General features: G+C 40.7%; 4 protein-coding genes across 8 annotated transcripts; 1 reads left to right on the top strand and 3 right to left on the bottom strand.

Moving 5' to 3' along the window:
• Positions 1–3471: 3471 nt before the first annotated feature.
• On the bottom strand, positions 3472–16826 carry nptxrb (neuronal pentraxin receptor b). 2 transcript variants are annotated; one of them, XM_028018807.1, is made up of 6 exons: positions 16347–16826; positions 15421–16157; positions 11163–11562; positions 8433–8674; positions 7317–7496; positions 3472–5184 (listed from the first exon to the last, which is right to left on the bottom strand). In XM_028018807.1, exons 2-6 carry the CDS (start codon positions 16150–16152, stop codon positions 4939–4941), a joined length of 1800 nt encoding a protein of 599 aa, XP_027874608.1. In that variant the 5' UTR covers positions 16153–16157; positions 16347–16826; the 3' UTR covers positions 3472–4938. The 2 variants fall into 2 exon arrangements, with proteins under 2 accessions (XP_027874608.1, XP_027874609.1); XM_028018808.1 differs by lacking the exon at positions 16347–16826 and having other exon boundaries at positions 15421–16335.
• An 8345-nt stretch (positions 16827–25171) lies between these two features.
• cbx6a (chromobox homolog 6a) lies at positions 25172–32078 on the bottom strand. Of its 2 annotated transcripts, none has more exons than XM_028019319.1 (5): positions 31588–32078; positions 30344–30387; positions 30152–30217; positions 27919–27985; positions 25172–26433 (listed from the first exon to the last, which is right to left on the bottom strand). In XM_028019319.1, the coding sequence occupies exons 1-5, from the start codon at positions 31654–31656 to the stop codon at positions 25237–25239; spliced, it is 1443 nt and encodes a 480-aa protein (XP_027875120.1). In that variant the 5' UTR covers positions 31657–32078; the 3' UTR covers positions 25172–25236. The 2 variants fall into 2 exon arrangements, with proteins under 2 accessions (XP_027875120.1, XP_027875119.1); XM_028019318.1 differs by lacking the exon at positions 31588–32078 and adding an exon at positions 30999–31562.
• Positions 32079–33819: 1741 nt separating this feature from the next.
• pla2g6 (phospholipase A2, group VI (cytosolic, calcium-independent)) lies at positions 33820–51896 on the top strand. 2 transcript variants are annotated; one of them, XM_028018665.1, is made up of 19 exons: positions 33820–33922; positions 34553–34773; positions 36121–36330; positions 38144–38324; positions 40129–40316; positions 40655–40751; positions 41629–41811; positions 42064–42172; positions 43287–43418; positions 44511–44595; positions 45560–45723; positions 45812–45962; positions 47491–47627; positions 47819–47896; positions 48606–48760; positions 48858–48909; positions 49202–49317; positions 49448–49521; positions 50741–51896. In XM_028018665.1, exons 2-19 carry the CDS (start codon positions 34559–34561, stop codon positions 50877–50879), a joined length of 2466 nt encoding a protein of 821 aa, XP_027874466.1. In that variant the 5' UTR covers positions 33820–33922; positions 34553–34558; the 3' UTR covers positions 50880–51896. The 2 variants fall into 2 exon arrangements, with proteins under 2 accessions (XP_027874466.1, XP_027874467.1); XM_028018666.1 differs by lacking the exon at positions 47819–47896.
• A 9485-nt stretch (positions 51897–61381) lies between these two features.
• Positions 61382–65000, bottom strand: LOC114143991 (uncharacterized). Of its 2 annotated transcripts, none has more exons than XM_028016405.1 (9): positions 64684–65000; positions 64171–64485; positions 63857–64090; positions 63687–63785; positions 63287–63505; positions 62814–63146; positions 62149–62497; positions 61999–62059; positions 61382–61834 (listed from the first exon to the last, which is right to left on the bottom strand). In XM_028016405.1, the coding sequence occupies exons 1-9, from the start codon at positions 64739–64741 to the stop codon at positions 61646–61648; spliced, it is 1857 nt and encodes a 618-aa protein (XP_027872206.1). In that variant the 5' UTR covers positions 64742–65000; the 3' UTR covers positions 61382–61645. The 2 variants fall into 2 exon arrangements, with proteins under 2 accessions (XP_027872206.1, XP_027872207.1); XM_028016406.1 differs by having other exon boundaries at positions 61999–62056; positions 64684–64992.
• Positions 65001–70536: the final 5536 nt, after the last annotated feature.

Here is a 70536-nt window from a genome sequence, read left to right as displayed (position 1 = left end):
AAGTTTGTAACACTTTAAACCAGGACTCCTGCAGCGACAATTAAGTAAAATTAAATTATTGATCAATATAAAAGAGAAATTTGTTTTGTTCTCTGTTGTATTTTTACAGAACTGACAGAAACCAAACTATAGATTTATATGCAGAGAGAATATATATTTTACATGTCCAAACATCAGCATCTCAGCTTTAAGCCACATTTTATAGAATCCAGTAACATCGATGGTCACTTTACTCACCAACTGCTCCAACCAGACCCAAAAAAAGGTTTTACATCTTTATTATTTGCTATATTAAAGACACATCATATCCCATCTGCTATGTGTAAGTCAGCAAAGATTTTGCCAACCATTGAGGGACAGCTGTGGAGTCAGAATCACATAGTTGAAAAATACAAAGTTTGCACTGACAAGGATTCATTTGGTTTACACAGAAGTTACTTATTCTGTTTTTGAAAAGTTTAATAACATTTTGATAGTTACAGAATCTCATGTTGTTTGTTATTAGCACTTGATAAAATCAGACAATAAAAGGCAACTATGTGATAAACAAAAAAATATTACTGAATTGTGAAACTGTTTTCAACTGTAGGTAATGGTAAGCATTGAGCAAATACAGGCTGATTCCATAAATTAGAATATGACTGAAAAGTTCCTTTGTCAGCAGTTCCATCACCAAGTGAAAGACATTATATAGATAATAAGATTATTTCCATTTTAACATATTTATATTTCCTAGTAGGTTTAACACCTCCTAAAAGGTTATTTTTAAAAGTTACTATTAATCTGACAAGCCTGATCAGGACGTATATCCTAATTTATTGAATAAGACTGTCTGGCATTCACATGTCAGTTTTAGCTTTATTTTTAGAACTAAAAAAACAAAAGGCCTTCCAGTAACTGTGGGTGCATCAGCCCCCTAGCCCCCGCTCCGCCTCGTCCCCGCCAGCTTGTAAAACAAAGTTGTAACTTTGTGTTGCAAAGTTACAACTATATAAGCCCTTGGTATGACTTATATTTTGAGAGTACGGCTTCATACGTGTTAACTATAAACAGCTCGCGCGCTGTCAACACGAACTTTCAAAAGCGGGACTAAAACAGCCTTAAGTCTTTTTTTTTTGTTGCCAAAAGTGATTCCTTCCCTCCCCTGTCCCCCCGCACCCCGAAAATCGTCTTTTGCCAATAAATAAATAAATAAAAACAAAAAATTACTTGGTGTTTTTTTTTGTGCAATAATCCCTTTTGGCAAAAAAGGTTGACAATATGATTATTGCTCTATGACAAAAATTTACTTGCATTCAGGCCCCTTTACTCTGATACCCCTCACTAAAAATATTCAAAAACATACCAGGAAGTCCCAACAAAGATGGCCTGAGGACTGCAGTCTTGGGCGAGTCAAAGAGCAGATTAAAGAGATTCTGGCCACAGTCAGAGACTGGTAGATGGCTGTAAGAAGTGTCTCACTGAAGTCGTTTCCATAGTTATAACAGTAGCTTTACAGCAGGTTTTACAGCAGCGAGGTGAGGCGTTCAGCGGCACTAAAATCCATCTGTTACCTTCGTAATCTGAAGGAAGCTTCAACTCCTCATGCCCCTTTCAGATGCCGCAGGCGATATGAAAGAAAACCCAGTGATGAATATTTGAGCTCCTTCAGCTGGGTGAGGCGACAAGCAGCTTTTATTTTTTTTGTCATGAATCGCCTCCCTCGGAGAGGTAATGAAGGTGGGCTGCATCCATAATTCAGCAGCAGAGGAAGCAGATTGCTGGGGGCCGGGGGGGAGAGAGGAGGACCCCATGTGACTCTGCTAGCGAGTTGTGACAAAGGCGATATAAACAGAAAGATGGAGCCAAGAATATCAACCAGGCTGTGAAGAAAATCAAATCTGCACTGACTGATTATCTAACCGAGTGACTGGCTGATGACTGACTCGTTTTTTTGTCTCCTGAATTAGACGCTTCTACTTCACACTTAAAGCTGACGCACGTAGCTTTTATGCTAAATATGTTTTTCACACACTTGTTAAAACTGACACTATGTTGTGACAGATAATCTGTGATGAAAAAAATTGATCACCTTCCCCCTCTTCTTGAGCTACTGTTACCATCTGAGGAAACGCACAGCTCCCGACCAAAAAACAACCAATCAGAGCCAGGAGGCGGGTCTCAGCGCTGTCAATCATCCTCTTGTACTCTGCTCAATGGGCTAATGGTGGGGGGAAAAAATTACTGTTACAGGAAAACCGTTCATAGCCATCATGGCTATGCTAACTAGCTTAGCATTCACGATGGGCTAGCCGTTGGGAAGGCACTGTAGCATAGCAGAGAGCAAGAACTGGGGGTAAGGCAGAGGAGCTAGAATTTTTCACAGATTTTCTGACTCATACTATATTATCACGACATAGTGGCACTTTCAGCAAATATGCAAATATTTTTTTCTAAAAGTTATACTGCAGCCTTGGCCCTCTGCTTAGGCTGTAATGAGCTATAAGAATGTCAAGAAATGAGCTCAAAAGGTCAAACACTAGAAGAAGGCTCATATCGGAAAAACACGGCTTAAGTATTAATGTATTCGTTTGAAAGATTTCAATTAGTTGCGAAGGACAAAAGGATAATCTCGAGAGAGACTAATTATTTTCTGGTGCGTTATCAGTGGGAGGCTGCTTTGTTAGCGGACAAGAAACATGTGGGCCGATCAGCAGTCACGAATCAACGCGGTCCCAGTTAAAGTCATGAGTAACGCCGTCTGTCTGCTCCCGGGACCAGACAGACTTTCTGGGGTTGTCTCTAATGAGCGCTGCTACCATCTCACACAGACGCAACACGTGTTCTCACGCTGTAAACATGTTGTTTATGTTGTAATCTGACCACAGCTAAGTGCAATTGCTCGCGCGTCTAAGCCTGTGGGGAGATCTGGATCACACTTTCTCATTGCGGTTTTTGTGTCTGCAAGTCCGCAAACGGTCTTGTGATGGTTTTTACATTTTCATTTCTATTTAGTTTGAAACAGGGGCCCCACACAAAAATGGTTCCCGATGATGCAAATGAGGTGATGAGAAAGAAGAGAAAAAGAAGCGAAGGCGATGATTTAGAACAAAACGTAACAGAGGATTTTTCTTTTTTTGGCTGGAAAAGCAGAGCTGTCATATTTCTGCATAGTGTCGACTGGATAATTGGTCCTGTTGGTTTGAATAGATTTTCTTTTTCCCCTCTGAATAAATGAAAACACTATTTGAAAAATGATTGTTCTAATTTTGTCAGGTTATGTGTGATTTCGACTTCCAAGGGAAAAGCTAGATATGCATAAACATGCAACTTTACTATTACAGTGTGAAGTCAGTGGAAATGGGAAATTGAGAAAATCAGACACAACAGGGGACGAAAGGGTGCAGCGTTTCAAAAGCATCTTTTCTGTTTATTTGCTTGTTGTCTCTTTTTTCTTCTTCAGTGAGATAAAGGCGTTTTTTTTTTCTTTTCTTCTTCTTCCACATAACAGCCAATTATATAACAGATTTCTTCATAACTCAAGAATCAGTCCAATCAATCCATTAAGCATTTTCTCTGAGAGGTTATAATTTCCTACTGAAATATTTCTTAATGGGAAAATCTGACTCATTTGCAAATTTGTCTTTTTCAATTCTCTTTTTACAAACAGGAAACACTCATGCAGACATACTTATTTCATCTGGTTTTACATTCAGGGAGCATCACAGTTTCACCAAACATGCCGCGACCGCCTTGTGTCCGACGCGCAGTCAGGGAGGCAAAGTGTTTATTTTTAGAAGTCAGAAGAGATACATGTGTTGTGCAGCAGCAGATTTTAATTCGTCCACCTGAACGGTGGGACGGTGAAGTATGAGGCATTCTGACGGCGAAGCAGGAGAGCGGACTGGAACAGAGCGACATTACCAAGAGGACGTCACACTTGCACACGTTTTACTAAGTTGTGGTGTGCGCTATAGAAAATCTAAAATCACAATTACTCAACAGAATCATGTACATTAAAAAATAAAAAACAAAATGCAACAAAAAAACAACTCTTTATTTTATAATCTTAGTGAAAAAGTCAAAAAGAAATGAGCACAAACGCCGTCTCAGGTTTCATTTGAAGCGTTTTAAACGAGCGTGACGAGCGGAGACAGAACCTGGTGTCACTGTGCCGCCTGAGAAACCTTAGAAGTGGAATAACTGCAGCTTCCCACGTAACATAACCACACAAAGCCTGTACAATCCCCTAAGGTTACATGACAAGACGCGTCTCCGGCTGCGTTTCCACTGCAAATGTGCGCAAAAATGTCTCGATTTTCTGCCAATTGTTGGGAAAAGAAACACAATTTCGCAATTGCTGTGTTGCCATCAAATAAGCAACGGCATTGAAATCACGCGAATACGTTTGTTCGCACAATAAGTCAATAAAAGACATGAAGTATTCGTCCTCCTACCACCTACAGTGTTCCTGCTGTAGTATTGCGAAATGTTGCCACTCATCCTATCGCAAAACGTTTTTTACTGGAAAACGTAAGTTTCAGCGAAATTGCCTCTAGTTTCCATTAGGCGAATTCCATTTTGCGCACTCTTATGGTCAATGGAAACGCAGCTTTGCTATAAGAAACGTCCTCATTGCAACTGTAAAAGCCAGAAGCTGATCCACTGTGCTGCCTTTGCAAGCGATTCTGTGACTGAAGGCGCTGTGTCTCGCTGCAGAAGTAAACACATGTGCGTGTACACCAACACAAAGAACAAAACGAACACATCACTCTTTACAGCTCTGTAGCACAAACCGTTCAGTTGACCAGGAAGTTTCCCCGCCCGCCTCGAAGCAAAATATACTCTAAACTCCGGTTTGGTACACCTTTAAACATCAGATTGGACTCCTACATAGACCGCCAAACAGAGCCGTGTTTGGCTGGTCCCCCCCCCCCCCCCCCCCTCACTGTGAAGCGTTCACTGCTTGGGGCCAGACGGGCTGGATCTCTGGGCGGCGTGGCACGGGTCCAGAGACTCCTTGGTGGCGCCATTGTAGACGTCTATGTCCTGATCGGTCCAGGGGGCGATGTTGCCCAGCGCCGAGGAACTGCAGTCGGCGAGAGCGGCCACTTCGGCGGGCTTCAGCACCCGGTCCCACAGGTTGAACTGGGACAGCTCCCCAACCAGAGCCTGGGAGGCGTCGAAACGCCCGCCTAGCGTGTCCTGGGGTAGAAAAAACAAACGATTGTGACCAACAAATGGCTGAATGCCAGTTGAATGTTTGCTTATTTCATCTTAAGCAGTTCTTTGCCAAATATATTCATCCACTGAACTTTTAGCAGCACAAACTTATAAGCAGTTATGCTAGAAAAGCATAAAAAATGTAGGAAATGACGGAAATGTATCTCATTTGTCTGCGACTCTTATATACAGTAGAAGTGGGTGAATTGATCCAAAATATCCAAAATATTGATATCAGTATCGGATCAATATCAGCTTGATGCTTTAGTTTCAGATTCCCTGTTGAAATATGTATTTCATTTTAATATCGCAGTTTCTCAACCTTAACTCGAAAACAAAATTGTTTTGATTTGCTCTCATATTATAATTTTTTTTGCATTTATTTGGGAATAAATGCACATAAACTTGTTCCACTTTTCTGTTTGTCATGCTGATATGTTAATAACGTATTTTATAGGCACCTATAAACTTTTTCCAAATTCCGTCTAAGGCTTTAACAAAATAATTAAAAGGAAAGCCTACAAAAACACCTAAATGTCAAAAGCTTGATGATACATCAGACCTAAATAATAAAGAGCACTGATACTGATACTGGTATCGGTATTGGTATCAGACCCTTTATTTACTTCGGATCTTAAGAAAAATAATTATGAGCTGCTTTTTTATACTCCTTTATGCAGGATTTACATTTTGTCTGAATAACAAAAAACTGTGACCGTCAAGGAAGAGAGGTTAAAAGACGATCATCGGAGTTATACCAAACTGTGTTTTAATCCTTTTTTATCATCGTCATCAACTCACGCTTACACTGACCTACTGTAAGTCTGTCAGGAAACCGGTCTACTACTGTGTCCTCTGACCCGGTTAAACCGTAATGAAAAGGGATCAAAATCCCAAGCCTCGCTCAGAAGCACTGATTTATGATGATTCTACAAAAATAAGATTAAAAATCTTTATTCTACTCCAGGGCTGCCTCTTGTGGTTGTGGGCTGGGGGGTTCCAATAAAATCTAGTCAACACATCCACACAACAACAATCCATCAGCTGTTTACAGCAGAGATTAATAAAGTGCTAGTGCCATCAAAAACCTACCCATCAAATCAACTTGTTTAGCATTGGCGCATCGCTTTATTGAATTGGAAGCCCTGCTGTGTGCTTTACATGTACAACGAAAGGACGATGTGATGCAGAATGAGCGTTGGGTTTTTTTTCTTTGAGGGATAACACAAGATTTGATCCTGGTTACGTAACGTAGCTGACTGACTAATGAAGGAGGGTGGCAGCCAGCTGTACGGATCCGCACCGCTGAAGTTCATGAGGCACCGGCTACTCATCTGCTGATCAGACGTCCTGTCTACAGGGTTTCTGTGGACGTTTGATGGTCTTAAAGTGACAGAAATTTACATTAGAAAACAGCATGTTTTGTGATTCTCTCTACAGCCACATTAACCCACATAGTGAAAAAGGGTTTTTTGCACAGATTGCGCCCAGCCTCGTGTGGATGGGCAACAGAAGTGAGCCAATGATTAAGACGAACGTTGTCCGGCCAACCGGCATCAAATTTACGCTACCTCATGACATACATAAAAAAAGGTAGCTAGCTAGCTAGCGAGGGCATATTAGCAGCCACTACTAAACACGAGGTGGCCTAAACCACCTAATAGTCTACCTGTTGGTTTTTTCAGTTAAAGATTTCTGTGGCATTCAAACTTTTGCCTGACAGGAAAAAAAAAAAACATAGAATGTAGCAGATTAATGCTGCAGTGTGTCACTTTTACAAAGATGCATATTTGTTTAGACTCTCGCCATGTCGTGACAGTTTGTTACGAGACAGATCATTTTTTCTACGAACGTCACATACTGCAGCTTTAAAAGTCCCGCCACAACAACATTTAAGAATTATGATGAACATTTCTAAGGCCAACTTACACTTTTTAAAAACGCATTCAAGACATCTTGCAGCCTTAATTTTCAATACGTGAATGTAAGACGTTTCTGAGGACACGCTGACACCCTGTGTCTGTAGCTGTTATTCATTCATTCATTACAAAAACATCATTTCCACAAAAATGGCCTATTCTCCAACATTTTCTCCATCCATCTGTCCAGCCCACCTGCTCCTGTCCCAGTATGAGGACTCCTCCAGGCTTGATGGGATGCCAGGCAGCCAGTCCCTCTCCTCTGCCCTTCATCTTGCCCCCCTGGTAGGCCTTCCACACCCCGTCTCGCAGGGTCCAGCTGACGCAGATGTGCTGCCACTCGTTCTGGGGTAGGGACAGAGGAAGCTGTGCCACCTAAAGGTAAAAAAGAAGAAAAAAACATGATGGTGGTGAATAACGTTTGTTTCACCTCCTGCAGCTGTGAACAGTAACAGTTGTCTTTGTTGACATTTTCTTCTACTTTAATCAAAGTGAGGCAGGTAGCTATCATATGGCTATCACATCATGTAGTAACTTAACAAATGTAGAGGTGATGAAATGCACAAAGTAAGCGTACATGATTATCTGCACATTATAAGGCTGCAGAGTTCAAGTATTATTTTGTCTTTCTGATTGGATGAAAACGATCCGTCTGTTTATCGCTGGTGGTGAGGTTTTTTTATCTACGCTCTCGGTTGCGAACGCAGTTGCTTGCATGTTAACAAAGTACTTTTCATACAACAGAAACATTAAAAAAAAAAAAAATCGCACAACTTTTTGGCACTCTTGGTGTTCCATACATGAGAAGCAGGAACGTCAAGAGAGGAGCGCAACGAGTCCGACGTCGCAAATTTAGCGACCGAATGTTGAAACATAAAACGCGCGACAGCACAAGTTATTGTTTGCTTACAAAGACTTACGCGCTCACATCGGTTTCAGCGCACACTCAGTTTGGTGGCACGAAGACGACGACGCAGAAACGCAGCTTTTTTTTTTTAGCTAAACTGCATGAAAAGTGTTTAAACGTCTCACCGTGGAAGGCGTGGGTGTTAAAACCCCCATGGCTGCGAGGTCCATCGTTATTTAGCTTTAGCTCAAAGAAACCTCTAGGACACCTTTTACCTTCAACTTTTTCTTTGCTCAACTTCAGCAAAATTCTTCCGTAGCGTGTAATTTCCAGCCCTGTCGGATCGGTATCGGTTGAGACTAAACCTCAGATATCGGCATCGGTATCGGAGAAAGTGGATCGCTGCATCCCTGAGGGTTCAGCAACATTTAACGACTGATAGGGGTGAGAAAAGCTCTCTCTACCTTGTCATTTATGAGCAGCTCCACAGGATTGTGGACTCCCTGCAGCAGGACCAGCTCGTTGGGCTGCCCGGGCACGGAGTACGAGAAAGGGGTCCCGATGCCCCCCTCTTTGGGCTTGAGCCACACACAGGCAGTGAAGGCGTACATCTCGGTTATCTCTCTCCTCACCAGGCCGTGCATGTAGCTGGTCCGCATGGGGAAGGAGAGGACGAAGCCGTCGGGAAACGAAGGCTCTGTCAGTGCTTTGGAGACACAGAGCAAGGGAAATGAAGAGAGGTCGTCAGAGAGCAAGACGCAATGAGAAAGAGGGGCTGACAGGTGTTTACTTCAGTGACAAACCTATTTATTTCAGTAATTTCCCGTAATAGTTTATTTACTCTCATTGCAGAAACTTTTGTTATTTAAATTTATTCAAAATATCAAAGTACCATTAAGGCATTTTTCTCTTCTTATCCAGTCTTAGAAAGTTTGGGAAAGTACAAGGTTTCATTTCGGCATTTTTTTTATAGGACTGGATCAATGTGGAAAATGAAAATAAGAGAATGGAAAAAAAATATTTGTATTTCCAGGCTTTACTCCATGCTCCATTACTTTAAATGTTGTGTTCTTTCTTCCATTCCTTCATTCCTTGTGTCATTATTTCTTTACGCTCTTTCTTTTTTGACTCCTGAATGTTTCTGTCCTTCCATCCTTCTTCCTTTTTTTCTGTCCTTCATTCTTCCATTCAGTCCATCTTTCCTCTTTGTTGTTCCAGTCCTTCCTTCCTTTGTTTATGTCGTACATCCTTTCCTTCCTTGTACCCTTCCTTCTTTCTGTCCTTCCTCAACTTCAGCTGAGTTTATTTAATAGAGCCAATTAACTACAATTGGTAATCTTGATGGACTCAATTCAAGCTAAAATTATTTTTAAAATAATACTAATAATTTACAATTTTATTATTGCTGTTATAATTTTATTTGTCATTTATTTATTGTTATTTTCATAAATAAACCTAAGAAAAAAAAATCCAGAATAAACATCTGCCAATTTGAATGGTAGTGCGTAAGACCGTTTTGTGCACATTGCAGCTGTTTACCAATCTGCTCCTCATAGAGTAACACACACATTAGGTGGCTAATTAGTTGGGCTGTCTGCTGCGGTAGCTAACCTCCAGCTAACTGCTCAACTTCGCGGTAGTTTATCAGCTGTAGCAGCAAAGCATTGATACATCATCGATAAGAGTGATTGGTTGCCCTACTTTTGTTTCTACACCAGAACAACCGATTTATTTACACCACTTTTCCAAAGAGCTGAAAATTTCTCTCTTGTAAGAAAAGACAGGGTGACGACGTCCTCTTTTACTTCTAGTGAAAACTTGGGTCACTGATCAGGCCTTGTATCTTAGCAACGGTGTGATGAAAACATGTTAGACTTTTCAAACTATAAACTTGAGAAGCCTTGCTCTACCTTAAGCAGCCCAGGTTTAGTGGGAAACTGTGTTTGGGTAACTGTGTAAATGACAAACTTTGATTTTGTTGTAGGTTCGGTTTTTTCCTCCGTCTCTGTTAACCTCGTTTAACTGCTTACACGCAGCTTACATAACCATGTTTAAGTGTGACTGCTGGCAGTCACACTTAAACAGACTGAAACTGATTAGACTAAAGACTAGGAGAATAAAAAGCTAAACTCGCGCTACAGTCTTTTGCTCACTTGGTTTCATCCATAAGCTGAGCTAACTGTGGCCGCAGCGCTGGACGGTGAATGTAACTCTGTATCTGTTCCATTTGTATGACATGTATGGCTTGTAACATGATCATTTTTTGGTATTAAAGTCTGTTTTTATATATTACCAGATTATTTCTCAAGGTAATTTAATTTCTGGTCGGTTCCTGAAACTGGTTAACAGACCCGCTGGAGCACAGAGACAAAATGAATGAACTCCAACAACTTGGGGGCTCGTCCGACCCGGTTTTTGGGTTTTCTGAGACGAGGACCCCTTCAGATGGGGTCTAAATTTGTGACCATATGTAGGGGGACATTCACTTAGTCATATTGTTTAGGAGACAAGTAAAATGGTAGACAAGAGTATTGGCCAAAGCATTGTTGAGGACGCACGTTTCAATTAATTAGGTTGTTTTGGGTCTGGGGGTCGGTTGAAACTCCGGGCAGAATCTGCTCAATTCACAAAAAATAGCCCCCTCCCGTTTGAGGGTGAAATTTAGAAAATGTCTGTGGTTTATGGGTCTAAATGGAGAATAAAATAGCATTGTGCGCTGGAAATTGTGTTTATGACGAGATAAAGGATGAATGAGGACCCATGGCTATTGCACCTTGTCGGGGATTAGGTAAGTGTTCTTGAAGCTTCCTGCCATTGCTAATCTCTCTCTTTATCCTTTAAATTCCTAGATTTTTGTTTGAAATGTACCTATTTATCATTTTTCGGTTTTCCAGTGGTTTTCTGCCTTGAGACTTGACGAAACAGAGGTTTAAGTGACGAAATTAAATCCAAACTTAATGAACTCTATTTATAGCTGTATTATTCCCTGCTTGACATTTCCCAACCCTCAGCCCTCATTAGCCATCTTATTTTCATCCACACAGTGTGTTTTCCACTGCTGTGATGACCCAGTTCACCCGCGGCGCTCGTTAAACTTTCATTTCGGGCGCCGCACTTGGTGCTTTCATGTCAGAGCGCGCGGATGCGGTTATCCGCTTCCTCGCAGGTATCGGTTTACTCCCACAGACACTCACTGTGCTCCAGCTCCATGATGCGGTGGTTGATGGAGTCGATGCCCTTGTCGATCTTCTCGTGCTGATCTTGCGTCTCCTTCCTCATGCCCTGGCGCTCCTTCTTCAGCAGTTTTATCTTCCTCTCCAGTTCCCCTTCGAGGTCCTCCACCCTCCAGACGCTCTTGCCCCGGCCGGGGGAACCTTTGGAAGAGGTCGGCCGGGAGCCGTGGGAGTGCGGGGAAGCAGGACCACGGCTCCCTGGGGCACCCCGCGCTGCTGGGGACGGAGAACCGCCGGCCGACGAAGATGGAGTCCTGCCAGTGTCCCCGGTCTGGGTGTTGCCGCCGCCGTTGCTACCGCTGCTGCTGCTACCGACGACCGACGAATCTGTGAGGTTCAGGGCTCCGGGACCTATCTCCGCCTGTAGAGTGAAGGGGAAAGATATTATTCTTTAGCAGTGCGGAAAAGCAAAAGGTCAGACATGTACAGAAGTTAACAAAAAAGAAGGGAAAACAACAGTTGTACTAAAAGGCATATATTATGTAGAAACAAAGACAAGGCTTTTACCAGCAGTTTCAGCTGGTAAAAGCCTTGATGACCTTTATGCAAGGCCAAACAGAAAAGTTGGAAGAATCTATGGCACTAAATTGGGGCCATAAAGTTTGTTCAAAAGAGAAAAAATTTGAAACTGGAAAAAAAATTTGAAGCTGAAAAAAAACCCTGAATATGAAAAGTAGTTTTGAATATATTTTTTTTTCAGTTTCAAATCTTCTTTTCAATTTCAAACATGTTTTTTCCGGTTTCGGTTATTTTTTCAGGTACAAATGGTTTTTCTTTTGAACAAACATCATGGCCCCAATTTAGCTCCGTAAGACATTTGCATGTATGGATGACATAATAAACCTGGACAACAGATGATATGAAAATTACAAACCTTACAAATAAACTGATATTAACTTTTGACTTAACCGAGTGGCTCAACATATGGAAACCCTCCAGCATCTTTGCTCTTATTTAAAACGTTAAATCTGATCCCCGGTTGTTCGATTTGAACAGCCTTTAAAGTTTTTAAATCTTTATTTCTCAGAAACTGTATCTGGAGTGGAACTAAGTTTTTTATGGGCTCTTCATTTGATGTTATAGGATTTCATTTCCATCAAGCCATTTGTTTGGTTTGATCCATGACCTTATAATGACAGATTTTGGATTAAACCTCATTGTGTCAAGCCTTTCTTAAGATTAAATCTTACACATAACAATGTTCTAAACTCATTTTATTGGTCAGTGGTTGTCTACAATTTCTGGATATGAGGGGGGGGGAAACACACTTTCTAAAGCTGCTATTTTTTATTTTTTTTGCAAAGTAAGTATTTTAAAATGAGCTGCTGCCGTACTGATAATCACTCAAGCCGTTAATAAGATGCAGAGCATAAGCTGCAGAAAATAATAAATAACGTGTCTGCGAGGTTGATGTAAACAGAGGCAAATCCGCAGGAGTGGATGAGACGTTTGCGAGGGCGATGTGTAATATCAAGAGAGTTGCTGAGGCGGTGTATCTCCACATCAAGGACATAAATTCACACTGATGGAGACAACCTTGTGACTGCGCTCACCGAGGGCTGGCAGGCGATGCAGCAGGGCTTCTGTGTGTGTACGAGTGTGTGCTTAAGACTTTCTCCACCTTGCAAGGCCCATTTTTCCCCAACGTTGTATGGATTTATGAGGTCCGACGCGATAAGAAGAGCTGCAGTTTTTGGGTTGGGTGACGTCGACAGCAAAGTTTTGATGCGAGTTTATTTTGGGTTTAGCGTTAGGGCCAGGCTTCAGAAATGAACGGAAGTCGACGTGAAGGTGGGAAAACAAAACATGCGTGCGTGTGTGTGGATAAACGTCTTCTGTTTCTCAATCTCAGAACACGCACGCACACGCCTTCGGTCTCTAAACCCCGAACCATCTCCAGCAGCCTTCTTCCCGTCCGGCCAGCTTCATGTTTTATTTACGACAACGTCCGAGTGTTGGATGCTGAGCAGGCGGCCGACATAATGGGAGGTGGGGCGCGCTGGGATGTGAGAGCCGGCTTACGTGGAAAGATTTCCCCCGAGTCTGTGGGAGCGGGAGCAAGGCATGATGGACATTTGTGTCAAGACGAGTTGGTTTGTAGAGCGGAGGGGGAGGAATAAAGACGGACAGGCAGCCTGTGAGATGATTCAGTTATTTCTCTCGCTCAAAATATATTAGCCTCATTTTCCAGCAGCTGCCCAATGCATAAGCAAACTAGGATGCTACTTCGGACCTCCAGGCCAGCAGGGGGCGCTTGACTCCATGCGGCGTACAGACATTAAACTGTCTTTGAATAATGAACCGACTTTAAAATTTGCTGTGAATGTTAAAAACACAACCAAGGGCGTAAATCCCATCTCATCATTGGTGGGGACCATAAACAGGAACATTTCTTAAGAGCAATTTTGAGGGGGGTCGGCGAGGTTCCATTGAAAAGTTTATAAACCACATTCAAGCTGCAGGACCAAAAATGACTAGTGATGCACATCAAATGGGTTTTTTTTTCTCAGTAAGCAGCCTGCAGAGAAGTAAAACTAAAATTCAAATGTTGCTTAGATACGAGTTTTGCTCAGTCTGACTGATCTAATCTCTGCTACACCTTTACAAAAATGTAAGGTTCTAAATACAAAAGCTTTAACGAGTAACTGCTCTTAATAAAATTCCTCATTAACATTGACTTATTGTGATGGCTCCCAATAAAGGTTATGGCCTATTTAAATTATAACTTAAGTTGCTTTATTTTAAAGCCTTTTTTAGTTTCGTCATGTCCTGGGTGACGGAGATAGAAATTAATATCTGGGGAGTATCATAACTTAAAGGTAGCACTTAAAGCACGAGAGTTTATATAGAAAAATATTCAGATTTTATTTTGTGGTTTTAAAGGCTCTACGTTGAAGACAGTGAGAAATAAAGGCATCACTTTTTGTCAATTTCTATCTGTTCTCGGCTCCCACGCACAGAGCCGGGTCCACTTGCTCCCTCCCGTTTCAAACTCTTCTAATTAATCAAAAGTTAAAGAGCTAAATATGAATGAGATGTTTTTTGCTACCTTTGACAAAAAAGCTCAGGTCTATGAAAGCAGTGTAGCAGTTTTGCTAATGAGGCAGCTTGTCAAGATTCAAAGTACCGAAATAACAAACTGCAGTCTGATTTTTATTGTTAATGTGTTTCTTCCCACTGAGCAGTGAAAGTCAATAAAATGTTTACGTGTCTTTTGCTGTAAGTATTTACTTACTGGAGGGGTTTTTACTTGTGATGCAGAGCCACAGCTAACAGTTAGCTACTCACTCTGACAGCCTGTGCCGTTCAGCAGCTGTTGCTCCGCCCACACTTTGGACTGAACCATTGTTCTAATACTGGTAGGGGGGGACCTAAAAATTTATTCTTATTTTTTTCTGAGATAAATGGCAGATTTATTTCGTTTTTTTTGCCTTTTCATGTTGATTTTATTTAAATGCAAACGTTTCTTCAATTTCTTTTTTCGCGAGGGGGGAGGGGGGGGGGGTCTAGACTTTTCCAAGTCCCCCCCTCCCCTCCCATCCCATCCCGGGATTTACGCCTATGAACACAACTATACATTCAGCTCTAATGACAAGAACAAAACGGGACATTTTAAAAACTACTTTAGCTAAAGAATTAGTAACCAGTGTAGAATAATCAAGTCGAGGCTTCACTGAGTTTTATGCTTAACTATAAGGAGGTGAAACGGCCTCAAAAGCGTTAAAAAAATTCCCCTTTTGTGTTTCGAAACTAGATTGAAGGTTTGATGATTACAATTTTTGTAATTAATGATTACGGGAAACACTAGGTAAAATATGTGACAGGTTATTATAAAAAACATATGTCTTTGGAAATGGCTTGGATAAAACCAAGAATTGGGGAAGAAAAATAATAAAAAGGACTTTCTTTCAAAAATTATGGATACCATTAGTCCCAATCACCTAATTACTGAAATCAAAAGATTTGGGTTGTGTAAAGTTTTGATTTTCCATGATAAAAATTATATCATGACTTGGCTTTAGAGTGTCACTCCAGGGTAATTACTGTCCCCCATTTTTCTGCCCTTTCCAGAACTTTAGAGACGCATCTTCTTGTTCTTCTTTCAAAGTCACATATTTTATGAAAGGCAACAAGAACGTTTAGCCAACTTTAAAAAAAAATGTATTTTGGCATTTTTATGTCCCTCCCTCCCCACGCCCTCCAACGTAGGCCTACATACCTCTAGCTTTTCGATCCGGTCCTTCAGGTCCATAATGGCCCTGGCCAGCTCCTCCACCGCCCGGGCCGTCTGCAGCTGCGCCGCCGAGGTAGAGCTCACGTCGTCCCCGGCCATGACGCGGCGGTTCCCGCTCCACACCCCGACGCTCCGCGCCGGCGTGGTCCTCTCGTCCTCCAGGCCACTCTCACACTCACTCAGCTTTCCCGTCAGCTCTCGGATGGTCCGCTGGTCCATGAGGATTTGGTCGTTCTGCTGTAAGACCATCTGCCGGAGGTTCTCCGCGGTCGTCCGGAGGTCTTCGTCTCCGCCGTTCCCGTACGGAGGCTCATCCGCCTGCTGCTGCTTCTGCTCCCGTTTCTGCCTCAGATCTTTGGTCTTGCACTCCCCAACAGGCAGAGGAGTACAAATCAGCCGACTGAAGCTGTGCTGCTTCGCCGACCCGCCTGCCGTCTCCTTCCCCAGATTCAGCTCGTTCAGCGTGGGGACCTCCAGGTCGATGCCGCCCAGCCCGTTGTCCACTTCGTAAGAGCCCGGGCCGTGCAGAGCTCCCAGCGGCCCGGCGTGAGCCACCGACCCGGACTCCAGAGGCTGGATCAGCGCCTCCGAGGTCATGGTGCCGTTATCGCCGGCGGTCACGCCGCGCTTTCGGGGATAGACGCTGGCGATGATGCAGATGACCGCGCCGAGGAAGGCGAGAGAGCCCGCTCCCACCAGCACCACCACGAACTTCATCACGCCTGTGAGAGTCGAGGAAAACAAACCGGATCAATCGCCTTCACAAACATGCAGCATCACTCCGCACCGCAACGAGCAAGGAGGACACGCGCTTTACACGTAAAGAGCCTTACAATCGCGACAAAATCCAATAAGTGTTAACGAAAACGAGAGGTGTTGTTATTTTTATCAGGAGAAAACGTGACGCTTACGTCGACTTCAGCTGATTCCAGAAGCGCTGTGGCGTCCTGACTTTCGTTCCTCCCTCTTGAGTGTGATATCGACGGCACCGCGCTGTCTCGACCTGCGGGGATGCTCTCCGTCTCTGCGTTGCTAAGCTGCTCTCTCCTCCGTGCGTGCGTTGCCATGAGGACGGCTGCTGGAGGAGGAGGAGGAGGAGGAGGAGCGTGACTGGTGAGAGTAGAGGTGAGCTTCCAGCAGAAGCTGAGCGAAGCAAACAAGGCCGTGATGGATCTGTGGGCGCGCGAGCGTGTGAGAGCGCGTGCGCGCGCCTCGCCGCGTGCATCTCTGTTACTGAAAGGGCGCTGGAAGAAAAACAGCAAAACGCTATAGCTGTGGACGCGGAATGTAATGTTCATCTGAGTTGGTTGTTTTAGTTTTGGAAAGAAAACATTTTTTTTTTACTTAGTCAGCCGAACTGAGGTTGTTTGAAGCCCTAAGCAGAATTTAATTTGGAGGGACGTAAACCACTCACCGCATCAACAGTGACATGTCGTCTATAATATGGGGCTCCCGAGGTGTCCAAAGTGTTACTCCGGAATATAAAAAAAAAAAAGATAAAAAGAAAATGTTCAATTCATTAAAGTCTGTGTAATTAATTAATCAAAATTAACTTGTTAAACAGCAGGCTTTACTTTTATTTAAAAGTAAAACCTTAATGAAGTACAGTTCATTAAACCGCATAAAGTGTCCCATATCCTGCAGTAGCTTCTGACAACAGACTGAATATTTTTCATACCGAGAAAATGGAAAACCCTCAGTGATTTACAGATTTATTTTCTACAAAACTCAAACAACTTTGTTCATTTTGTGGATATATTGTGTTCAGTTTAGTGTTAAGTAGTTGAAAATAATTCAAAAGAAACATTATTATAATACAATCCTGGGAGATGGAAGATGACAGAGCTAAACGGAAAGCCAGAGCCACAAACCAAGACGACATGGCTCAACAAAAAAAAAGGAATATTTTATGATATGAGAACCAAGTAAGACGACATGATCACACAACACAAGGGGAGGACATAACAAGCCTTTAGCAGTACAGACTGAAATAAAACTGTCAATGTTTAAATGTTCTGTCAGGTTGATATTTACACAGATATGTTCACATTAAAATTAGTTTTGTAACTTTAGAAGTGCTGTTGACAGTTGTACATACCTAAATGTTAACTCATGTTTAGTGGACATATTATACAATACATATATATATATACGTATATATATATATATACTGTATATATAATATATTTATTTTTGAACTCTCTATTCATTCTTCATTACCCGACACCGTTCTGCATAGACCTGGCATTAAAGTTGAGGAGAAACATGCAACGATGTCTAAGCAGCTTATTCTTTGGGCCGGCCCTGAGGGTCGGCGTCACAAAATCTTTTGAAAGGCACCAAAGACAAAAACTCAAAATAATCTGTATTCCTATTCAGTTCACTTGCAGTTGAACCCCATCCTTAAGCCCTCATGCACACATGCCATTTCATAAGCCGACATCCATGCCAAGTCACATGTCTGTGCATTCACAGATGTGACACAAGCCTAATATGTAATTAATGCAAAACTGGGTCACAAACACACAAATTGTTTTGGGGGAAAGAGGAATATGGAAATAATAATACCAATTTCACAAACTCAAACAGTTTTTACTATGTTTTATCCTCCTAGAAGTATTTTTGCAATATGACAAGAAGGGCTACGAGTTACTGTAAGCTTTAGACCAGTACTTCTCAAATAGTGGGGCGTGCCCCCCCCAAGGGGGCGTGGCGAAGTGTCGTGGGGTGAGGGTTAGGGGTTAGGTTTATACACAATAGCTTTTTATTTACAGACCATCTTGATTGGAAAAACGAAATATCTGAAAAATAAAGCAATGTAGAAAAAAAGTCAAAAACCTGTCATTTAAATATGAGTCACCCAGTAATATAAAGTTTTACAAAACCTTATAATACTGTTTTCTGATGAGACAAACATCAGAAGAATTAAGTTGCTAATTCAGAATACAGAAACTTACACAACCAACCCAATACACATACACACACACACACACACCTCGTCACTCAGGGTGCCTTTTACTAAACTGAGACGTCTAATTTGGTTCCATCTGGGTCTGACTGAACACTGACAAAAAATCCAAATGAAAACAGCTAAAGGTGACACCTGGTATGTTTCAACGGCGTCTCTCTACCAGCAAAGTAGAGAGACGGTGGCAGGAGTTGTTTGAACTATTCATCGCAGCATCAAAACACAGAGATGAAAACCCAGGATGCCCTTAATGTCCCTCCAAGCCTCAGTCCTTCTGAAAACACACACACACACACACACACACACACACACACAGAATCCCGCAACCCTAAAACAGTGTAACAGCGACACCCTGTGGAGGATTTGGGTGTTTAACTTTAATAATCTCTGCTTATACTATGGATAAAATAACCATGACTATAATAAAAATGTAGGCATGTTTTTCTATCATTTTTATTATTTTTACATGAAATGTAACCAGATGTTGGTAACAAGCCAAGTAATCCACATATACAATGACATCAAAACAAACTCATCTTAAATAAAGTTATGTCTAAATAGCTGGAATAACACAGCATATTTGTTGTTGTTGAAATCTGTCAATATTTAGAAAGCATCCATGCAGCACATCAAAATGATATGACTACTAAAAGCACAGAGAACTTTACAAAAAAAAATTATACTGTTAGTGTTAAGAAACAGTAATAACTTGTAGAAAGCTTGAGAAAGACCTGCAAAAAAAAAGTACATAAACTAAACAGAAATGGTCTTTATGGACAAGCATTACGCAAGACTCCACTGCTGAAGAAACAAAGCTTACTAGAGCATGATTTAAAGATGCTGCTCCAGATTTGTTACACTATAATACTGGGAGATTATAGTCTGGTCACTAGAGAATTAAATCTTTGATTTCACTGCACATGTTTGGAGGAAGGATGGTTTTGAATCCACATATGTCCCCAAAAACACTCTGATAAAAAGTGAGGTCTGCAGATGGGAACATCGTTGTTTGGGCTGTAGACTTCACACAGTTGAAGAAATAATTAATTCTGAAATGTAATGGAACATTCTTGATAAGAATCCAAATAAATAAAATAAACACGTGTGTTGGTTTCCACACAAGACAGTTGTCAAACTGACAGTCAAGGAGATTCTTCATTGGTTTTAGAGAAAAGATGCAAAACTATGAGAACGGCCCAATCAGTCACTTGATTTGTATGCAGCTGGATTTTTAAAAGGAAGTTAAGAACCAGAATGAATATAAAGAGCCCAAAGAACCTTCAACATCTGAAGACAGTTTGAGTGAAAGTCTGTACAATGCATCTGACTAGTTTCTCCATACAGGAGACTGGCGTTAAACAAGAAAGTGTTCAACAAAGTATTGTGTGTTCAATACTTATTATATGTGTTTTGTTTCTTTTTTTTTACTCATCTCTTCATTTGCGCTCTAATTTGCATTGCATTATGTGTAATTCTTGAGTTATCACCAACAGTTTTTGAACTTCTTGTCAATAGCGATTTTACAAAACATATCTACGGAGAAAAATACTGAAACCCTGAATACTTATTTTACCCGGTTTTCCATCGCATATACAGTCTGAACTGCAGTGAAATAGTTTAGATTAAGGCTTCTTTATGTGCTCCAATGGCCTAGTTTAAGTCCAGACCTATAACCAACTGACACTGATGTAACATAAGCTCTAAAACTGACCAAGCGCGTTCCCTTTTGTACAAAGAATGGGCAAAAATGGCGCCGGCTCAGCTGTCTGCCTGCAGACGCAGCTCCCGTCGTGTGTGTGTTAATCTGCAAAATAATTTCCCTGCTGGGATGAATAAAGTAATTCTTCTTCTTCAAAATAAATCAATAAACAAAATAAAGTAAAAAAATAATCAGTGTTATTGCTGAGAAATGTAATCTCCCGTGGCAACCAGCTGTGCAAAACGCCTGGGTGGACCCAGCTCCGCCTCTCAGGACGGAGATCTTCTGAAGGCAGTTTTAGAAAAAGAGTTTTTAAAGAGACAGAGGCACAATTTCAAGGTGTTACATAACGAAGCCATTTTTTTAAAGTCACATTTGATATACACTGAATTTTTATAACAACTGAAGGTAGGAGTTCCCTGATTGTTCTGTAAAATGACACTTATGTGGCTGGAAAACACATAATACCGGCCCTTTAAGGCAAAGAAAAAAAGAAAACCGCTAATCAGGTTCCCTTCTACTGCCACATTAATAACAAAGTTGTGTGTTTAGAATAAATTCTTATGATCTATATGCAGTTCAGTGCAGCTATATCTCCATTAGCCAGCAGAGCTGGCAACTGGTGGAGAAACAATGACGCCACTCCTAAAGAAACCTTGGAAGTATTTTTAGAGCGCTTTTAATCAAAGGCCTTTTACAAGAAACACAAAAACAACACGTAACAGGTTCACCGAATACATTATCTGTACAGCAAGAGGTTGCAAAAACATGCTTCACAAACATTTCTTCATGTCATTATCGACCTCCGCCTTCTTCTCGTCACCATCGGTACAATGTACTCATTTCAAATCATCATAAAACCACAAAAAATACTTGCAGTCTCAACACATGAAAAAAAAAACCCCCATACGATCATTAACAATGGCTCATTCAAACAAATAGCCTTACATTAAAATAATTATGCATATTTCAGACACGTATTAAAATACAGTACAAATATGAAGAAAAAAAAAAAGCTTAAAAAACAACAATCTGTAATTGAGCATTTTTGATTCATACATTAAAACGAGGATCCTTCAGTTTGTCCTTTACATGCTGATCCAGCACTTGGAAATTACAACATGAATTTACAAATAATTTCAAAGGGGGGAAAAAAAACAAAGAAAAAAATTAAGTAGAATATAGAGCCCTATTTGGTTACATAACAGGCCGCTAAGTTGAGTTGTGCTACCCCGTATGAGAAGAAAAGCAACGCTCTCCAGACTAATATCTTAACCATCTACTAACTGCTAGTGTCACCACCACCTAAAAAGAGAAGTAAAATACAGAACATGACAAATATTTTGAAAATCATCTCTCCATGCGGAGAGAAAAGCTGTTTTTTGTTTCGTTTTTTTTAGTTCACAGTTAGTTTGGAGTTAAATAAAAGATTAAAGGAGACAGACATCTTCATTCGTGGTTAAAGTAGTTAACTTATTTCTTCTTGTGTAACGGAATAAATCCAACAGCGGTGTACTGACGTAGCACGGACAACAAGAACCATCTGGTACAAAACAAACATACGGATACGTCCTCTATGTCTGTGCCTTCAAGGAAAACAAAAAAACCCTAAAAAACCTCATCAGAAACAGTGTGAACTTCTTACAGTAATGAGATCCTTACAGTCATCAAGCTGAAGTCGCGACTATCTAACGGCTGTCCAAAGAGCCAAGCAAGAAGAGTGGGAGCACAGCTGTAAGGCAACGCATGCGGAAAAAGGTATAATACACAGAACCGAGTGGAGGACTGAGAAGGTCCAGGAAGAGCAGGAAGCACCAGAGAAGAAGAATCTGAGAGTCCAAAAATATGATCACAGTCAGAGGCTCTTTTGCTGTAAAGAACGAGAAGAAGAGATCGAGAAACGTTTTGAATCACGTGGGCGGAAAACTGTTCAAGATAAAAAAAAATATTTTGGATCATTTGGGACGAAAGTGGCAACACAAAGAAGCAAAAATGAATGAGCTTGAGTGAAATGAATGTTTGACGCTCAAACTCTTTCCACTTAATGAGCTAAATAAATATTTAAAGTTAAATAGTTAGCTACACTTTCTCCTTCATTCAGACAATTATTGATGGTAGATACGGACGATATATCAGGAAGAGAATCGGTATCGGCCATCTTTAATCATTTTTCATTATTTCGGCATCGGTCCAATATTAACAACCTTTACTTATTTCCTCTTTTTTCTTCAGGGAGATATATATATATACTGCATATATATATATATGATATTGTTATATATTGTTTATCGGCCACAACAGCAATACTAATATCAGACATCGATATCGGCTCAAATTTTCATATTGATACATCCTCAGAGAAAAGTTACTCAAAAGATTGTTGCTAGGAAACCAAAGAGTGAGTGGGGTTAGTTGATGCCAGCAAAATAGCTAAGCTGGACGTGAAATGTTGAGCAGCTTACTGTAAGTCTTTGCTCTGCCTACATCGCCCAGAATGCTGTGCCATTCTGGATCAGTTCAGTGAAATTATGTATGATGTATTATCTATTCATTATGATCACATGTATGTCGTAATATATATTGTTATATGTAATGGAAACGCAGCTAGTATCATGAAACATGGGAAGACAGATAAAGCTAAATACAGGGCGGTTCTGAAGGAAAACTAGCTACAGGCTAGAAAGCGAAGACAACAAGCCCAAATGTTCAGCCAAAACTACAACTGGATGGTTTAGGAATGAAAATGCACAAGTTATACAGTACCTAAAAGAGAATCCGAGACAAAACCTAAAAAACGATGTGCAGAATCTGGCTGAGCTCAGCAGAAATAGATGCCGACTAAGGGGAGGGTGAATACTAAACCCTGCTTCTTTTACCCCCCACATCACATTTACGCCATACTTTGTTTTAGTGTATTCCAAACAACTCAAGTTTGTGGTCTTAAAGGGAGAAAATGTGGAAAAACCAAACGCCTCTAATGTTCCACAGATGTGAAACATCAGCCCGTAAAAATCACAGAATCAGAAACAGTGGTTGGTTCGTTTAGCTGGTTGCTTCTGGACCTTCGAGACCTTCCTGGGCTGAGAGGCTCAGAGCGAATGAAGCAGCTGAAGAAGGAAGCCGTGAAGGTTTGGGAGAAACTGAAGCAAGAAGTACGAATTTTGGCAAATTCAAAAGTCAGTTTCGCATTTAAATACGTTCCTACTCTGCGTTTGTACCCATGTGTGTAAGACCGAAGAGGGGAAAAAAAAGGCCTCGAGAAGCGAATCGACTTCACGCAACGTGTTTTTCAATGCAGTCAAGTGCATTGCATTCACCTCGCTGTACTGACGCAGTCTTCAGAGTCTAAGTGCAAAAAAACACATCTCTAAGTTAAAACATCGGAACCCCCGTCCGATCACGTCCGGCGGGGCCAAAAGCTTGACCAAACACCCCCTGGTGTTGCTGATGGCAACCAACATGGGAACGGAGAGTCCACTTTGATAATGGGCAAACTCCTTTCACTTCCAGCAAGTGTGCTTGATGAGAGCCCGCACAGCAGATGGGTGAGAGACGCGCTGTTAGGACAACTGGTATTTGCGACAAACAGGCCCCCCCCCTCCCCAGCATGTGTGTATCAAGTGAAAGAAAACAAATTCTGTTTTCTGGCACATGTGTGGCGCCAGTTGGATGTAATATGGCAATCTAAATGGCAAGAAGGCATGCAAGCTGCCTCTTTTTCTTTTTGAAAAAATATGTTTTCTTGTAGTATTTTATGGCTGAGTGTTATTTAGTTACATTATATTTGAGGGTTTCCCCCAGTCTATTAAAAGCCTGATGGGCCACCAGGCTTTTCTTGCCTCCCACCACCAGGGTAAGAGCTCCTTGTTTATTTTAAAAGGAAGTATTTTTTATAATCACACCAATAACATTGATAGCAAAGATGGGTTTATAGTTAAAGAGACAGTATTATGTTTACAGGCTCACAGTGCCATATTATAGCACAATCAAGTAACTATGTTAACTACTTGTTAAAAGAAAGAAATTATGTATACATATATATCAAATACGACTTAAAATAAAATTTACTTTGTAATTTAGCACTTTGAAATTGGACCTCTGTCGCTTTAAAAACTCCTTCAGGAAATCATCACAACATTGTTCCTCTATTAACCCTTTAACGACATTTTTACCAGGGTTGCACTGAGAAGTAGCTCGCATAATGAGCTCAGCAGATGTGCAGTTACACCAGGTGTTTGCTAATTGCTGACTGGCTAGTCTGAAGGAGCCGAGTGAGAGAGGCAGAAGCTCGGAAACTGCAGCTCAAAGGAGTTGCGTCTCGAAGACAGTGCCAGGTTCACCCAGCCGTGTTACGCAACTGAATGGTTGCCATGGAGATTAAAGGATTTCTCAAACATGCATGAAAGAATCAAGGTAACAACCAGGTATGTTTTTGATGAGAGAATATTATAACATGATGTAAAGCTCAAAAAAGTAGATTTTACATAAAACTGCCCCTTTAAAGCATTGAACTGGGTGCAAGGCCGAGATGGCGGATCAATCATCCTCGCACACTCTGGTTGTGCACCTCTGTATTTTTGTAATCGGCTAATTTTCCCTCAAAATTGTCTATTCTGAAGGTGTTCTCGCAGAGCAGCTTCGCCTGTAAACGATCCCTCTATGAAGGCTGTCTTTTCAGTGAGTATCGCACCAAAGTAAACGTCAAGTGCAAAAGACTCACCGCTTGCTTGACTCGCTCAACACAACTCTCTAAAAGCGCAACTATAAAGGCTAAGTCGTGCTTTAAGAGGTTTGTGCTGAGCGAGCAGAGAGACTGATGTGAGAGCATATTTGTTTCCAGTCAACTTTTAACATTCTTTAACAAAAAAACATGGTGGGCCGCTGGTGGACTGCCCTAGAGCACTGACCACCGGGTTTCAGCAAGTTCTCTGGGGGAAACCCTGTATTTCATTGAGTATCTAACAAATAGATTATCTATAGCGTATCTAACCGCTCTGTAGAGCGGGTAGAACAGGGCTTAAGTGGCAACATTGGCATGGTATACTTTATATATATATACATATATATACATATATATGTATATATATATAGTTTTCTATCCCAAATGGCGTTACAGTTTGTATTATTGGATTTCTTATGGCTTCGGGGCGGAGGAGTCCTCGGACGTTGCGGCGGGAGGAGGTGTGGAGCCGTTTTCCACGCTAGCAGAAGGCGAGGCGGGCCCTGACGCTGGAGAGGGAAACTCTTTTATGGTGACCGTAACGAGGTTGGTGGTTACATCAGTGACCACCACGTCCTTGCAGCTTGGTGCCATTTCCGGGTGCCAGTCGGGGTCTCCCTCGGCGGGGACCCTTTTGGATTCAGGGTGGGGCGAGGATTGTTCCGGAGCCACGGAGGAAACCGTGAAGGGAGCTTTGTGCTGGCAGGGACTTCTGGCTTCCTCAGAGGCTTCGGAGCAGTCCATGGCATCTTCGTCCTGATCTTCCAAAGATGGAGACGGAGAGGGGGGGACTAGGATTTTGTTTGCTTCTGAACATGAGGCATTTTGGGTTTCTGGAGATTTACTGGATTTTGACTCCTTGGAGGCTTCCGTGGCAGGCTGAGGGTGTTTAGCTGTGACGTTGGTGGAGGTGGAGGAAGAAGAAGACGAAGGAGGCAGTGCCCGGCGCTGTGAAGAGCTGCTGTTGCTGTGCCTGGCTCCTGTAGTCGAGCTGGATCCCGTTTGGGAGTGAAAGGACATGGGCCCGCCACACTGCAGCCCGAAAGGCTTCCCGTACATGGGGAAGCCCAGCATCTTTAAAGGAGGCTGGAAAGGTCTGTAGGGGGCCTCGCCCTTCCTGCCGATGATGCGATTACGAGACGGGATGTTTTGGCGACCCGTCTGCACGTTCCTGGAGCCCGCCGCGCCGCCGCCACCCCTGCCCGGCTTGTCGATCACCTTCAGGTTGAGGATTATCCGCCCCCTCTTGACTTCTCGGGGTTTGACCCGGCGGTTCAGGATGCGGACGGTCTCGGAGAAAGGGGAGACGTGCATGCGGGACTGGAAGCCACTCGAACTGGAAAAGGCGGACCGCGTGGGATCTGTGCGAGGCAGGGGGCGCCTGGACATCCGGTGGCAACGGTGAATGTCTTTCTTCAACTTGTGGGTGGCCGCGAGAGAATTGAGTTTGGGGGAAGGTGCTGGCGCTGACGACGAGGAGGAGAAGGGTAAAGCATTAGGAACAGCAGAGGAGGAGGAAGATGCTCGACTGGAAGCGGTTGAGGAGGACCGAGGCGTGTTCTGCCGGCTGCTGGAGGTGCGACTGGTGGGCTCTGCTTTCTGACCGCGACCCTGAGGAAGAGGATGAAGTTAGAAATCTTATAAAATTAAAAGAACAAGAGCTATTTATCTTTTTAGCTGTATTAAGATGGGCTGCAATATTTTAGTTAGTACATGTGGCGATATTAAGCTATGTAGAAATATTCTATATTAGCAAATATCATGTAGGCAATTCATTAGAATCAAAAGATTTCAGTAAACAGTGGACGACCAGGGATTCACTGACACAACTGTCTACAAATAGCTGAAATCCGAAAATACTTGACTCCCCCCAAAAAATGCGTATAACTGCATATTTTAATAGTTCAAACACCAAATATACCTTCATATGTATTAACAAGCACAGTGGAAACTGTTTTAGGTTTTCCGTTCATGGAGCTACAGCCAATCAATGGCAAGGACAATGAATGGAGCTCCTGGATTGGCTGCTTTGCAAACACCAGCCAATGGCGTGACAAGCAGCACTGTGTCTAAATATTTCAGTTTTCTCAGCTGCATTTTATTTGTGGTTGCGAATGTGAGGAAACAGAACTGCTGTGTAAACAATTTTTATCCGATTCAAAATAAAAGCATGAAAATAAACATCTAAATACGTGTAGAATTTTTAACAGCTGATAAGCAAAACGTTAACACAGACTTTAAAATGTATTCATCTGAAAGTTTACAAAAAAGCCAAGTAAATTAGTGCTTTAAAACTCATCTGGAGAAAATCAATTCAGGGTAAGCTAAATGTGCTAACATTTTTAAAGCTAGCAAAAATGCGAAAGGGCTAAATAAAAATTTGGCCCCTCTACTGTATTAGCAGAAGTGTGCCCAGCACTGATTGTATCTCATTAAGCACAGTTCTGTAACACATCTATTGGTCAAAACTATTGTTTTAAGACTTCAGAAAATCCACCTTAGATCAAAACACTTTAGAAAAACATCATGATATCAATGATAATAATCACTGACTACAAAAAATACCAAATATTTATGGATTTTTTTGAGAAAAAATATTTTAATTAGCTTTGACTGAGTTGAAAGTGGTGTGGAGAAAAGATGGAGTTAAGTGGGTCAAAGTTCCCGTCTGAGGAAGGAAGGCCTTGCTACCTAAACACAAAACATGACACGGGACGTGTGCAATATCTGGCTTTTGCGCCTTTCTGACAGCGCTGTGAATTCTCAGGCTGATTTCTAAAAAAAAAAAAAAAATGGCTGAGTGAAAAAGAAAGTAGGTCAGCTCAAATGTCTTTCTGCCAGCTCCACCTTGTTTTCATCTCATTTAGTAATGACAGAACACGCGCTGATGTGGGAATCGAAAATAGACATCAAAAGAACTCGATGGCCTGCTTGTAGACGCCACGCTCCAGTTTCCTGCAACGGGCTGAAAAAACGTGGATATTTTATTGTATTTTACAGTTGAGAGGGAGCTTTCTAATCGCCTAGAACTACAAAATGGACATTTCTATTCATAAACAGGAGCTGCGTAAAAAAACAAAAAAGTAGAAGTCATACCTTTGCCACAACGTTTTTGGGTTTTGGCCCACGTTTTTTGGGCCCGTGCATTTCCCTCTCCCGTTCCCTACAAAAAGAAAAAAAAAGGGAAAACTTAATTAGAACTGAATGAGGAGCAGGCAGATAGAGCACCAGAAGTCACATTTTAATTGGGCCTTGTTCTCATCCTCCCTCTCTGTTCTCGTGTCCAATTTTGTTTCCATTTGATGTGTCAGTTTTAGCTCTGACTGCTTGGGTTTCCTGTAAACATCTCTGAGAGCAGCATGGGTCTTTCAAGTGGCTTGGAAGGACACACAAATAGAAAGCTTCCTCAGATAAACTTTTCAGAAGCAGTGACGAAGAACAGAAAAGGCGAAACAGAAAAGGGCAAACACCAGTTTGAAGTACATGAATGAAAATGAAAATCTACATTAACGTCTTTATGGGAAGACGCAGCGGTTTCGTGAGTGACTAAGTAACGGTAACGGATTATCTGGCATGTTTCTCACCACCCACATGATGTCTACAAGAACAGTCTGGGGATGCGTCACCCTGCTCTGTTTCACCAGGTGTTCCAAGCGAGAAGGCAAAGACGGGTCTTCTCAGCAAGAATGTACAATCTGACACTTCTGTGTTTACTTGGAAAACCTTCTGATAATCAAGGACTGGGAATATCCCGGAAAGCTCCTTTCATCTTTGGGAACAGAGGATTAAGCCATGATTTTTCCCCTAGATAAATTGAGATCATTAGTCAGAGAAGCAGGTGACTCTTTTTCTTCCGACAGGAAAGCCGGTTGATGTTGATGGGATGATGGAAGGAGCTAAAAATATGGCAACCCTGGGAGGAAAATCTACTTAGCAGCTTCAAAACACTTCAGAATGAGGCGGTTAAAGACCTTCTGACAGGAAGATGACCCTAAACATAGAACTAGAGCTACAAAAGACTGCTTGATGCCTCATTTTTACTGAGTGGTACAACACGAGTCATGTGATTGGGTACGCCGCTTTATCTCTCCATTGCATAAGTGGCTCTAACAACCGACCTGTCCCACACAATTCCCGGGGCCCCTTCATTTGTAAGTCAGTAGCAAAGGTAGGGTTAAGGTGGAGCTACTGCCATCACACAACAACTCAAAGCGGATGTCCACCACATATACTGCAAAGGTAAATGGTAGAAATCGTGGTGTGTAGAGGTTACTGATTACAATACTTTGTTTTGGTATGTAACATAAAATCCCAATGAAACATAATGCTTGTGGCGATAGCAAGGCAAAACGTGGAAAAGGTCTATTTTTGTGGGGAACCTTATCCATCTTTCACGTCCTTGAGATGACAAGAGTGCAATTTTCTCTGCTTCCATCCGTTGGCGCGGCAACGTCACAGCTCCAATCATAACAACACGATAAACAGGAGAACGCTGTACGCTCTGATAAACATGACTAACTCTGCAGACTCTCATCACAGCACAGCGCTCAAACTGCAGCGGCTTCAGTAAGCTGGAGACAACCTCCGCTCTGCAGAAACAAAGGTCAGCACCGAGGTCGTTTCTACCCACGGCTGTAACCTTTGACACAGAGGTCTGTGAAAAGCGGGATGTACTCGTCTTTTTTTGTTTTAATGCGCTTATTGACCTTTACGCAGATTTGCCCTCCGTAATGCTAATTCAGACATGCTATTCTGTGAAAATCAAAAGTGCTGTTACTTTGTTGTTGTTCCTTTCACTTTGCTTCTCTTTGGGAAACTTTTGTGCAAAACAAACACGAGAAACATGGACACTGGATACAAGACTTAAAAACATACAAGTTTATGGAACGCATGGATTTTATTCGATATAAAATAGACGATTGGACAATATACAAAAAAAAAAATCAACAGCCTTTGTTAATATGTAATATCATAGCTTTTGTTTTATCTTTACTCTGTGCTGAATTCTCCTTGTTCATCTGATAAAAGAATTTCTGACCATGTTGTTTACATAAGTTGCTTGAAATCACATTTATGCTACAGCGAATAATGCATTCACTACTAAGAGTAGAGCATCCCTTTGTTTTATTTTTTTAGACGTTTTCATTACATCTACATCCCTTATACATAAAATGACACCAGCTTCCACTTTAATCCAAAATTATGTTTCCCCTAATTTTGGAGCTAATTTTTATAAATCTTATCTTATAAATGAACAGAAGAAGCCATATATGAAAAGGTGAAAAGACTCTTTTAAAAAAGCTGAAATTAAGGAACTGAATTGACTCACTTTTGTTCAAAACCCAGAAGGAGCCTGTCGTCCAGGATGTTCTCCTCTGGCTCCCAGGTGCTGTGCCTACGCAGCAAAGAAATAAAAAAAAAAAACAAAACATGAGGTCATGCAGTCGACCAGAAATTAATTTAGCTCATTAGCAGCAGCACAGCAAAACGTGATCTGAAGCACTTGGAATAAAACACTCACTTCATTGCCCATCCCTTCCACTTCACCAGATATTCAAGTCTTCCCTGTAAGAGAAAATAACACGGATTATTAAAAAAAAGAAAGAAAAGAAAGCAGTGACAAAATGTTTTAAAACTTTAAACTTGACTTGGGAATAATCTGCAAAAATATGTGTCCACATGTTACTGACTGCAAATTTTCCATTACTAGTCATTGTGAGTTTTAAAAGAACAAAGCACTTCAATCCTTCTTTATTAGAGGATCTTTGCACTTTTATTGAATGGAATCTCTTTATTTAGAGAAAAAGAACATTCAGTCCTGATTCTTTGTAAAAAAAAAATCAGTGTTGTTTGTTGCATTGTCATAACAAAATCCAGCTAAAACAAGTCTACTCTATTTTTTAAATCATCTTTATATTAAAAAATACTGCTCAGTCCCACATAACTTTAGCCAAAGTTAATAGCCCCCATATAGGGTCTGAAGCCCTACATGTGTCTCTAGATCTGCCGGTTGCAGCAGACCCCCTGCTCTCGAAGAAAGCTACGCATTAAAGTCAAACTCCTGTTTTTTGAGTTTCTAAATTCTTGTCTGTTTTTAGATTTTCGTGCCTTGTGCACACTGAAGGCGTACAATGAATGTACACAAAGTAAAAAGGCATTTCTCGTCTGAAACGTACAACCGCAGCCCAACTACACCAGTCTGACGTCGGTCCAACATAATCTTTATAGCATCTTCCAGAACATACTGGCCACACGAAAACTTCTGGAAGTCCTTCCTTCATCGACCATGCATGACAAAAAAAATCCCTTCTAATGAAGTTTCGGGATTAAAAGACCAACATTTCAGTACGAGCTGCTTTTAAGGTTCCGTTTGAGGCAAACCTCTAACGTGATTCTTGAAGCATTAAAGGTTTTAAAACTGCACACTTTGACTCTATAGCTTTAGCCGCAATTAGCTGGCATGAAAAAAAATAATGCCCTCCTCTCTGCTTAGCACAGCCCACATCGGCGGTGCTCGGATGTGTTGTTCTTTTGCAGCTAGCCGCGTCTTTGTGTCGCTTTTTCTTTTATTACTCTGCCCCCAGTCTCGGTGTAAAAGCAGCGGCTGGGACGAGCGTTAGCTTTAAGCTAGCCACGGCTACCAAACTATCGGTATCCGTCAGCCACCAGGCCGCCATAGCGCTGCATATGAGACGGCAGACCCGGTCACAGCCTATAGACGGGACCGCGCGCCGTCACCAACATCTGCAGCGACGCGACGCTCACCTTACGGACGCGGCGTTTCAGTATGGCTTCCGCCGCGAAAATGCGATCTCCCGCCGCAGAGAGCTCCATGCTTGCTCGGCCCAACTAAGCTGCCTGGCGTCGGTTTGTTTCTGTAAAGTCGGTGAGCTCCGCGGTGTCTGCTGTAGTATAAGACCAACTGCGAGGGGAACACACACACACACGCGCGCGCTTTGTCAGTGTGTGTGTGTGTGTGGAGCAGAAACAGCAGCGGTGCCGCGGCCAACCCAAGTCACATGTCCGGGGTCATCCCTGGTTGCCACGGCAACTGACCCGCGCGGACCTGGAGGATGCGAAGAACCGCGAGCGGCTCGGAGCGCTAAAACGCGCTGCTGCAACGTCACACTTTACGTTCAGGGATCGATACTGTCTCCACTGAAGGAACAGCGTTACCTTCAGAGCGGCTTCACGGCGTGTTATAAAGTCTTTCCAGATGGTTTTCGTTAGAAAAACAGCCAACAAATAAACCTTAAACAGCCTTGGCTGGGCGTCAGTTATATATATATTAGTCTTTCATGTAAGAATAAACACGTTTCTGACATTCACACACCGCGTTTCAACATCAGTGTACTACTGTGTTTGTGGGGAAACTTGCCTTGCAGTCTGGTGAAGGATATAAACTACACAACCACTCTACAGCAGTTAAAACAGAAAGGAAAAGAAAAAGAAGGAAAACAGTGTAAATATCTTTAAATTTATCGGACTAAAGTGACAAAGCAATTGTACCTAATCACATCTTAAATTCAACTGACTGACCAGAACCAGATTTTTTTTTTTACTGATATGGTCATATCAGCTTTTCTAATGTTAATACAGCAACGCTTGGCTTTCCTTTTCTTCTGTGCAGAGTTGATAGGAAGATGGACGACGGATTAACTGAGGGCAAATTTGAAATAAACTGTAAAAAAAAAAAAAAAAAAAAAGTCCAAAAATTTGACATTGAGGTGTGAGTACTTCTTCAAGCTACTATGAAGTCAGACCATGAATTTTCATTCTTTAATATCCAGGTACCCTGCAAAACAGAAAGTCTTACTAAATAAATTTGGTCTACTTTCTAGACAGAATATCTTTGTACACTTAGAGATAAAAATAAACTGACAAGTAACTTTTCAGCAAGATAGAAACTTGTTTTAAGTCAATAATTTCTTAATATTGATGAAGACGTACTAGGTAAAAGTTTTATAATTTGCAAGTAGAATAAGACATTTTGACTAATAATGTGGATAAAATGGCTCGATCCACTGGGCGGTTTGTCCATAAAAAATATACACATATAATATACAGTACATGCATTAATATGGGTGAATACAACACTATCTTTCTAATAAACATTTGATTAAAGAGAAAAGTAAAAGCTCAAACAGTATTTAGTGAATATGTTTGCAAGGTATTTGATCTATTACATATTTCTGCTCAAACTATTTAAGGATCTGTCTGTGAGTAACAAGTAACCAAAGCTGAAATTTTGCTGTTTTCATTGGCTGGAAATTCACTGCTTGAATACTTGACATTACTTGATTAATGTCAAGTATTAATCAAGTAATTAATACTTGACATTCCTCCTTTCATGCAAGTCTACAAACGTCCATTGAGCGCACTTTGCGTCACAATCGCTGCATTTAGGGCTCATAAACAAAATAAATCAGACAAGGATTTACAAAATCAAACATTATTTATTCGGAACATTACAATTATGGCTAGTTTAAATATAATTAAATAGTTTAACATTGATATGCTTAGATAATATGATAAAATGTAACTTAATTTAGATTAAAATACACTAAAATAATTGTTTTTTATTAGAATTTGAACTTATTACCGTTGTAAATAGTTAATAAAAATATAATGAAAATCATTTAATTTCTAGACTAGGTAAACATTTTTAATAGAGTATTACTGAATTATATATATATATATATATATATATATATATATATATATATATATATATATATACATTTATTTCCAGGTTAAGTAATACTAACAAAATATTACTTTAGAATTTTACATTTAACAGTTATATATGACTGTAAACAAGTTAAATCTCGTAGGATTTTTATCTTCAGACTAAAACGGGGCATTGGGGCAGTTAGACCTTCTTCCATTATGATCACTGCTAACACATTCTCCTGTGAAACGAACCGGAGCGTCTCCTTCAATCAGGCCCCGCCCTCCTCATCCAGCGCGTCTCAATCCTGCGCTCTGATTGGACAAGCTCGCGCCAATCAAGGTGTTCAGAGCAGGTTTGGTTGCGGCGTCGGCTGCTGATGTAGCTGTCAAAAGTCAGGCTGTCCGCCGCACCGACAGCAGCTAGCAGGTAAGCTCGCTGGTTTTATACCAGTTTAATGCGATTAGCAGCAACTGACAACTAAATGTCCGAATCATCTTTACACTGCGATTATTAAGGAACTTTAAACCAGAAACATGGAGGGCTGAATGTGGTTTCTATACGTGATTCTGCAGAGTGTAGCGCTGGTATGCGCTCCCTATTCGATAATAGATTCAGAAAATAGGTGAACATCATTGGTGGAGTTGTTTGTTCAACATCCAGACGATGAGCAGCTGTATTTGTATTTAGTCTTCATAGAAAAATGAAGGTCACAGACCGAGGTGGCGCTGTTAACAGCTAAAGGTTAAACCACCAAACACAACATTGGAAATCAATTGTGTCTGTACATGTGGAGCTCTTCTTTTCTTAGAAAGGGTGTTACTGAACAGCTAAAGTAGCAACATAATGAAAGTATCTGCTGAAAAAGAAACAACAACTTGTTGCTCCACTTAAATTGTGACATCACTGCCCAGGGGACTAAATAAATCATTCATGCTGACAAGAATCCCACAGGTGTTCCTGGAGAAAACTCTAGTAAACGGAGGGATGCTAGTTTAACACACGTTGTAGATCAGAGATCACAGATTTACTCTGATTAATCGTGTTCCTCGTTTTAAGGTAGCGATGCAGTTCCTGGGCCGGCTGCTGGACACCGTCTCCTCCGTGTCGACCCTCTTCATAAACCCTTACCGGGTCAAAGAAGTCCAGCTGTCTGATTATGGAGGAGGGGGCAAAGTTCGGCTGAAGGAGGAAGGACGCATGGTCCTGTACAAAAACACACAGTGCCAGTCATGGGACTGCGTGCTCCTGTCCCCCGAAACGCCTACTGTGGCCCTGAGGTCAGTATAGATCACCACTGTAGAACGTTATTGTCCTCATTTTCCTCCACAGTGGCGGTTTGTTTGTTTTTTTATTTATTTTCGGTTACCTTTGACCACCATTGTTAAGCACGTCTATAGTTCTCTCTCGTGTAGATTAAAACCTGAAAAACAGGCCATGGATATTTTGAGATGACCTCAGCTGCTTCAAAACCCGTAGAACAAGTTAAGGGATATTCTATGTATTTTTCCTAGAGTTACTCGTGGAATGTATTGTTTGTTTTTCTGAATTTTCTAAAGCCACTCCTAAAACGTGAACTGTCTGAGTTTTAAAACGCCAAGTATTCTGAATACGCAATTATAAACACACATCCATAAAGTGCTTTGCTAAAATACTCCCATGCCTTAGACATTTTCAAACACAATGTTACCAAACACAAATGCGATTACTTTTACGTGATGGACCGACACAAAGTGGTGGTAATTCTGAAAGTGATGCATTGTATTCAAACATTTTGTTTTGCAACAAAATATGTTAAACATTTTACAGCAGTGTTATTGTAGTTAAATAAAACTAACAACATAATGAAAACTGAAATTGAGGAAACCTTTTTGTTAACCAAATTAAATAAAAAAAAACTATATTGTGTGTTAGTAAAACTAACTAAAACATACTGAAATTATAGATATAATATCCTTCAGTTTTGTGTTTATGAATCTATTTATTAGCCTTTCAAACTAATTTTAAATTAATTAATTTTTTCCTGTCACAAGCAGTTTACGTCAGCTGTTCGCGAATTATGGCACTCCGTACTTCTGGTGGGACTTAGCTGGACCACAAAATGGCGGCGGTAAAAGTTGGGATAAAACACCAGTAGTGTTGGTTGCTCAACAATTATCGAATCAATTTTTTCGTATGTTCTTATTACCAAATTGATGTATACATAATCATAATGCAATACTTTGACCTTTTTGAATTCTGCACCTCAGAATTAACTAAAACCACTACAGTAACTAATCAAAACTAAACTAAAACAAAACAATCTAGCAAACACATGCCAACACTATTACAAGCCTGTTTTTCAGCCCCTTTTTCTCAAATACCCCTAAATAAAACAGTCATATTTTTATTTGCTAATTATGTCAAGTCATGTATTATTTTTCTTCCTGTTTACAGAGTGTTATGTTGGGTTATTGCATAAAATCCCAATAAAATAAATAAAAATAAGACTGCATTTAAAGAGATAAGGTGTTATTCTCATTCATAGAAATCAAACTGGTTAGGTTTACCACATTTCTACAGGGCAAAGTTCAGTTTCTCCTTTCACTTCTTGGAAATGTTCTGGCTCACCACTGCGCCGTCCGCAGGCTGTTTCAGGTGGGGTCAGAGGAGGATGCCATGAACTGGTTCCCCCAGTACGCCCTCAAGCTGCGACCTTTCTACGAGATTCTGCCCCTGAAGGCGGACACGGCGCAGACCATCGTGGACTGCCTTCGCAGCCACCCTGACTGGAGCTCTGCTCACATCGCCGTGGAGAAGGGCATGAGAGAGTGCCTCAAACATAACTACGTTCAGAGGTAGCTAACCACGCTGCTACATACTTTGTTCATGGTATCTTACCTTTCAGTAATATTGAGAGAGCAAATTAACATGATTTATAAATCACATCCAAAAGAACAGAGGTGACCAAAATGCTCTAAACCTCAAAACAGATAAAAGCTATACGATAAACAACACATCCTGATTTTTTTAACATATTGGTATCGGTCCGGTAAATGAAACCGAACAACCAGTATTGGTCTTCATCTTGTTGCCATTTGCTTCTGGTAGTTTTTGTTTTTTTCAAAGGTGTTGAAAAGGTAGAGAAATACATATAATATTATTAAATGTCGGTTATCATCCATAAGAGCAATATTAATATTGGATATCAATATCATCTCACATTTCTATATTGCCAAATACAGCCAAAGAGAGATTTAGTGACGAAAAACAAATTAGGTGGGTTAGCATTAGCTAATGGTTCCTAACAACTCATGCTGTCATTCAGGATGTATCACAGCAAACTGAGCTGCCAGGATGTCATGACGGGTTTGAGACCGCAGCTGTCTTCAGACAGAGGCCTCTTCAGATTAGTTGGAGGACTGACTGCTAGTGTAGAATCTTCTTGCCCTCATCATCATGTACATTGACTCTTAGAGGATACTTGGATGATGAGTTACAAGAACATTTAATTTCCCTTTTGAATAATTAAAAGCATTTTTCATTTTAATTGAATCATAAATATAAAAAATATGAACCAAACAAAAATGGCAACGTAACTAAATGTTATTGTTGCGCTTTTGGTCCACAACACGGGGTGACATATGAACCTGTGAAATGGAAAAAGGAAAATGGTTTCTAAAATGTAATTTGGTGCCAAACTATATACAAAACTTTAAAACATTCCACAAAATGTTTTAAAATTGATTCTGTAAAGTGGCGCCAACGCAGGAGGGATTCTGTCTCACTTATTATTTTCAGATTTTGAAGTTATTAAGCCTCATTATCTTCATGCCTTTTTCAATGTGACTAGACGTCAGTATTGAAATGTAAGGAGGTAATCCTTATCAAAAAGTTAATAAAAAGCAACACCAGCAATCCAGGCTGGAGCCCAATGGAGAAAAATAATGGAAAAAAATGAGAATACAATGTTTGAAGACGTATTAGCCAGATCAGATGAAAATCTTCAATTTGCTTTCGTTTATTTGTAGAATTTAATTAGCCATTGAGCATTTTCCCAATATGGATCCTTGAGGGACACCACAATTGATAGATTTACTTTTCCAAAAACTAACAGATTTGGTATACTGCAGAAAAATTAAGGCTTTGTAAGCTTTCTTCTTGCCAAAGGTAACAGAAGTAATAAACAGTCAGCATGGGCCACTCCAGCTAACAGGCGTTCAATGCCATTAAGGATTTAAAACGCCTTGAAAATGTCAAAATCAATTAAGAGTTATTGTAAAGGTTGAAGCCCATTAGCCTCTAATGCATTCACTACACTGTTACTTTCTTCGACTAACTCCTAGATCCCTGTTTTATGCATCATGAAAAGAAAATCTAAATATTCTGTTTGTACTTTTGGAAACTTTCTGTTTAGTTTCCCAAAATTCAAACTAGTAGACTGACAAGGATTCTCAGCAAGTTCAAAGCTCTGCTCAGTCTGTGTAGCACGCCATTAAAACACAAGCCAGCCGTAAACCTAAAAGCTCAGCCAGCTGGCCGTCATTTCTCTGTGGATGTAATGGGAACCCTCCTGGGAGCCTTTTCTTAACAGCCAGCATAGCTGTTTGGCAAGTCATTCTCCAATGTTGTACTTTAAATTGTCAAACCTTTTACAATTTCTGCTCTCAGCCAGATCAACGCGCGGGACGTGTTGGGTCAGACGCCTCTGCACCGGGCGTGCGAACGGGGCGACTTGGCATGCGTGAAGGAGCTGCTGGACGAGAGCCAGGCCCGCACCGACATCAGAGACCAGAACGGAGAAACCCCCATGCACTACGCCTCCAAGCAGGATTCTCCCGTCATCATCCAGGTGAGACCTGAACAACGCCCAGGTCAAAGGGCACTTACAGCCTGAAGGGGGTTGCACTGATGATTGATGACTTTTGGTTTGGTTCAGCTATTAAATGTGTTTCAGCCCAACTTCTTATTCATATGTTTTTAAAGGAGCAAATATATATATAAAAAAAGTCCTGGATATTCAAGGTCAAACCGATTCACTGAATCTCTTGACAGCATGGCGTTGTGTTACTTTCCCACTCGGGATACGTAGTTGTCGGTGACAGGTGTTAACACTTGGGGAAATGCAAAGGTAAAGCCTGCAGCAGCCTGTCACAAACATCACACCTGACTTGTTGTGGGAAGAGTTCTGCAGGTCAAGGGGCGCATTAGTTTTACAGGAAAACGTATTTTGAAACGGGTTGCTAGTAATTGTACATTTTTTCAAAGTATTTGGACAAGTGCACACAGGCTGCGAGTCTGGGAGGAGGTGATCTGTAGCTAGAAGGAGGAGAAATGCTCAGAGAAGTCGACAGATTTGAAGAAGATTCAATGTAAACTATAATTACTGAGGTGTTTAAAACTGAAGACAATGGAAGCCCAGAGATCCTGTTTAAAAAGAAGCTGCTTTTTATACTAAATGTTGATACGAGGGGTGCACAGATTGGAGTTTTATGATTTTCATTTTTAAATAAACCTAACAGACTGATTCTGATTTATTTTGACTTAAAAGAAGCTAAATCTAACAACAAAGTTGTTAAGTTGTTAGCAACTTTAGCTAACAACTTGCCTGCATGTGGGCGGGTCTTTCACTCAGTCTTCTCTCACAGCAGAGCAAAAGGCGACAGTGACTGATTTACAGACCTTTGCGGAGGTCTGAAGAAGTTACATTTCTTTGCAGTATGCAACATTTACAAAAAGATGTTTTTTTTTACACATTTGTTAAAACTGTCAAAATGTCGTGACAATTTTGTAGCAGAAAAATAATCTGCGAGAAAAAAAATCAAGTTTCTCCTCCCGTGCTGCTACTGTGGTCTGAAGAAAAGCACCGCTCCCAGTCAAAAACAACCAGTCAGAGCCAGGAGGAGGGTCTTTGCGCTGTTGATCGGGCTTGTGTACGCGCTGCTCGATGTACTAATGGCGGAGAAACAACCAACCGTTCCGGGGAAACCGTCATCAGTCAGTCTGAGCACAGCATAGCAGAGATAAAGGGGGAGGGTCTGAGTGGCGCATATATGAGGCTACTGCAGCTTTAAGTATGCTCAATCACGCAAAATTAAGAAAATTAAAGAAATTTGTCCGGCTGATTTATTGGTGCAACTCTAGTTGTGACATCTCTACAATTTAAGACTGTGAGAGACCAAGACATCATCATTTTCAGCTTTCAACCTTTGTCTACTTGAGAGTATATTTTATTTTCGGCTTCCTTCCTTAGGAAATACTCCTGGAGATGGTGGAGTTAGCATGCTAGCTGCGCTAACTACTCTCATTCCTAATATAAAAGTCTAAACGCAATTTTGAACGTCAACTGCCCTCTTACACCCACAATGTGACCTCAGCATCTAAAATAAATAACTCATGACAACTCAGGGGCAGGGATACTCAGAAAAATATTTGCATTCAGTTCTTATTTCTTCCGATAAATTAGCTCTTGAAAAGGAATCGGAATTAGTTTAAATCTGTATCAGCGGGTCAACGGTTCAGGAAAACTGGAAATCAGGTTGGGTGTGGCTCTGATATCACTAGAAATAATAATTAGAGAATACTTCACAACCTATAATTAAGCAATATTCCTTTTTTTTTTTTTTAAACGTAACTTTCCACGCTGTCCTGCACAGGCTCTGTGCTCACGGCTGTGCTCAGGGGTGAACGAGCTCAACAGCAACGGAGAAACGCCGCTCCACGTGGCCTGCCGTCTGGGCCGGGTGGAGTCCGTCAAAGCCCTGCTGGAGGGGGGGGCCAAGTGCGACACCATGGGCAGCACAGGAAACCCCATCCACACTGCCATGAAATACAGCGAGAAGGGGTGAGTGGACAAATAAAAGGAACAAGCTGCCTTTCTTTTCCTCGCTGTGCTACAAGAATTGTCTCCAGGAAGGAAGTGGCTCTGTTTGTTGTTCCTCTGACCTGCAGACTAATTAAATCAGTGGAAATCGATGTTTATGATTCGTTTTGTGCTTTGTAGTAATTGTGTATAAAACATCATTATAAAACGGCCTTACACACGCATAAAACAGCATTTCAGCTAAAGTGAAACTTTGACAAACCTGCTAAATGCCAGCGAAGGTGCCATAAGCATCGGAAATTATAAATGATTCAATTTAGGAAATGTGAGGTTGTCTATGTTGTGTGTTTGTTTGTCAGCTGCGTGGAGGAGATTCTCAAAGCAGATCCGTCCCAGCTGCAAGCCCAAGACTCCGTGTACGGAGGGACGCCCCTGCACTGGGCCAAAACCGCCGAGGTAGAGACTTCTGCACACACTCTAACTGTTAATGTTACATATTATTAATCAATCGCATGATCAATTACGATGAGCTCCATGATTTACATTCTGATGAGTAAGATATTTTGAAAGGGCAACGTTGTTTACAGAGACTCAGTATGGTTCATTTCCATTTATCAGTTTTGGTTGTCATGTTTTATTTTGGATATTTAAAATACCTTCTAGATTCCATGTTAAATATTCTTTATGAAATTAATGTTTTACTAGTTGCGATCCACTTTTTTCCATTTCCAATACCGATATCTGAGGTTTAGTATCGGCCGGTACCGATACAGAGAGCTGGATCTACTTGAAACGTTGCTTTTTTTTAAAAACACAGACATAAATGTACTAAATTACAAATTTATTTGCTAACTAAACATTTCATATTTAACGTTTTTACATGCCTCTTGGTCAAACATGTAAAAACAACACAACTTTAATTTGCTCAATTGTGCAGTTAGGATCAGGCACATTGTCACAAATACCCAATGTAGAATTTTCTAAAACATCAGGACCGTTACAGATATTTATAGTGGACTTCTGCATTTCTATTCATTAGTCTTTGAGAGGGCGGACGTGCATTATTATGGCATTACTTATACATTACCTGGAAATTATCTCAAAACAATAATATTATCGTTTATCGCAATAATTACAGGGCCAATTTATCGCCCAGCGAAATGTGTCATTGTGACAGGCCTGTTAGATGATTTGAGGTGATGGCAGGAAGCTACGTTGTTGTTTCATTTAAAGCATTAAATGAATCAGCTTCCCCATTAAACTTTAAATGAAACTTTAAGCTTTAAACTTAAAATGAAAAAGGAAGGCGTCCGTTGTGCTTCCTCTCTGCCAGATGTGCCGCATGCTGCTGGACCGCGGCTGCGAGATAAACTACCTCAGCAAGACCGGCGAGAGCGCCCTCCACGTTCTGACCAAGAAGGGCCACTTTGAGGCCGCCATGGTGCTGCTGACCCACGGGGCCAACGCCAACCTGAAGGGCCAGGACGGAAACACGGCCCTGCACCTCGCTATGAAGGTTCCTGTTTTAACAGACGGACACATTTGTTCGTCTTTTTATGGGGTTAAAGCAACACCGTCTGATGGACATTTACAGATTATATTGAAATAAAAAATGTAACTCTTAAGTTAATAACAATCTATACTGGCAAAATGATTTCCACAGTGATTTATTATTAAAATACTTCATATTTGATGTCATTTATTGCATCAGAAATGTAGTTTATTTCCAAACAACAATAATGCTTTTTTTTGTGCCTATTCTCACTAGATGGACCACATGGAGCTGATTAAAGGTTTGATCGTGTTTGGCGCCGATGTTGAGATCCACAACAACCTGGGAGAAACACCCGGGCTGATCGCAGCTCGCACCAGCAAAGGTGGGCGAGATTGACGGTTAAACCGCGACTGCTGCTAGCCTGGTTTGTTAAAGTGTAAAATAAAATTAACAATAAAGTAAGTTGTTTTTTCTAAACTAAGATGTTGATACAAGTCATTGGATATCACTTAAAAGCATGTGTTGCAGTGTAAATAACAGAAATGTGCATGCTTACAAGTGAAAACATCCAGGAAAGACCAAGTTAAAATTCTGTATTTTAAAGTGTAATTTTTGTATTTATTAATGAATCTTTAGAGGCATAAAAAGAGGATTTGTTTTCACAGCTTAAAGTAAAACTATCCCTCACTTTTGTGTTCTTTTCTGTGACATTCAGAATATTACTTTAAAGAGTTCATGATGTGATGAGCTACTTAAAAATTAGAGCTTTTAAGTTGCTCATCAAATTATTTTTAATCCATGACGCCTTGGTCTAGTCAGAAATTTCAGTTAATTGGACTATTGTTAATTTTTTTTATATATATATATATAAACACTCGAAATAAATTTATATGATAATCCTCTAAAAATGTACAGAAATCACTATTTTACTTTGAGTTCCTTCATTTCTCAGTGTAAAAAAAAAAAATAGTTTGAAGAACCATTTCTGTGGAAAGCTAGTGTGTGGAAATAAATTTGCTTATATTTCAAAAATAGAACAATTGTAGAGCAGCCTCTATATAAACATGCAAAATGTTGAAAAGACATTAAGGACATTTAAACAGTTACCAACAGATATTATACCAAAAATAGAAATGCTTGCCAAAAGTTTATGTCTTTTAGATGATCCAAACATTATTATTTTATTATTAGTAGTAATAGTACTTTTTTTTTTTCAAAATGGATCTGTTGTTGACTTATAAAGAAGCTTCCAGTAAAATTTGATTTTGTTCTGAGTGGGAAATGATGCTTAATTGAGTTTCGTGTCATTTATTGATTTGTTTTTGAAGATGCATGACGATTGCTAACCGTTTACAAATCTCTCTGCTTACTCTCCTCCCTCTATGTCTGTTACGTATCTCTCCATCTCAATCTCTCTCTCTCTCTCTGTCTGTCCTGTGTTCGTGGCATGCTCGCGTGCCCGCCATGTTGGCTTGTGTTTTGTACTAACCTGAAAGGTCCTAATAGAAAGATCCTGCTGGACATGCTGTGTAGTGTAGGAGTGCAGCGCTGCCTTCCTCGCTCCCCCAGCAGCCCTCCTCCTCTTCCTCCTCCTCCAGTCTCAAACAAGACCAAGCCTCGAGCCATAGGTAACGCCAGCACCCAGGAGCCTGAGAAGACCCGTTTGTTTCAGGAGCTTTAGCACTAAATGAGACACATTTTGATCAGGGGTGTGCAGGGTTTCCCCCCAGAGATCTGGCCAAGCCTGGCGGAGTCCACCGGGTCTAAACCTTGCTTAACCTTTCTTTGCCATCACTGTGACTGGTGTTTATAAAAAAAAAAAAAATTTAAATAAATAAATTAGGCTTAGCCTGCTGGGAAGGGGGGAGGGGCAATTAAAGCCTGGTGGCCTGCCAGGCTTATAATGCCCTGGGGGAAACTCTGATACTTATTTTCATTTCACATTGAGGTCATAAATCTTCATGAAGGGCCGGTTGTGGCAGAAAATATTGAAAAAACATAAATAAATGTCTAACTCTTTATTCGATGAGTACTTGTTAAAATTAAATTATATTGAACATCTTTTCACCTTGATGTAATTTGGCAGAATACAGATAAAACCTCCTTTGATTAGGTTGATAAAACAGTATTTCAGCATACAGTTGTTATCTTGAAGGTTGTATTTATGTGGCCCGTTAGATCAGAGAGGGCCACATAAAAAGCTATGGCGGGCCGGATTTGGCCCTCAGGCCTCGAGTTTGACACGTGGATTGTATAGATCAACAGCTGGATCTTTCAAAACCTTTATTTTTGTTAGTTATGATGATTTTCCACTCACTGCTAATGAAAACATGTTTTTTAACATTAGAATATTACAACAGAACAATAAGAAATATTACAAAAAATAAATTTGGGCTAAATGAAACTCATATTTACCCCCTGCTTAGAGGTTATTTTCAAATGGTACTTTTAATCTGACAAATGGGCCTCTTATTATTGCATTTCATCAAATATGACTGTGTTTACACTAAGGCATTGCTTGCAATTTTTCAGTGCTCTGAAATTATATAAACTAATTTATTTTTAGTACAAGTGCATTAAGATTAATAATTTGCTATTTTAAAGTGATACTTGAGGCTTCTTTTCGAACGGCTTCATAGCTTTTAGAAATCCCAGTCTCCTCTTTGCTTTTTTATCATTTTGACAGCATGTAGTTACCGGCTTTTATCACTGTTTTACAGGGTTTCAGGACATCCTGTACGTCGGGGCTGCAATGGGAGCAATTGGCAAATCTGAAATTGATGGACAAGTAATGGAGAAAAAGAAGTAAGTGTGTGAAATATTTGTTGAGTGGAAATGTATTTAATTTCTTTAATTTTGGATGATCGGCCAATGCTTGCATGAGAAACCGATCAGATCTGCATCCGCAAAGGTCTGAATATCGACCACTGAGCCCTTTGTTCTGTTGTGAGCAACTTTTAAAAAATCACCAAAAGTCAGAATCAGCAGTTCAGACTTTTTCAATATCAGTGTTTGGTCAGAAAATTGCAATTTGTGCATCCCTTATTCTGTTATTTTGTTGTAATTTGTGTGGTTCTACTACAGGGGTGCTCAATACGTTGATCGCGATCGACCGTTTTCAGTCGATCTCGGATGTAGGAGACGAACTGAACGCCGCCGTTATGTTTTTAAAAACATAACGACATAACAAACTGAATGTTATGTTTTTAAAGTAATCTCTGCTCGGCTTGTGGCAGGCGGTTGCCACGGCAACGGGTGTGCTAAAAACGACAAAGAGAGAGAGAAAAAAGGTAGGAGTGGCTTAGAGTTGATCGCCTGTTCAGGTTATTTTACCTTTGTTTACCTTTGCCGTGGTGTATCACAGCCGCTGTAGTTTCTGAACGTTCAATAAACGACAAACGTGGACTAATTACCTCGTTCGTTGCAGTATACGTCAAAACAAACATCAAATAGGACAAATATATTTCATTAAGTAACAAACAAATGGCTTCTACCGTGATAACTATGTGAAATTAAATTAATTGTCTAATATTTTAAAATAAAGTTTGGTGCTCCTCTGGCATCTCGCTTTGAGCTCAGAGTCTGAAAGGATCTTCCTCCATCAAACATGCCATTTATTTTTGTCTCTTTATTTAGTGGAAATATTGATGTTGATGAGATTTTCTCATCAACAATTTATGATAAAGTAATAATGTCATTTATACACTTATCTAATTTATTTGTAATTTTCTTTAATGGTTAACAGTGTTTAATCCAAATTTAACTGCAGGATAGACAGACTGCTTTGTCTGGACGGTGGCGGTATCAAAGGCCTGGTTCTGATCCAGATGCTGATCGCCCTGGAGAAGGAGGCGGGTCGGCCGACCAGGGAGCTCTTCGACTGGGTCGCTGGGACAAGCACCGGAGGCATCCTCGCGTTAGCAATAATCCACGGTGTGTTTTTGGTTTTCTTACCTTGGTATGTGTGTGTGTGTGTGTGTGTGTGCCACCAGAACTAAAATGTTGTGTCCTCTGTGTGAAGGTAAGTCCATGGAGTACCTGCGCTGCCTGTACTTCAGAATGAAGGAGCAGGTGTTCAGAGGGTCCAGGCCGTACGAATCCGCACCGCTGGAGGACTTCCTGAAGAGAGAGTTTGGAGAGAACACAAAGATGACAGACATCAAATTCCCAAGGTTTAAATCATATTGTGGCATTAAGAACATTTCAAAACAAGTACTAGAAATGATAAAAAAGGAGTATTTGGAAAGCAGCAAGTGATACAATGCTTTAATTCACCAGAACAGCAATTACAAACATGCATAAATGTGTTGGTACTTCCTCCATGTTAAATAAAACATTAGTGTCCCATAAAGAAGTTCAAATTCACAAAAGGTTAATGATATCACTTTTTCTGAATTAACACAAATGAGATTTTGCTTTACTTATTAATTCGGATGAATAGTTTGTTTAAAAAAAATTACTTGATGATAATCCCACAGACTTTCGTGTCAGTTTGCATGCATTATGGGAACTTTCAGTTTGTCTTTTTTCTTCCGTCAATAGTGGTATCCATGGAGATGATTATGACTTAACATGTGACAGATTTGTCACCATCAGATCTTAAAACTTAAATTGTCTTTGATGGGTTTGATGGGTTTCCATAATTTGCATAAGCAAACAGGTTGATCCAAACTACGACACCAGGCTACCCACCAGCATGTTTGCTTTCTTTAATAAGGCTGAATGCCTCACAGGACTCTGTGATGCTAACTACAGTTGGCATTAAGGGTCATTAAATTTAAAAAAAATCCAAAGGAATATCAGCCAATTTGTTCATACTGTATTTGAAAAATGAACAACAAATTATCTCAGCATAATTTTACTTGCTTACTTAGTCATACACTAAAAGTCCATCCATCCATCTTCTTCCGCTTATCCGAGGTCGGGTCGCGGGGGTAGCAGCTTCAGAAGGGAGGCCCAGACTTCCCTCTCCCCGGCCACTTCTTCCAGCTCTTCCGGGGGAATCCTGAGGCGTTCCCAGGCCAGCTGAGAGACATAGTCCCTCCAGCGTGTCCTGGGTCTTCCCCGGGGCCTCCTCCCGGTGGGACGTGCCCGGAACACCTCACCAGGGAGGCGTCCAGGAGGCATCCTGACCAGATGCCCGAGCCACCTCAACTGGCTCCTCTCGATGTGAAGGAGCAGCGGCTCTACTCTGAGTCCCTCCCGGATGACTGAGCTTCTCACCCTATCTCTAAGGGAGAGCCCAGCCACCCTACGGAGAAAACCCATTTCGGCCGCTTGTATCCGCGATCTCGTTCTTTCGGTCATGACCCAAAGCTCATGACCATAGATGAGGGTGGGAACGTAGATCGACCGGTAAATCGAGAGCTCCACCTTTTGGCTCAGCTCTTTCTTCACCACGACGGACCGGTACAACGCCCGCTTAACGGCAGACGCTGCGCCAATCCGCCTGTTGACCTCCCGCTCCCTTCTTCCCCCATTCGTGAACAAGATCCCGAGATACTTGAACTCCTCCACTTGGGGCAGGACACCCCCCCGACCTGGAGAAGGCACTCTACCCTTTTCCGGCTCACTAAAAGTACAAAAGTAAAATCAATCATTATAAGCAATACTGTTCATCTCATAATTGAATAAATCTCCTCCTGTTGCAGCATCTTAGCCGTCCTTTCTCCATTTCTCGTTTTCTGTCTGTCCGTCCAGGGTCATGGTGACCAGCGTTCTGGCCGACAGACATCCAGGTGAGCTCCATATCTTCAGGAACTATGACCCTCCGTCTGTCCGCAGAGAGCCCTCCTACATCACCACCGCCACCTTCCAGCCTCTCACCATCCCACAAGGTACCCACCGGACTTTAAAAGTAGCTTATCGCTCTCATTTTATATATGTGCATCGTTAGCACCACTAGATGGTGACAAAGTGAGAAGTTCTCCTGCAGAATTAGTTGGTTTTTTTTCCCCCATGTAACTTTTCTAAATGAATGAAGAAATGCAGTTGTGCTGTTTGAGTGTCAGCCATGTTGTTGTTGCAGGGTGGGAGGATGAGGATGTGTTGATAGTAGGATACACAGATGAGCCGCCCAGAAAGCGTAGGAAGGTGACAGACGAAGGTGTGTAGACATGTATGTAGGAGAAAGTTGAGTCATGAAATTGTCCACAACGAAAAGCCTAAAATATCTTGAAATGTTGCTCATTTAGATCTTAATATCAGACAGATTAGGCATCTCTTTTTTTTTTTGTTTTTCATCTGTAAATTAAAGTAACATGACAATCTGTGTGTAACGAAGTTTCTATTCTTAAACATGCAGAAAGCTGAAGCTGCTTGAAATAAAGCGACTTAATAAAACTGCTGTTATCAAGTTGTTCTATAAAATGGTGATATGTGCCTGGAAAATGTATAATACCACCCCTAAGTATTTTGAGATAAATCTAATGAAGAATTAGCATAGTCATAAAAGAGATTTAATAGTTTTGTTTTGCCTTATTTTTATAGTAGATCAGAGTTCCCAACAGTTCCTAAATTTATTCTGAAGAAGTAACTCAAAGACCAAAAACCCATTGAAAGGAGCACTCACGTTCTTCATCAGATTGGGATTAATTCAGTCTATTAATTAGGACGTGAATTAAAAACACATGAAAAAAATATATTGTGAAATGGCATGGAAGCAAAATATTATGGTAAAACCCCAAAATCATAGCAGAAACCTAAATGAGTCTTACTTTAGCCCTTTCTGAGCTCATCTATTTTCCCAGAGCAAACCTTCTGCTTTAAACCTAAAAGCATCAAACTTCTTCACCTTAACATAATCTGTGTCTTAGAACAACTCGTATGGAGAGCCGCTCGCTCCAGCGGCGCCGCACCCACCTACTTCCGACCAATGGGCCGCTTCCTGGACGGAGGGCTGTTGGCCAATAACCCGACGCTAGACGCCATGACAGAAATCCATCAGTTCAACAAGTCATTAAAAGCTGAGGTAGCAGATTTGCATGCTTTGTGATGTTGACTCATCCCTATGTGTACAGCTGCACTGAGCTGTTCTACAGATCAGTTTTATTTGTTGTCTTTCTCAGGGTCGTGAAGCGAACATCAAGAAGCTGGGCATAGTTGTTTCTCTTGGAACAGGTGGGTCTAACAGAAAATTACAAATGATGTGACTGAAAGATCAGCTTATGAAAGTTTTAAGTCATTTGCATCCATCATGCATATCTGCAAAGGCTGTTTTAAATGCAAACAGCATTTAAAACAGCACACAAAGGCAGTTATCTGTCTTTGTGTGCAGCTAGTGTGGGATTTAATTGTCACATCATGTGCTGCAAATAAATTTCTATGAAATACAACTTGCTTTCAGTTCTATTGTCAGTCAGGGATTTTGCGGTTTCTGGGTGAAGTCACTAGTGATGTTGTGTCTTTCCAGGCAAACCTCCACAGGAAGTGGTGACCTCCGTGGACGTTTTCCGACCCTCCAACCCTCTGGAGCTGGCCAAGACGTTCGTAGGCGCCAAGGAGCTGGGCAAAATGTTGGTGGACTGTGTGAGTGCACCACTCTAATCTTATGCCGAGCTGTAGACATTTCTCATCTTATTTTTTGCAGCTGATTCATTATCAAAACATTCTGCATCGTCTGTTTTGTCTTAAATTCAAAACCTGTCTGGATGCGCAGTGTACGGACTCTGATGGCTGCGCCGTGGACCGGGCCAGAGCCTGGTGTGAAATGATCGACACTATCTACCACAGGTCAGCTGATCGCCAACATGCCACTTTCTTTGCTATATCCTGGTTTTTCAGTTTTCATACACTTCCCTATTTTTTGCCAACATATCAGCTAAATCACATCTCTTTCTCAAAACCCCGGTCGGACATTTTTGCAAGTTTTCATGCGTACAACAGCTGAATCAAATGACTAATTAACCTTCTGAGGATGCAGTGAACTTCTACAGAATCCAACAAATGACCAAATATTTGACTCGTGTCTAATGAAGAAGATAAATGGGAAATGTCCTGTATTTTCTTGCTCCACGATCAACTGAATGGTTGTGACACACGAGTGAGGAGTTGAAAACATCCCATCAATAATACAGTCCTGATCCTCTGGGGAGGCAGCTGCTGGTAACCTGCAGCGACTATGAACTAGTCGCTAGCGAATTTGGCGTAATTAAATGAAACAATGAAATATTTTGTTCAGCAGATAATAAATCATGTTGAAAATGGTGAACAACTGTCTGGATTTAAAGCACTGAAGGGATTTATTGAGCCTGCATAAAGACGATGACATAGAGCATCCGCCCTTTGGGGGTCCCACCAGTTTTACGCATCGCTCAGGTGAATCCTTGGAGTGGCACATTCCTCTGGTTCCACAATCAGCAGCATGTTCTGAAAGCATGCGGCGCCCGAAACCTTAGTGGCTTAACACTTTGATGTTAAAGCACTAAGCCATCCGATATGGGCTGCTGATGGCTTTGTGTCTTTGCTAAGACTCATTAATCATTTTTTTCATCTCATGTACTCAACTAAATTTTACTAGCTTAAAAGATAATTGTCAAATACTTGTTAAATTAGGAAACAGGATACAGAATTTGAGCTAGTAGTCTGTAGTGGTGCATTGTAGATGGCATGAGTCTGATGAGGAAATGTCCAAAAAAGGCCTTAGAGACTTTGGAGATGACTAACTTGAAAAAAAAAACGTCATAAATATTTCTGGTGCAAACCTCTTTAAGGTTTACAGTATCAGTATGAGTGTGGATTTGTAAAAGTGACCAGAATTAATTGAGCATATGACAGGAAGGAACATTTTTTGGGTTTTTTTAACGGGCATTTTCCCTAAAATCAGACGAAGTTAAAAGTTTTTGTATATAAAAATTTGATTGCTCCTGATACTTAAAGGTATAATGCATTCAAACAGGTTTGCCAAGTACTGCAGTAATTAATTAATTTGCATGCATGTCTCGTTGTGCAGACTGAGTCCCCAGCTGTCTCAGGAGGTGATGCTGGACGAAGTGAGCGACGAGGTTCTGGTGAACATGCTGTGGGAAACGCAGATGTATCTGTTTGAGAAACGGGAAGTGCTTCAATCTCTGGCGAAAACGCTGCTGTGAGGCTGACAGGAGAAAGAGACGACAGAGAGGGACCACAAATATAAACCTATGAATATTTAACAATCTACAAGAACAACCACTATTCTAAGAGAACAAATTATTTTTGGTGCTTCCTGAAGGGCCTGTTTGAGGACAAAGCACTGAAACTTTCGACTAAAATAAGTGTGAACCACAGGAAGGTTTAAACCTGACTGAAATCTGCCTGAAAGTAACTTGGCATGAATTTATGAAGGGGAGAGACGTGTAGCACTGACCTTAGCACTGACTGTGTTTTCTGCTTTCTTTACCAGGTTCACAGTTTTTATATAAACGTACATTCAGTTTACATAAAAACCTCTCCAGTATAAAAACTTACCATACTGGTAGGTTTGGTAAGAGGAGTACATACCATAAGTGTAAAAACACTTACACTTACCATAGAGCAGTTTGGTAAGTACTACTCTATGGTAAGTGTAAAAATACTTACACTTGCCATAGAGGTACGTGTTTTTACCACTTACCATGGAGGAAGTGCTAAAAACAGAATTGGACACAGAAACTGTCAACGTCTGCTGCTGCTTCCCTCTCTTCACTTTGTTGACGACAAACGGCTCAAGCGACGTTTTCATTTACCCTCTCATATTCACGCAAGGCATCTACAAAACCACTGGAGTTAGACGTTTTGTTTCTGTGTCGGCATTTTCTGAAGTATCCACCTGAAAATGCTGAAGGTTATTTTCATTAGAGCAGCCTTACACATCTGTAATGTTTTCTTTTCACATATCATCCTTTGTATTCATTTATAAGTTATTAATATTGTCGCATTATTTAGACGTATTCCTACGCTCCTTACTGCCTATTTCCAAATGTTTTCTGTCTCCACAATGTGAACTGGAAACTTTCGCAGAGACTTAAATGTAACAGATCATGGGACCTGCTGCTACTGCTAAACATAACGACGGCAAATAATGATTTTTTTTTTTTTCTATCACATATTGAGGTGTTTACTTATATGGTAATAAATTTTATTACTACTTTTTTGTTGTTACAGTTTATTGCAATTTTTGATCCCATCAGATTGTCAGCTCTTAAAAAAAACACACACACACACACACGCCCTCACACACAGAGAAAACAAGCAACTCATAAAAACGCATTAAAACATGGTCAGCGCGACCACATATGAAATAAATTGATTAGACGAAGACTTATGTTTTAACATCTTTATTTCTATTAGTTATGATGATTATTTTTTTGCTAAAAGTCAATTAAACAACATTTAGGATTACACCAGACCAATAAAAAAAAAAAAAAACATCTTTAAAAACAGAAGTGTGGGTTTTATTAAGACTTTAATACCTTCCTCAAGTACATTTTTAAAAATTTACTTTTAATGACAAATGAGGCTCATCAGGATATATATTGTAATTTATTGAATATGAATGTAAATTATGTATCTAAAATCATGTCATTCCAACATAGTCAAAATAAAAAGAGAAGGCACTTTAAAAGAGCTCCAGATATTTAATTACATCCAGATATGATTGAAATCCCATAGTTCAGGGTTGTTAATGTTGCAAAGATACTTTTAAATAATGAAATATGCTAAAAAATGTATGAATTCCTTTTTAAATCTAATATTTAAAATTACTTCACACTTTCCCTCCTAAAACAATACACGTTTATGAACATTTTCTTAAGATTTGAAACTCTTATTTTCAATAACTTTACCTAACAAAAATAAAAAAAAAAAGTTATATTCCTTTATGACACTAAGAAAACGGCAAACTTAAAAACTACCCAAAATTAACTTCTGCAACCAGTTGTTGTTGCATTAGTTTTTATTTTCAAAATCAGATAAAAATATTTCCGGATTAGTGGTCTGTTATGTAATGAAAGCATGTATCATCCGCATATTGAAATTTGTTTTCATCTTCTTTAGCTTGCCTTGAAAAGCCTTAGTCATTTCAGGTTTTTTGTTGTTAGAGCGAAAGAGAGTTCCCATGAAAAAGTCTCTGGTTTCACTTCCTCAAAGAGGCAGCTTGCGTCCAGTAAGTGTTTTCTTCATTGCACTGGGTCTGACTTTCAAAATTATTTCAGAGTTTCAGAGTTATCACATTTACAACAGTCTCAGATGACCAAAGTGCTTCACAACAAACAACATCAAAGGCAGATAAAAATAGAAGATAAGATTAAGTTTGGCAAAAATAATAAAACAAATATAAAATTGGCAAAAATACCAACAGCCATCTATGCAGGAGTTTCTTAAAGAGATACAGGCCCAATTTCAAGGCCTTAAATTAAGAAGTCAAATTATTTTAAGACATTTAATATTTAAAGCAATTTTATAACTAAAGGTAACATAGTTACTTGATAGAGCTATAAAATGGCACTATGTGCCTTGAAACTATATAATACTGCCAATTTAAGCCCATAGATAATAGTTGTCAGAACAAGTAAGAAACGGGTCAGGGCCAAGCATCAACAAGTAGCAGGAATATGATGGTATATTAGAGAGAACAAATTTCTCTGTTCTTGTGGAGTTTGCATGTTGAAATATTAATTACTACTAGATTTAAACTTAGCAATAAGACCTGATTTTTGTTGGCCTTTCAAAGTAAAATTGGTAGAATCTCTTCAAATTAAAATCTTGCTGCAAATAATTGAACTCTTACAAATATGTGTCCCAGAGTCCTAATATGCTTTAAAACCCAGAGTTGATGCATTCTGAGCCATGCTCCCACCGGCTCAGCTTATAACATGAAATAAGATCAGCTACCATAACTACACGGATGATACACAGCTCTACATTACGATGTCACCAGGTGACTCTGAACCATCCAGTCACTGAACAGATGCTTAGAAGAGATAAATGTGTGGATGTGCCAAAACTTTCTCCAGCTGAACAGAAACAAAACTGAAGTTATTATTTTTGGACCTAAAGAGGAACGATCTAGAGTTATAGATCTAGAGTTATAGATCTAGAGTCAATGCACAGCTTCAGTTATTACAACTAAAAACCAGCGATCAGGCCTGAAACCTGGGAGTAGTGATGGACTCTGACCTGAACCTCCAGAGCCACATAAAGACAGTTACAAAGTCGGCCTTCTATCACCTGAAGAACATTTCCAGGATTAAAGGACTGATGTCTCAGCCAGATCTAGAGAAACTCATCCAGGCGTTCATCTTCAGTCGTATTGATTATTGCAACAGCGTCTTCACAGGTCTGTCCAACAAATCAATCAAACAGCTGCAGCTGATCCAGAATGCTGCTGCTGGCGTTCTCACTAAAACCAGGAAGATAGAGCACATAACACCAGTTTTAAAGTCCCTCCACTGGCTCCCTGTAGCTCGGATTATTTAAAAATAATTTTTTTTTTTTCAATTTTCAATGTTTATTAAATCCTTCAACAAGTAAACATACAGTGAAACCGATGTTGACAATATCGGTACTGTAAAGTTTACAACATTAAGTAGTTATACAGAGAAGGATCTGAGTTTTAACATTTTCTCCCCTGACCCCCCCACCCCACCCTCACCCCTCCCATAGGAGGAGAAGCAGCTTTCACCATCTATGTACCACATATCTGGAACAAACGTCCAGAAAACAGCAGCAGAGCAGAAACACTGAGTTCCTTTAAAGAGGCTGTATTATGTAAAATATCATATTTATATCATATTAAAATGTTATTCAGTGATTTAATATGTACCTTGAGTGTCACCTTGATTATTTTCTCAGGACCTTCTTGCTGAAAGGCAACTGTGCTATCAATTGTTCAACCATGCATAACCAAAAATCACTCCAAAAATATGTAAAATCGTCCGACTATCAGGAAAAATTAAATGGATAAAAATGTTTACTCACTAAAATATTTCCAGGCTCCACATGTGGCTCACTTTGAGATCATTAATTGCAAATAAGTTGAAAACCAGGCATCATTTACCTCCCATGACACAATAAAGCACTTCTCATAAAAGCCTGATTAAAAAGCATTAAATACATAAAACTTAGATTCACATGAGCGCTGGGTCAACAGATTATTACGAAAAGGTACATTTTAATTTTTTTAATAAAAGAATTTACAAAGGGAAACATCCAATATAGATTTCTCATCGTCAGTGGTATATTTCAATTATTTCTGCTTATGTGCTTAGATAAGATGCTTATGGCGTCTCTGTTTTAGGAGTGACATGACACAAAACTATGACAGATGTAGTTGATGTCCAAATAAATAAATACATTTATTGTACATGTTCTCAGTTTTATGAGAACATGTACTTTGAGTTTCCATTAGCTGTAGACTTAATCCTCTAAAGTGTCATAGATAAATTCTTGAAATATATCTATTTATGTTTAGTGAGTCTATATGGCAGTTTCCCCTTATAGCTTTTAAATACTGAAACAAATTAAATGTATTGAAATGTACCTGTGATGAAATATTCTTTTTCCACAAAATTCAAAGGGAAATACATTGTGTCAGATATTTTATTTTAATTTCCAAATATTTTATAAACAACAAATAAATCACATTATTATTATTATTATTATTCTCAGAAAATTTTAAAAATTGGAAAATTTTAAATCATATCAAAGTATAATAATAATAATAATAAAATAATAATAATTATTATTATACAGAAAATAGATGGGTAGATAATAATAATAATAATAATTATTATTATTATTATCTACCCATCTATTTTCTGTACACCCTGGTCCCTAGTGGGGTTGGGAGGTGCTGGTATCTATCTCCAGCGAACGTTTCGGGTGAGAGGCGGGGTTCACCCTGGACAGGTCGCCAGTCTGTCGCAGGGCAACACAGAAACAGACAGGACACACAACCATGCCTAGTGAAAATTTAGAAAGACGTCTTAACCTAACAGTCATGCTTTTGGACAGTGGGAGGAAGCCGGAGTACCCGGAGAGAACCCATGCGTGCACAGAGAGAACATGCAAACTTATATCTTCGTGGCGCGGTCCATGCTAGCGAAATTAAGTTAATATGTTAACTTAAGTTCAGAAGCAGGGCCACGTCCAGACCACACCTCTAATTATAATATAATTAGATAAATACATATTATGTATTTATCTAACTGGCGACCTGTCCAGGGTACACCCTGGACAGGTCGCCAGTCCATCACAGAGACAAACAAACATATACACACAAACGCAGACCTCAGGAGAATTTAGAGAGACCAATTAACCTGAACACATTTCATGTTTTTGGACTGTGGGAGGAAGCCGGAGCACCCGGAGAGAACCCACGCCTGCACAGGGAGAACATGCAAACTCCATGCAGAAAAAAGGCCTGGAATTGAACCCAGGACCTTCTTCCTGCAAGGCAACAGTGCTACCAACTGCGCCACTGTGCATCATGCCTTCTTTAATAAATCTTTAAACTTATCTCTTTGCGGTGTGGTCTGTGCTTGTGAAAGTCAACATGTTACCCCCACACTAAGTCTTCACTTCTTCACCTCCCTTGATCCCCTCATTCCCCCATCCTTTCATCCCTTCTTCAATAAATCTTTAAACGTCAATCTTTATGAGGTGGTCCTTGCAAGTGGATTGCAAATCTTCATCCATCCATACATCCATCCATTATGGTGAGAAGCTTCATGATCTTGGCCCCTAGCATAAACAAGCGTTACTCATTTTCTTCAGCAGGCTGCTTTCTCTTCCATTTTTCCGGTTTTTTCAAACCCAGAGCATGTCGAAGCTTTTTCAGTAAAGGTTTCTTTACCGGGAGGGGAGCTTGTGCTTCGGCAATTACCTCCTGATCCTTCCGTTTTAGCTCCTCAGAGAGCTTATAATTGCGTGAAAGTTGGCGTTCAATTTCAGCTGTTGACGCATCCAGCTCTTTCCTGTATTTGACTTCATTTAAAAAGAGGTCGCGTTTAACTTCATCCAGCTCCTTCTGCAGCATGTTCTTCTCCGCGTGGAGGAATTTGGCCCTCTTTCCGTTACGTATCTCGACCTCTGCATGACGATATCTTTCATCCCTGTGCTCCTGCTCCATTGTTTCTATTTCTTTTCTAAGGGCTAAAATTTCTACTTCAAACTTCTGGACCATTTCTAGACTTGCGTCTTTGGCTTGGTCCAGCTCTTTCTGGATGCATCTCTGTGCCTCTAGGGAATCGTCGTGCAGTGAAGCCATTTTTTGACTAACAGTTGCATTCTCAGCTTGCAACTCTGAGTAAAGCATTTGGTTGATTTTCACTATCTCAGCATGAGATTCTCTGTCGTCTTTCAGCTCCCTCTCCAGTGAACATATCCGTTTCTTATGAGTTAAAACATCCATTTCAAATTTCTTTGTCATTTCCCGGTTTTCCTCTTTGACTTTGTCCAGCTCTTCCTGGATGCATCTCTGTGTCTCTAGGGAATCGTCGTGCATTGCAGCGATTTTTTGACAAAGAATTGCATTCTCAGCTTGCAGCTCTGAGTAAAGCATTTGGTTGATTTTCACTATCTCTGCATGAGATTCTCTGTCGTCTTTCAGCTCCCTCTCCAGTGAACATATCTGTTTCTTATGAGTTAAAACATCAATTTCAAATTTCTTTGTCATTTCCCGGTTTGCCTCTTTGGCTTGGTCCAGCTCTTCCTGCATGCATCTCTGTGTCTCTAGGGAATCGTCGTGCACTGCAGCGAGTTTTTGGCAAAGAATTGCATTCTCAGCTTGCAGCTCTGAGTAAAGCATTTGGTTCATTTTCACTATCTGTGCATGAGATTCTCTGTCGTCTTGCAACTCCCTCTCCAGTGTACATATCTGTTTCTTATGAGTTAAGACATCCATTTCAAATTTCTTTGTCATTTCCCGGTTTTCCTCTTTGACTTGGTCCAGCTTGCTCTGGAGACATGTCTTCAGTTCTGTACTCTGTCCTGTGGTTCCATCTTTTATCATCTTAAAAAACCTCTTGCTCATATTTGTTCGAGAGTTAGCTGTTCTTTCTACGTCCAGCTCTTCCTGTAAAGTTGCCACCTGTTCTGACAGACTAAAAATGTCAGTTTCTAGCTTAGCAAGGACTTCCTGATATAAGGCCGTACTTTCCTGCATTTCTCGCTGTAAAAGTGCCTCTTTTTCTTGAGAAGATTGTAGCTGATATTGGAGGGCTTTATTTTCCATGAGGAGCTCAGAAAACACGATGTCCTCACTGGCATTGGATCCTTGTTTTGCTTCACGGCACACGCCAACGTCGTTTTCACTAAACTCGCATTTTTTTAGTTTGAGTTTCGCGTCATGCAGTTCTTTAGCCAAGTTGTTTGCTCTTTGGCGTTCCTCGTTGAATCTGGCTCTTTCTGAATTCAAGAGCGTCTTTAGCCTGTTAATTTCCTCCTCACAGGAATCACCGCTTTGGGTATCTTTGCCTTGAATCCAGGCATCCTGACTATGCTTGTTTTTCCGTCCATCTTCCTGGCATTGAATCTCCTCTTCAAAGAATTCCTTCGTCAGAGTCTCCATTTTTCTCAAAAACTGTCTCAAAAATTATCCAAACAGGGTTTTCTGTAGAAGCAGTCGTCACTGGACCTTGTGCTTTCTGACAAGCACAAGAACTAATCACTGAACTTCAAGTGAAGTTCTGTGGTGACATCACAACATGTCTTGTGACATCATAGGATTGTCCAGGCTATGGTAACCTTTGACAGCGTTCTAGAATTCTGCACCTTGTTTATTTAAAAAAAATGAACGTGTAATGAAGAGATCTTCATTATTTTATTCATTTATTTTTACTTAAATCACTGTATAGCACTTTTAAAAGCACTTTTTGTACTTTATTAACAAGCACTTTATTTAGCACTGCACTTTAAGCATATATTTGCACATAAATAGCAATTTCCACACAAGAAGTCTTAAATCTCAACTTAAAAACCCAGCTGGTTAGAGTTGCCTTTGAAGTATAATGGATTAAGAATGTAACGATGGCATTTGACTTAATGTAATGTTTTGATTGTTGACTCTATGTTGACTCTAGGAGCTATGCTGTCTGGGGCTTCATGCCCCTGGTAGGGTCACCCAAGGCAGACAGGTCCTAGGTGAGGGACCAGACAAAGTGCAGCCCGAAGACCCCAATGATGAGTAAAAACATTGGACTTGGTGTTCCCTCGCCCGGACGCGGGTCACCGGAGCCCCACTCTGGAGCCAGGCCTGGAGGGGGGGCACGATGGCGAGCGTCTGGTGGCCGGGCTTTTACCCATGGAGCCCGGCCGGGCTCAGCCCGAAGAGGAAACATGGGCCCCCCCTCCCATGGGCCCACCACCCGTGGGAGGGGCCAAAGGGGTCGGGTGCATTGTGTGATGGGTGGCGGCCAAGGGAGGGGACCCTGGCGGTCCGATCCTCGGTTGCAGAAACTGGCTCTTGGGACGTGGAATGTCACCTCTCTGGTGGGGAAGGAGCCAGAGCTAGTGCGTGAGGTCGAGAGGTTCCGGCTAGAAATAGTCGGTCTCGCCTCGACGCATGGCTCTGGTTCTGGAACCAGTCTCCTTGAGAGGGGCTGGACATACTTCCACTCTGGAGTTGCCCAGGGAGAGAGACGTCGGGCAGGAGTGGGCATACTTGTTGCTCCCCATCTCGGCGCCTGTACGTTGGGGTTCACCCCGGTGAACGAGAGGGTAGCATCCCTCCGCCTACGGGTGGGGGGACGGGTTCTGACTGTCGTTTGTGCTTACGGGCCGAACGACAGTTCAGATTACCCACCCTTTTTGGAGTCCTTAGAGGGGGTACTGGAGAGTGCTCCTCCTGGGGACTCCCTTGTTCTGCTGGGGGACTTCAACGCTCACGTGGGCAACGACAGTGAGACCTGGAGGGGCGTGGTTGGGAGGAACGGCCCGCCCGACCTGAACTCGAGCGGTGTTCTGTTGCTGGACTTCTGTGCTCGCCATGGATTGTCCATAACGAACACCATGTTCAAGCATAAGGGTGTCCATATGTGCACTTGGCACCAGGACACCCTAGGCCGCAGTTCGATGATCGACTTTGTCATCGTTTCATCGGATCTGCGGCCGTATGTCTTGGACACTCGGGTGAAGAGAGGTGCGGAGCTGTCCACTGACCACTACCTGGTGGTGAGTTGGCTCCGGTGGTGGGGGCGAAAGCCGGTCAGACCTGGCAGGCCCAAACGTGTTGTGAGGGTCTGCTGGGAACGTCTGGCGGAATCCCCTGTGAGACGGAGCTTTAACTCCCATCTCCGGCAAAACTTCGAACACGTCCCGGGGGAGGTGGGGGACATGGAGTCTGAGTGGACCGTGTTCCGTGCCTCCATTGTCGAGGCGGCCGATCGGAGCTGTGGCCGCAAGGTTGTCGGTGCCTGTCGCGGCGGCAACCCACGAACCCGTTGGTGGACACCTTTGGTGAGGGATGCCGTCAGGCTGAAGAAGGAGTCCTATCGGGCCTTTTTGGCCTGTGGGACTCCGGAAGCAGCTGATGGGTACCGGCGGGCGAAGCGGCATGCGGCTCGGGCGGTTGCTGAGGCAAAAACTCGGGCGTGGGAGGAGTTTGATACGGGCTGTCAGGTCCCTGTATGACCAGTGTCAGAGTCTGGTCCGCATTGCCGGCAGTAAGTCGGGCTCGTTTCCGGTGAGAGTTGGACTCCGCCAGGGCTGCCCTCTGTCACCGATTCTGTTCATCACTTTTATGGACAGAATTTCTAGGCGCAGCCAAGGTGTTGAGGGGATCCGATTTGGTGGCCTTAGGATCTCATCTCTGCTTTTTGCAGACGATGTGGTCCTTTTGGCTTCATCAGATCGTGATCTGCAGCTCTCGCTGGAGCGGTTCGCAGCCGAGTGTGAAGCGGCCGGGATGGGGATCAGTGCCTCCAAATCCGAGGCCATGGTCTTGAGCCGGAAAAGGGTAGAGTGCCTTCTCCGGGTCAGGGGGGGTGTCCTGCCCCAAGTGGAGGAGTTTAAGTATCTCGGGATCTTGTTCACGAATGGGGGAAGAAGGGAGCGGGAGATCGACAGGCGGATTGGCGCAGCGTCTACTGTCAAGCGGGCGCTGTACCGGTCCGTCGTGGTGAAGAAAGAGCTGAGCCAAAAAGCGAAGCTCTCGATTTACCGGTCGATCTACGTTCCCACCCTCATCTATGGTCATGAGCTTTGGGTCATGACCGAAAGAACGAGATCGCGGATACAAGCGGCCGAAATGGGTTTTCTCCGTAGGGTGGCTGGGCTCTCCCTTAGAGATAGGGTGAGAAGCTCAGTCATCCGGGAGGGACTCAGAGTAGAGCCGCTGCTCCTTCACATCGAGAGGAACCAGTTGAGGTGACTTGGGCATCTGGTCAGGATGCCTCCTGGACGCCTCCCTGGTGAGGTGTTCCGGGCACGTCCCACCGGGAGGAGGCCCCGGGGAAGACCCAGGACACGCTGGAGAGACTATGTCTCTCGGCTGGCCTGGGAACGCCTCGGGATTCCCCCGGAAGAGCTGGAAGAAGTGGCCGGGGAGAGGGAAGTCTGGGCCTCCCTTCTGAAGCTGCTACCCCCGCGACCCGACCTCGGATAAGCGGAAGAAGATGGATGGATGGATGGATGACTCTATGTTGCATGACTTTGTGTTGTTATGATGTAAAGCACTTTGAAATGCCTTGTTGCTGAAATGTGAGATATAATTTGATTGATTGGTTGATTGACTACAGAAACGAACCTTTATAGTAATGCCTGAAGTTAACATCAGGTTGCAGGTACTAGCAATATAGTTTTTGTTTGTTTATTAATAAAACTGTCCTTTTAACCACTATTAAACTTTGTCTTGAAAGTATAAAAACAACACAACACATGGTTAGACTCACAGCTGTTGGTTCTATCTGCTTGAATCTGAATTTGTGCTTGTTCTTGTTCTGACCACAGAATAGGCGACATGCTCTTGCTCTGGATGCTTCTGGACGCTGGAGTAAATGGGGTTCATTTTCTCCAAAGCTATCTGGCTGTAATGAAGCTCCTGTTCTGCTGGTTGAGCTGCAAGCTCTTCATACATATCACCAGTATGTATCTAATGAAAAATAAATATTACATTTTTAATTCAAGTGAGCAAATAGTCATTCTTAAAATGACATAAAGGTATAGAGTCTGGTAACACTTCCAAGTGAAAATTAACATCTTTATGTCAACAGGGTGATATGTGGATAAGGAAAGAAGCAGAAAAAACAGGTTTACCTCATCCATATTGTTGACAGGTTCACTTTTAGAAGACTGATGAGAGGGCTTGAATTTCCTGCTTGGTGAAATTGATAAAACATAAACAGTGAAGATGGAGCTTATAGTGAGTATAACATGTTAATTATTAGTAACGGCTGTGATAATCACCTATACAAGAAAACAGTCAAAGGTACCAGGACCAAAAGAAACAGTCCTGCAGCTGCTAGTATCCAGTTTACTGTTGTTGCTGAAGAGGTTGTTGTTGACTGTTGTACAGTCAGAGTCTTTCCAGGTGAGTTTAGCGTTTCAACAGAACAGGAGTAGTTTCCTTCATCCTGTCTGCTAACTGCATCTATAATCAGACGGTTGTTTGGTATTTTAGTCAGACTCAGAGGCCGACTGTTCAAGTACCAAATGTAGTTTGTGTTTTCACTGAGAGGACAGCTGGTGCTGCAGGTCAATGTGACTCTCTGACCCTCAGTGACCTTTGCAGCAGGTCGCACATCCACTAGGAGACCTGAAAGACAGTTGGACTAATCAGTGAACAGAAGAGTAACATTTAGTCAGTGGTTGTATGAGAATAGGCTCAGGAGATGTAACTAAATTGTAGTTTAGTCATTTTATTAGAAATTACCTCCAGCTACAGGATGGGTGTCTTATTGTAATATTTAAGATATGAAATGTTAATTAAATGTACAAACTTTATGTTTACCTAGACATACAAATTCCAGACTCAGACTTTAAATTTTGTAACATGAACATTTTCAGAATAGAATATAAGAGTAACACATTTAGATGGGAAACCATTACATATAAAAATTCATCATATTTACCTGTTACAATCAGAGTAACTCCAGCAAAATGATATGATTTTCTGATGTCTGTTTTGATTCTGAACTTGTATTCTCCTGAGTTTTTCTCATCCAGGTTGTTTAATCTGAGGATGTGTTGGTTCCTCGTGTCATCCTGATAATTCACATCAGTTTTATTCTCCATCACCTCTTCCTCCAGCTTTGTATTTATCTTCATTTTATACCAGCGTTTAGTCAGTGGCTGTTGCTGTTCAGGATGTGAGTATTTGCTGGAGATGTTCACTGATGAACCTTTCAGGCCACAGATTCTCCTGCTGTCATATTTCACACTCCAGCAGTTGCTACCATCAACACCTGAATACGAGAGAATGATAAATTAAAATAATTGTTCAAATTACAATATAGTATGTTTCTGAATAAACAAATGTTGAAAAATAATACAATTCTCTCTCTATTAATCAGTATATTAATACTACAGAATAGTTCATACTCACAAACTTCCTTAGAAAGCAGATCATGATGATCCTTCACAGTGCAGAAGAAGCTCTCTGTTGATGAGATGGTAACTAGAGAGTTTTCAACAACTTTCTGTTCACCAGTTTCTGTGTTTTTATACAACTGAAATGAACTTTTGTTGTCAGTCAGAGAACAGTTGGAGTTACACGTCATCTTGATATGTTCTTCGTCAAATTTTGTCCTTTCAACACGAACTTCTGTTGGGACATAATGAACATGTTTTGGATATTTACTTTTTATGTTGATGAGACAAATTATTGAATTATAAAGAATATTGTAAGTAGATAGTGTGAACAGGTTGATAAAGTATGAATATTTCTATAGTTGCTGTAGAAAAATTAGAGCCGATGTAAAACCAGCAGGTGATTGTGCCATCACCTGTAGGAAATGTGATGGAGCAGGACCGTTTCTGTGATTTGTAGGAACACATTGTGCCTTCAGCGTAGGTCACACTGAAGCAGCTCCCTGAGACAGAATCTGAACAGAACCAGAGATCAGGAAGTGTCTCACCAGAAGAGACGGAAAATAAGCTAATCACGGTCACTGACCCACTGAGACGTCAGGAGCTCTGAGATCCTCGTAGCCTATGATAGCACAGGAGTATCTGACTGCCTGATCACTGCTGACCAGCTCTTGGTACCAGGGGGACCAGTCCTCATAGAGGAACTCTCCGTTCTGGTACCAGATGAAGGCTGCAGGGCTTTCAGTCAGAGAACAGCTGCTTGAGCACATCAGACTCACTTTCTGTCCCTCTGAGGCAGGAAACACCTTTACCTGGAGGTCTGAGATATTGTTAATAAAAAACAAGCATCACTTTAATAATATTGTTTAATAACTGAAACGTATTTAACAAAAAACATACCTATAACCTGGAGCTGAATGCTGTTCTGCTGACAGCTGTCAGTTTCATCTGGTCTCTCTTTAGGAATAGTTTCACTACAGCAGTAACTTTTTGTCTTGTCCTCTGTCAGATCTCTGATTGTCAGAGTGAAATTATCCTCTGATAAACTGAATTCTTCATGATGCCTATATGCAGACACATCATGATAAACATATTCTGCATTACTCTTGCTCACAATGTACCATTTGATGTTTGCAGCTGAATGTGGAGCTGAGCAGCTCAGATTCACTGATGATCCTTTCAAAGCAAAGATGCTGTTTGGTTTTCCTTCAACACCTGAAACAAAGATTAGATCAACTAAAATTTGATTTTTCTGTTTTTGGTGTAATTGTCTATAAGGTTACACATTCGTCACACTGTTATGGATTGTGACCATATTTCTAAATACTGAATAAAGGTTCATCAAGTCAAATCTATGTTTTATCAAACAAACATACAAAATTCAATTAAAACAGCTAAAGCAGTTCAACGTACCTGAGATGCAGAGAATATAAACCATCCACACACATCCAGCTGCTGATAAAAACATCATTGTTGTTGAATACTGCTATTAAAAATAATGCTAGAATTGATTTATATGCCTTATTCCAGCTGCAGTTTAATGAAAGGTTATTAAAATAGTCGAAGGAAGAACAGTTCAGCTCAACAGCAGTCTAGTGAAAGCTGCTTCATGTGAATCTGTCTGAGAAACTTGAAAGTCACTTCCTACTTTATCATTTTCCTTTCAGAAAGAGGAGACCTCTAGTGAAAAACCTCAGACACTGCATCACTACTTCTGCTACTGATTTAGGATAATGTGCTATAAAATGTATACATTGTTAAAAATTCATGTTTTTTTGACTTTCTCCTGTTTTAAATAGAACACAAAGACACAAGGCTACATATTAACATAATCAGAAAAACTAACAGACAGTAGCTATAGAATCGCAGAAACAGGAAATTGACACCAAACATTTTTTTGGAGAAGATGCAGAGGAAATAGAAAAGCAGACATGATGCAGGTTATGTGACTTATATTACCAGGAATTCACAGTAAACAGTGAAAGATCAAGAGCTTTCATGAGTGGAAGATCAGGTGAAACACATGATGATGAGGCGGCACAGCAAGTGAATGACATGATGAGTGAAGATCATGAGCGTCAATAAAAACGGGAAGCAAAGCACTTAGTGTTTCAATTGATCAACAGGAACGAAGACATAAAGAAACTGATCAGCTGGCTCAACACATACAGAAGATCTAAACAAAGATGGTTCGATTCCAACAGGAGAGTGTTTATTGTGAGGCTTTTATTGTGACATTCAGTAGAAATATTACAAATGCTTAAAACTTTGAGTGATGTAAACCTGTTGCAAAACACCTAACATTTTCAATTTGAAGTTGACATGCTGAAAAAGTTTTTACTTTAAATAATTCACAAATTACATGGAGTTACTGAGGACTAAATTTGAAGAAAGCAATGCAAATCATTGTAATTGACCACAGAAGACTATAAATTACAAGTTATCTTTTTTCTTGCACTCATGCTTGACACAAGCAACAAGATGTTTTCCAAAGAAAGGCATAAAACAAGTTTAGTGAAAGCAAAAGTAACTTTGATGAACATCCAGAAGATGGAGAAAATGGAAGATGGACAGTAGAATTCTCTGACAGTAGACACTAAATAAGTTGGATAAAGATCAGCTGTCAATACAAGACATGCATTTATTAATCCATCCATTTACTCATTGGCTGCACCTGTTTGTAGGGTAGGACTGGATAAATGTCTTTAGCCAGTACTAGTAGGAAGGACTGGCTAAACACAGTTTGACCTCCAGAGGGCAGCATAACTTACTTTTAATCAAAATCTTTTGCATATCATCCATAACATCAGCAATTACATTCAACCTCTTCCTGTCTTGGTTTCATCTGTTTGTATTTTGGTCTCTTATTGACTCAAGTATGACAACTGATTGGTAACGTGTCTGTTTTATTTCATCAATAGAAACTATTCATATTGTCATTGCATTTCACCTGACCAATATGAATAGGTTAGAAGTTAACAGATAAGTAAAGGTCACAACAAATTAATAACAGTTTAAAACAGTGAATCATAGTGGTGGTATTTATTATAACCTATAAGTTGTGAAGTAAGTAAATTGCTGTCGTTGAATGTAAACAAATGGTCAGTGCCATTAATTAATACCTTAATATATTAGCATTAAACAATGTTCTATTACAAAGCTATTCCAACTTCTCATTCACTCAAACCATGATTACACAGGGATGTAGGACATGACCAGACATAATATTTAAACAGGCAAGTAAACTGATTGATCTGGCATTAAGTAAATCAAATATAGCAAAACATTTATTTGTCTATATGTCAAAATGATTAGAACTTTGTAAAATTGTATTACTTTCTTCAAATTTGGACTTTTACATGAACTAAAATTACCATGCTTTTAAGAAATTTGGGAAAGCCCAGATGAGGATGTCACGGCTTTGCAAGGTTCTGACAGGAGGCACATCTCCCTTAAGACTGGTGGATGCTTCATTGAATCTCCAACTTGACATGTTTATCTCTTCAAACAATTACTTTGATGAATATACAGCATCCGTGAGATTCCCATGCTTGGTGCAAATTGTGCGGATCAACCACAAAACACAAACACAAGATCTATTGAAGAAGTGGCTAAAGCTGATAGAGTACTTTGATCAGCGGTGACAGCATCATGTTGTGGAGATGTTTTACTGCAGGAGGTCTTGGTGTAGTTCACACAACTGATGTCATCATGAGGAAAGACATGACCGAAAGAAAAGAAACAAGTTAAAAATTGAGCACTTATGGATCATGAGCCTAGCATGCTAATGATCTACAAAGTGGCTATAGAACACAAATGAGTGTTTTGTAGTGGGCTTCACAAAACTCTGATTTCAGCCTGATAGAAATCTTGTTGGCAGAGCTGAAAATATCTGTTTGCAGTTGTAGCTGATGTTAAACTGACAGCTTAAAATAAACAAGCCATATGGTAGTCCCTCCTAACATCCCTAAACAAAGCTGAAGCAACATCAGTTTTTATAGCTGCTGCAGCTTGACGTCGATCCCACGTACATTCAGCCCTTCAAGCTGCATCTTGTTCAGCGCTTGTGTTGAACTTTTAAAGCCTTCATTACAGTTATATTGTGGATGATAATGAAGTCTGATGAAAAGGGGAGCAAAGCCAGGTCACAAGTCTCAACACAGGAGAGAATTTCTGACTTTCTGCCATCACATGCTGGCTAACAGGTAATAACAAGACTTGTATATTTGACTCATAAACTGACACAGGCATGCTTCAGATCTGGTCTGAGCCAAACAACAGGAGATTGGCATTGGTTTAGTGTATTTTTAATAACGTGAAATAACAGTGATCACTCTGTCCTTTTAAATAAAAACCATTAGAGGGAGGTGTGTATCAAAGACGTTGTTAACACTTGAAAGAACCTGTGCAATATTTCTTCTGCCTGACAGATTGTATTTATCCAGCTTTGTATCTGTGTTGCTGGCTGCTTGTCACATTCAGTTATTATCTTCAGGGAGATTATGCTTCTGGTCTGATGAACATCCATACATGCTTTGCTTTCATCTATGCAGGGTCGCGGGGCTTCCCATCTCTAGTGGGCAATTTGGTGAGAGGCAGGGTACACCCTGGACAAGTCGCAAGTCCATCACAAGGCAATACAGGACAAACAACCATGCACACACACACATACACCCCAACCTGCCTAATGGTAATTTAGATCATTTAAGTGTGAAAAACGCTGAGCTTTGCTCTCTTCACTATTGCCATCAAATTGCTCAGTTCAAAGTTCTCAAAAAAGTCAGGTCCTCTCATGGATGACTTGATGCACAGAACTGCTCTTGAGGAATCACAATTTTGTTGCTAAAGTTCTCGCTTATGTCTCTTTTTAAATTGCATTCACAGATTCAACTTAAGGATTTTGTATAAACAATTGGTCGTAGTTGCAGGCAGTTTGACTCCTTTCTTGTGTTTCCCTGTATTGAGTCACAAGGTAGACTCTTTTTGTTTTGGATAAAGCATATAGTTAGAGTTACTTCATTCATCGGCTCATTTAAACATCCCTCTAATGTCGCCTGCATCACATCATGGCAGAGTTGGGAAAGTAACAAAAAATACGTAAGTATTCACCACACCTGCCCAATGAATATTAGTGTTAGCTAAAAATATAACAATTGACACACTCTGGGTGAAAAACAAACTATAAAGTAGTTGTGTTGCACAAAGTGCTAGCTTAGAAATAACTGAAGTTAGCTTTAGCATACAAGATGACAGAAGCGCGAGAGTAGCTCAATATAACCATATGAAATACATTTTTGTCAATTAACAGACACAAAACTGCAATAAAAATGTTTGATTAAAAAGTTACTTACCTTATGAAAGTCCTTTCTCTGATGTCTGCTGTCTCACTTTCTAGCCTACGAACAGTCGCCTCTTGCGGTAAATATCCCACAATGCAACTGTACATTTAAACTGTACAGTGCCGCTATGCACATAGTCCAGTGGTCCAATTAAATTTCATATTCTTTCCAGAAGCATTCCTGTTCACAGAAAAGAGCTGTATTTTCACCTCACTGTTTAATCATTATGTAGCAATTTGCTCTAGTGGATGTTGCTACAGGTCCTAAACTGTTGAAGGAATTACAACCCACTTTTCCTCAATCTACTATTTTACTTTCAGTTATGAATTACGTGTAATTGCTGCTACAATATTTTGTATTGCACCTTTCTTTGTGGGCCAGTCGCTATGTTCAGAGGTCTCGATAATAAATAAATGAAAATGACATAGAAAAGACAAGAAGCCACACGGTCCTACTAACTGAAAATATATTGAATTATTTGAAAGTATTGATTGTTCTTCTGTCTAACAAATATGTAGAGTTATTATCCAATGAACAGAACTGAACAATTTAAAAGTTTTCATCACTGTAATAAAACGAACAAACTTTCAAATTGTTCAACTCAGAATAAGATACAAATCAAATATAAAGTTTGTACAAAAAACAACTAAAAGATAGTTCAAAGTTCCTTAACCAGCTCAATGAATTTAAGAGAGTCTCTTTTGGTTTAAACTTGAATGTACTTTTCAGTTCTTTTACTTGTTTTGCAAGTAAAAAAAAAACAGCCACGTCATTGTAAGAGCGCGGGCGTATAAGTCAGGTAGAGAATGTGTGGCTTTGCCAGTCCTACCACAGAGTTGAATTCCTCGATGGAGGAGCAGTCTGGTTATTCCTCGAGATGAATGGGCAAATCCACTCACACCCTCAAGGGTCTGAGCTGGCTCGCCGTCTCCCTCGCCAGGGAGGTTTCCAAATCTCCCTGTATAAAACAGAACTATTACTAACATTACAAATTCGAACTTTTTACGGCCATAAGAATATCAGAATCACTGCAACATAGCCTTATACCACAAAAGTAACAGCATTGACATTCTCAGCATTTCTCTCACTGTAGAGTAGCTTCCTTTAAGCATTTGTTTCTCTACATAAAATAAAACAGCAATTTTAAAATTGATAAGATAAACATATACCAGTACATCTGGTACAGTATCTATATTACTGAATAAAATAATATGCTTTTATGTCATGTGATTCATGGTTTCACTTTTCAGGTGATAAACAGAAACAGCATTCAAAATATTTCACTTCTCCCTAAGAGAAACATCGTTGTACTATATGGAAACAAAGCTGAAGATACACTACTACAAATATCACATTCAAAATTAATTAAAATCTATTAAATATTTGAAAAACAAACGAACAAAAAACATTGAGAAAAGAGCCTTAGCTTTTAGCTGGCTGAGGTTCACACAGAAACAGACCTGCTAATGGCGTTAAGCAGCTAGCCATTTTAATCAGCTGCTCAAACTCACCAAGACTTCACCAGAAGTTATATTCTTGACGGTCCTGTTGTCAAAATCATGGCAGTTGCATCACACAAAGTACTACAGAGGTCACAAATGAATTATAGCCATTCTAAATCACTAAAAATTCACAATTTCTCCGTTATTGCCGCGCATCGGCTCATGTCCGTCTCTCCACTAGGGCTTCTTCTCGGAAGTGCCGATGTTGGGGGGCGGGACTTAAACTGACAAGCCAATCAGAGGTCAGCGTTTCTTGATAAAGCCAATCACAACGCTCCTGTGAAACATTACTATGATTGATACGTTTTATAGAGAATAGGAGGTACGTGGGTTGTTTTTTTTTTTGTTTTGTTTTAAGTTTTATTACTAAATAACACATTACTAAACCATAGCAGAAATTTTACTGACAAATTTGCTAATAAAAT

The sequence above is a fragment of the Xiphophorus couchianus genome, chromosome 5 (assembly GCF_001444195.1).
Source record: "Xiphophorus couchianus chromosome 5, X_couchianus-1.0, whole genome shotgun sequence".
In the NCBI taxonomy this organism is placed as follows: domain Eukaryota; kingdom Metazoa; phylum Chordata; class Actinopteri; order Cyprinodontiformes; family Poeciliidae; genus Xiphophorus; species Xiphophorus couchianus.
This window is presented reverse-complemented; position numbering and strand designations above follow the sequence as displayed.

Bases quoted from the DNA above. Each gene is read 5' to 3' on its own strand.
- nptxrb (XM_028018807.1), bottom strand. From the start codon at position 16,152: ATGAAGTTCGTGGTGGTGCTGGTGGGAGCGGGCTCTCTCGCCTTCCTC. The intron at 8,675-11,162 runs GTGAGTGTCTGT...GTGTCTCCAAAG, and splicing joins CATCATGGAGCTGGAGCACA to CACTGACAGAGCCTTCGTTT. The intron at 7,497-8,432 runs GTAGAGAGAGCT...TTTTACCTTTAG, and splicing joins AGCTGCTCATAAATGACAAG to GTGGCACAGCTTCCTCTGTC.
- cbx6a (XM_028019318.1), bottom strand. From the start codon at position 31,103: ATGAAGGAAGGACTTCCAGAAGTTTTCGTGTGGCCAGTATGTTCTGGA. The intron at 30,218-30,343 runs GTGAGTGTTTTA...TTTGCTGCGTAG, and splicing joins TGGAAGGGATGGGCAATGAA to GCACAGCACCTGGGAGCCAG. The intron at 26,434-27,918 runs GTATGACTTCTA...CCTCTTCCTCAG, and splicing joins CCAAAAACGTTGTGGCAAAG to GGTCGCGGTCAGAAAGCAGA.
- pla2g6 (XM_028018665.1), top strand. From the start codon at position 34,559: ATGCAGTTCCTGGGCCGGCTGCTGGACACCGTCTCCTCCGTGTCGACC. The intron at 45,724-45,811 runs GTGTGTTTTTGG...CTCTGTGTGAAG, and splicing joins CGCGTTAGCAATAATCCACG to GTAAGTCCATGGAGTACCTG. The intron at 47,897-48,605 runs GTGTGTAGACAT...TCTGTGTCTTAG, and splicing joins TAGGAAGGTGACAGACGAAG to AACAACTCGTATGGAGAGCC.
- LOC114143991 (XM_028016405.1), bottom strand. From the start codon at position 64,741: ATGATGTTTTTATCAGCAGCTGGATGTGTGTGGATGGTTTATATTCTC. The intron at 64,091-64,170 runs GTATGTTTTTTG...ACAATATCTCAG, and splicing joins CATTCAGCTCCAGGTTATAG to ACCTCCAGGTAAAGGTGTTT. The intron at 63,786-63,856 runs GTCAGTGACCGT...GGTTCTGTTCAG, and splicing joins AGCTCCTGACGTCTCAGTGG to ATTCTGTCTCAGGGAGCTGC.